The sequence below is a fragment of the Onychomys torridus genome, chromosome 5 (assembly GCF_903995425.1).
Source record: "Onychomys torridus chromosome 5, mOncTor1.1, whole genome shotgun sequence".
NCBI lineage: Eukaryota > Metazoa > Chordata > Mammalia > Rodentia > Cricetidae > Onychomys > Onychomys torridus.
Window position 1 is genome coordinate 128,529,295 of NC_050447.1, and position 71,313 is coordinate 128,600,607.

General features: G+C 42.5%; 1 protein-coding gene and 1 non-coding gene across 2 annotated transcripts; one reads left to right on the forward strand and one right to left on the reverse strand.

Moving 5' to 3' along the window:
* The first annotated feature begins 883 nt into the window (after positions 1-883).
* On the forward strand, positions 884-55,810 carry Ddx46 (DEAD-box helicase 46). The gene is made up of 23 exons (XM_036187857.1): positions 884-1,077; positions 5,246-5,434; positions 7,355-7,498; positions 14,521-14,617; positions 17,471-17,636; positions 20,812-20,963; positions 21,650-21,763; positions 24,033-24,198; positions 24,758-24,878; positions 26,215-26,390; positions 27,244-27,365; positions 30,837-30,915; positions 32,559-32,641; positions 36,681-36,845; positions 37,248-37,410; positions 38,647-38,840; positions 46,371-46,508; positions 46,894-47,043; positions 49,645-49,818; positions 51,247-51,465; positions 52,301-52,445; positions 52,974-53,047; positions 55,216-55,810. The coding sequence occupies exons 1-23, from the start codon at positions 1,061-1,063 to the stop codon at positions 55,261-55,263; spliced, it is 3,096 nt and encodes a 1,031-aa protein (XP_036043750.1). The 5' UTR covers positions 884-1,060; the 3' UTR covers positions 55,264-55,810.
* Positions 52,703-52,809, reverse strand: LOC118584900. The gene has a single exon (XR_004945077.1). It is a non-coding gene; the product is annotated as a U6 spliceosomal RNA (small nuclear RNA).
* Positions 55,811-71,313: the final 15,503 nt, after the last annotated feature.

Below are 71,313 nucleotides of genomic sequence, written 5' to 3' on the forward strand. Positions count from 1 at the left end.
TGTCCTGGACTAGCTCTGTAGACCAGGCTGGCCTCGAACTCAGAGAGATCCACCTGCCTCTGCCTCCCAAGTGCTGGGATTACAGGCGTGCAGCACCACTGCCCGGTGAATCTTGAGTTCTATTTATAAACAGAATGATAGAGATTTAGTTAAGGCTGCCTTTAGCAGCATCCACAGGGCCAGTGCTGGGCTGCTGCCAGAGAAGCAGGCTGGTAACTGTGGAGTCGCAATTGCTGAATGAAAAGGCAGTAGATCAAGGCGCAGCTACTGTGCTGCAGTTAAAAGAACACCTCCTCACCTCTTACCAGAATCCCAAAGCACTCTTCCAAATTAGGAGTGGTCTTCTGTCCTCTCCCTCAGCTTATATGCAGTTCATCAGTTCATGATTTGCATAAATATCCTGATTCTGATCACTTTTCTGCCTCTAGTGTTTAAGACACTAGTCATAGGTTCCACTTTCTGCCCTCCTCTTTCTTGAGACACATTTAAATTCTGTTTTCCAAGCTGCCCTCTAACCTCTGGGCTCAAGTGATCCTTCTGCCTCAGCCTCCCAAGTTGTTGAAACTGAGAGATGATACATACGGTCTGTTTTCCTATTCACACTTCTATTTCCAAGCAACCTGTGTGCTCCTTGATGACCACCTGTCACATCAGTGTAAAGGGCTCACAAGGCTAAAGATCTGGCAGAAGGCTACTCAGTGGTTTCTGGCAGGGTTGACCTGTGAGGTCCCACTCTAGTGCACCAACTAACCCTGTGGATTCCGCGGGAAAACCAGCCAGGGCCACTCCAGGCGGAGCCCGCACCGTTCGGCCTCCAGCCGGTGGGAGGCGCTGTGGGGAATCAGCCACGTCCTTCCGCCTGCTCCTTCCTTCCGCGCCCGGCGCCAGCACATCCTGTTTTCGTTGGCCGCGCTCTGATGGCGGTCACTGCCGGACCTCTGCCTGCTTCGTAGGGCCGGTCCTCACTCGGCACCGTGGGGGCTTGCTGCCCCCCTCCTTTGTCCTCTTGACTAGCCTGTGCGTCGTTCCTCAGGGCGCAGAACTTCTGGCGGCCGGCAGCATGGGCCGGGAGTCTCGGTGAGTCCGCGGGCGCCCGGCTTCTTGGGCTCCGAGAGGAGCGGGTGGCGGTGGCGGCGCGGCGGGTGTAGGGTGGCCCCACGTGTGGTCGCTGAGGAGCCGGCTACCTCGGCTGCGAGGTTGCGCTGCTGCTGCGCAGGGCCGCAGAGAATCCCCTGTACTTGCAACAGCCGGGTCGAGCCCCGAACTGGAGTAGCCTTCCGCAGCTCAGCCCGTCCTCTCCTCCCACCCCCCACACCGAGCCTGCAGCCTCATCGCCTCCGTCAGCCCTGACCCCGGCCCACTCCCTATCGTTTCGCCTTTGCAACGTTACTTACGTCTATTCTAGTTTACTTTTGTGCGCGCGTGGTCTTTCTAAGTCATTTAAAAGCGTGTGGGCAGACGTTTTTTTTTTTTTTTTACCGCACCTGCAGTATGTGCGGCTGACTCTTACTGGGTTGCAGTAAACACTTGTTTCATGGACATTTACTTCTCAGATTCCGTATTACTTTGTCACCTGCTGCTTGTCTTTTTGAAACTGTTGACATGCGCGCCTTATTATAACTATATAATTATACGATGTCTTAAACTTTAGGATGATGATAACAGGTTCAAGACCTTGAGGTTATTATTATTATCTTGCAACTGTGTAGCCGGTATGAAAGATACTGTGATTCAGTGTCTAGGGAGAATGAGAATTTTGCTAATAGCACTCACTTTACCGGGTCATAACTTAACTTCAGGAACATGAGCAAAGTGTGAGTGGAGCATCTTGAAAGTTTGTAGATAGAAAAGCCCGTAGTGTCATCCGGATAAAAGGAAAGGGTATACCCCCTTGTCTGAAGTCAGTTCTTGTGACTATATTTTAAGTTTCCTGAAGGCATTGTTCTTCATCTGGCTACAGAGATCTGGAAGCAGTATTTGACTCTTCCTCTCCCACACTGCTCACTTCTAGTTAGATTCTGCACTATTTCCCTGTTCCTGGTTTCTGACCAAATTAAGGCCCTTAATGTTCATTGCCCAGACTGTTTCAAATGGTCTCCTTCCTGAATTGCCTCTCTTGATCTTGCCTTTACAATTATTATATTTGTATTGCTGGAACCAATAGTTTGAAGAGTGGCAGTTCAAAAATAACGATAAGAACCTGCCGTTTTCTGCCTTAGTTTCCATTGGATCCTGTTACCTGAAAGATGAAATTCAAACTCCTTAGACCTTTCTCAAGAAGGTCCACTTCAGCCATTTTACTGTCACACTATTCTCTTTAGGCTGTGCTTGGCTGATGTTCTTGGTTTATTCGGGGAACAGTGAAAGATTAAGAGGTGAGAAAGAGCAGAGTATTTGAGACAGCCCCAAAGCTCAGGTTTTGTCCTTATGGAGCATTCATGAAGGACTGAAGAGAGGTAGAAGGAGGTAGATCCTGAAAAGGCCCAGAAAGTGAATGGATTGTTGATTCCTGTAAATAGCAATTCTTGGGTGGCGGTGAATTCATCTCAGAGACTCACACATGCTAAACGTGGACCATTCAGCCCCAGCACAGCCTCATAAGGTTTTCTGCTTATTCTAGTCAAATGTGAAGACATCCAGCCCTTCTCTTGTGCCTTCACACTTGACATTTAATTCATCATTAAATCGAATCAGTGCTAGTGTCTTGTTTTTTGTTTTCCTTGAAGATTTTGATATTTCTCAGCACTTATATACTTGCTCTTCTGACCTAAGCTGTCACTGTCTCTTAACCTGGATGGTTGCTGTAGTTTCTTAATTTTTTTTCTTTCTTTCTTTCTTTCATTTTTTTTTTTTTTTTTTTTTTTTTTTTTTTTTTTTTTCGAGACAGGGTTTCTCTGTGTAGCTTTGCGCCTTTCCTGGATCTCGCTCTGTAGACCAGGCTGGCTTCAAACTCACAAAGATCCACTTGCCTCTGCCTCCCAAGTGCTGGGATTAAAGGTGTGTGCTACCACTACCTGGCTAATTTTTTTTTCCTAGACACCATTTCTCCATGTAATCTTGGCTGTCCTGGAGCTTGATCTGTAGACTAAGCTGGTCTCAAATTCACCAACATCTGCCTGCCTGTGTCTCCCAAGCAGCACTGGGTTTAAAGGTGTTGTGCGTTACCACCACCCAGCTTTTAATTTTTTTAACATTTTTTAAAATTACTTATTTTCGACTTTTTTTTTTTAAAGATTTATTACATATATTCTGCCTGAATGCCAGAAGAGGGCACCAGATCTCATTACAGATGGTTGTGAGCCACCATGTGGTTGCTGGGAACTGAACTCAGGACCTCTGGAAGAGCAGCCAGTGCTCTTAACCTCTGAGCCATCTCTCCAGCCCCTTGATTACTTATTTTATGTGCATTGGTGTTCTGCCTGGATGGATGTCTGTATGACTATGTCAGATCCCCTGGGACTGGAGTTACAGACAGTTGTAGCTACCATGTGGGAACTGGGAATTGAACCCAGGTCCTTTGTCAGAGCGGCCGGCGCTCTTAACTGCTGAGCATCTCTCCAGCCCTGGCTGCTGTAGTTTCACATTTTCTCTCCTCCTGTTGCCTCATTTGTTTAACTTGTTCTTTGCCTAGCAACAAAATAATGCTTTCACTTTTTAAGTGCGCGCGCGCACACACACACACACACACACACACACACACACACATCTCTTAGCCAGGGCTAACTGCCTTCACCTCTTGAGTGCTGGCCTCCACGCCTGGCTCTGAGTAACACTTTCAAACAGTCATGAGGTTGTATCACTCGTTGTTTAGCAATCTTTCAGTAGTCTTTTCTGTTTGTTTTTTTTTTTTTTTAATTTATTTATTTTTATGTGCATTGATGTTTTGCCTGCACGTGTGTCTGTGTGAATACCAGATCCCCTGGAATTGGAGATGTGAGCTGCCACGTGGGTGTTGGGAATTGAACCTGGGTTTGGAAGAGCAGGCAGTGCTCTTAAGCATTAAACCATCTCTCCAGCCCAGCCTTTTCTGTTTTTATTATCTATTTTCTTGTAAGAAAATTTATTCATGGAACTGGAGAGATGGCTCAGTGGTTGAAAGCACCCGCTGTTCTTCCAGAGGACCCGAATTCAATTTCTAGCAACCACATGGCTCACAGCCGCCTGTAACTCCAGTTCTACCCTTTTATGGTTGTATAGGTACCGGCACACATGAAATGCACATACATGTACTCAGGCATATGCATATATGCATAAATAAATTAATTAAAAGTAATCATTTTAGAGGTAGGAGTATGCCGGTCTTCAACTGCTTGAAGTAAGTGATCTTTCCTAGTCTTAGTAGCTGGCACTGCAGGGGTCTGCCACCATGTATGGCCTAATAGCTTTTCATCTTCCTCAGAGTAAAGATGCAGTCATTGGAAGAGCCCCTGAAGCTCTCCATGTTTGACTGCTTTGTTATGTCTCTGATCTTGTCCCAGGCACTCTCCTGAGTCTTTTTTTCCTTTCTTCTTCTCTTTGAGACAGTCTCACTGTGTGAGTAGTCCTGGCTGGCTTGGAACTAACTCTGCTTGCTTCTGCCTCCTGAATGCCGGATTAAGTTGTGTGCCACTACACTGGTGTACTCTCTTAACTTGTTTAACTGTATTCCTTGCTGCTGTTCATTCATGTGCCAGTCCAGATTCCTTCCCATGAGTTTACTCTTGTGCCCTTTGCCTGGAAGGTGTCTCCGTAGATCCATGGTTCCTGCTTTTATTTCCTTCAAGGGTCTCTAAAAATGGCACTTTATTAAGAGCTTTGCTAGTTGTCTGATATAAAATGTCAAACCTCCCATTTGCTCTCTCTTTTTCTGAGCTGGTTGTCTCCCTTCCAGCACTTGACCCATTGTGTGTTTCTTCATTTGCCTATGAGCTCTTCCTTTGCCAGATATAAGCGGCCCTCTGAGGAGCACAGCCCGGGCTTTTGACTGCTGAGCTATCACACAGTCCTTTTGACAGGGTTTTACTTTGTAGTCCTGGCCTCAAACCCATGGGGACCCATCCTCATGCCTCAGCCTCCTCAGTACTGTGCACGAGTCACCATGTGTGGCATCCTTTCCAGTCTTCCTCTGCATGTACTGTAGCAATAGTTCATTTCCCCCTTGTAATGAAACGTGTTTAAATTGCTGAGGTTTTTGTTTGTTTTCTTCACATGCAAATAAAATACAAGGTGCTTGCTAAGTTTAATCTTTGATTTGGTACTATTCTAGCCACTACCGCAAACGATCGGCATCACGAGGCCGTTCTGGAAGTCGGTCTAGGAGCCGCTCACCCTCTGACAAAAGAAGTAAGCGTGGAGATGACAGACGTTCTAGGAGCAGAGAGAGAGACAGGAGGAGAGAGAGGTCTCGGAGCAGGGACAAAAGAAGATCACGGTCAAGGGACAGGAAGCGCCTGAGGTAAGATGTTCATCTCTGCGGGGCGTTTACCCACTAGCCCCACAGCTCCCCAGAGTTTTCTTGAGTGGGAGCCGGGCGGATCTCTGTGAGTTCGAGGCTAGTCTGGGCTACCAAGTGAGTTCCAGGAAAGGTGCAAAGCTACAGAGAAACCCTGTCTCTGCCTCCCGAGTGCTGGGATTAAAGGCGTGCGCCACCACCACCCAGCTTCTGCTATGGCTTGCTCTGACCCCAAGGCAACTTTATTAATATACAAATAAAATCACATTTCAGTACAAATAAAATATCACCACACATCTCTGAAGAACCAGTCATCTTGGGGCCTTACTAGATAAATTGGGCCTCTCCAAAGGTGTGTTCTGGTTTGGAATTTAGTGGCCCATTTGTGAGCTTCCTGCTTCCCCATTGTTTGATTAGACACAGGCTTCGTCTTAAGCAATATTTTTAAGCTTAGAAATTTAGATTGTATTTTCTGAAATCCAGAGAGAACTCTTGAAGTTCGGAGAAAGACAGAAATAAGATAAAACATCTGTGACCTTTTATTTTACATTTACTTACATATTTATTGACACTAGTGTCAATAGTTACAGCCTTCCTCGGAGTGAAATGTTTTTAAAAACAGTTTTCCTTACTACTCAATTTTTTTTCTTACTAAAACAGGAAAGCAAGATATAGACTGTAACTAGCTCTGTAGACCAGGCAGGCCCAGAACTCACTCTGTAGACCAGGCTAGCCTGGAACTCACAGAAATCCGCCTGCCTCTGCTGCCCCTGTGCTGGGGTAAAGGGTACATGCCCACAATTATTCATTTTTCTGTTTAAATTGTTCCATCTTTGGGTGGTAGGAGCCAGTTAGGTTCCTTGGTCGTTCTGACATTGGACAGCTTCCTTGCATGTCGATGTGACAAGATAGGTTGGAAGGTGAGAATACTTTGGTGTTAATAGCTGGTATTCTAGACAAATGGAGCATTTTGACTAGTACAGTTTCATATTCAGTGTCCACGGACAGTTTCCCACAGTTCAGTCAAGTGTTAAGTGAATTGTTCGTTTAACATTTTGATCTTTGAATTCTTTTGTTGTTGTTGTTGGCTTGTTTTGTTTTGTTTTGTTTTGTTTTTTTGAGACAGATTCTCGGTATAGCTTTGGAGCCTGTCCTAGAACTGGCTCTGTAGACCAGGCTGACCTCGAACTCACAGAGATCCTCCTGCCTCTGTCACCTGCTGGGATCAAAGGTGTGTGCCATCACCACCTGGCGATCTTTGAGTTTTTATGTGACAATAAAATTGTAAGATTTCTAGATCGAGGATTTTGAGGCTGAGTGTGGTTGTAATGCACCTTTAATCTGAGCACTAAGGAGTCAAAGGCAGGTAGATGGATCTCTCGTGTTCCAAGCCAATGAGACTCAGGAAAAAAATTGAGAGTATATAGTGAATTTTCCATGTTTCTAGAGGACGGAAGTGGGATGCACAGAGTTGGGGTGTGTCTCCCCTTTGTCATGTGACTAGTGGCTCCTAATTGCCTCCTAATCTTCAGATTATGGTCTTGTAGCCCAGGTTCTGTGTATCTCCTTCTTGGGTTTCCCATGTCTGGGATTAGGGTCTTGCACAACTCAGGGAGTGCACCAGTGCTGCTCGGGAGCCCCAGGTGTGGGCTGTCTATGAGAATGGGCTTTGATTTAAAGTATTTATTGTTACAACTTGTTACGTTTGTTAGCAGACATCCTTATGGAACGTGTATAGTCACGCTTCCATTGATCTTCATAAGAATTGACTTTGCTTGTGTTCATAAATGCTGAATTGGTAGCTAATTAAGAATGCTACCTCTAATAATGATCCTAATTTTAAGAAACTTTTTATTGCGGGACAGTCATCATCTGAAATAATAACTCCCTTTGGCCACAAAATAAATGAACTCTCCCTTTCAGGCGTTCCAGAAGTAGAGAACGAGACAGAAGCCGAGAGCGAAGAAGATCTCGGAGCCGAGATAGGAGGCGCTCAAGGAGTAGAAGCCGGGGTCGGCGATCCCGGTCCTCCAGTCCTGGCAGCAAAAGCAAGAAGGCTGAGAACAGGTAACCCTGCTGTTGCCCACATCTGCTGTCCAGTTCATCAGTTCATCCTCATCAGGGGTTAGAGTTTGGCTCTTGCTGTGAACTGTTGGCAGGACATTTATTTATTGGGTTATGGGGCTTAGACTTCAGTTGGAGAATAGCAAATAAATTCTACTGGTTTTAAACTCTACACTGCACTCTTATTTCGTATATATTATTAATGGTCAGAACTTTTGTAAGCATCGTTGTGGGAATTCAGTGTCTTTTTTGGAGGCAGTGATGAATATTGAAGTAGGCATGCTGGTTGCCATGCTAGGCAAGCCCTCGGTATTCAGTTAAGTTGGTTTCTGTTCCTTTGAGATTGTTTTCTCAGATGGTTAAGATATTTCTTAATAATGTATGTGTTCATGAGTGTAGGTGCCAAAGGAGGCAGGAAGGCCTCAGATCCTCAGAGCTGGAGTTGCAAGTGGTTGTGAGCCACCTGCTGGGGGTGCTGGGAATGGAACTCCTTTGCAAGAGCAGGGAGTGGACTTAACCACTGCCTCAGCTTATGGTGTACCTTATTGAATGGCTGTTTGGAAAGTGTGGCCTTTGCTTGTCTAAGTTAAATGTGTATATTTCTTGTGATGCTGTTAACACTCGTTGAAATGCCTCCAGTCAGGCCATGTGCTTGCTCTTCCCAGTCTCCTATCACGTCACTGCTTCTTCCCAGCAGCCAAGAACATGGGTGTGTTGGCTTTTACTTGTTTCCCCTTCCTGTTTTATTCCATGGTTGTTACCTCTCCCATATTGTTTGTTTTACCTTTTTTTTTTTTTTTTTTTTTTTGGTTTTTCGAGACAGGGTTTCTCTGTGTAGCTTTGCACCTTTCCTGGAGCTCACTCTGTAGACCAGGCTGGGCTCGAACTCACAGAGATCCACCTGCCTCTGCCTCCTGAGTGCTGGGATTAAAGGCGTGTGCCACCACTGCCTGGCCTAACTTTTTTTTTTTTTTTACTTTGTAAGTTGTACTTTTGTTTTACCAAGGCCAGTGTAATACTGTTGGGATTTCATGAAATAAAAAATAAACCTTAGTCCTGGTACTTGGGAGGCAGAGGCAGGTGGTTCTCTCAGTTTGAGATCAGTCTGGTCTACATAAAGTTCCAGGACAATCAGGGCTCTATAGAGAGAGAGAGCCTGTCTTAACAAAAAACAAAACAAGAAAAGGAAAAGAGAAGAAGGTGAAATGGAGGACTTATGGAATACTGAATTTTGTCTCTTTATGGATGTTTTGCCTGCATGTGTGTCTGTGCGGTGTGTGCATGTCTGGTCTGGTGCCCATGGATATCAGACGAGGGTGCAGGATCCCTTAAAAAGGGAACCACAGATGATTGTGAACCAACATATGGGTATTGGATTCAATTTGTTTGTTTGTTTGGTTTTTGTTTTCCCCCGAGACAGGGTTTCTCTGTGTAGCTTTGCGCCTTTCCTGGAACTCACTCTGTAGACCAGGCTGGCCTTGAACTCACAATGATCCGCCTGGCTCTGTTTTCTGAGTGCTAAGATTAAAGGCATGTGCCACCGCTGCCCGGCCTAACTTAATTTTTAATTATTGAGGCAGGATCCTGCTATGCAGTCCTGGTTGGCCTGCTTGCAAAGTATTATTTCACTTTGTTAGCATTTTGTCTCGCTAGGTGAAGCCACTACTGACTTTTCTTTATTGTTTTACCACCTATATATACATCTTAGCTTACTTGGTTTTTAACTTTATGTGAATGGAGTTCTATGTTCTTTGTTCAGCACTGTTTGAGATGTGTCTGTGTTGCTTCTGTTTGTAGTTGAACGTTTCTCTCCCATCCGCCAGTTTCCAAATAACCACTCAGAGGCTTAATATTACTTATAAATGCTTGGCTGATAGCTTAGGCTTGTTACTAGCTAAATCTTACACTTAAATTAACCCATAATTCTTTTTTTTTTTTTTTTGTTTTGTTTTTTGAGACAGGGTTTCTCTGTGTAGCTTTGGAGTCTGTCCTGGACTAGCTCTGAAAGGCCAGGCTGGCCTCAAACTCACAAAGATCCACCTGCCTCTGCCTCCCGAGTGCTGGGATTACAGGCGTGCGCCAGCACCACCCGAAGCTCTCTTTTTTTTTTTTTTTTGAGCTGAAGATCAAACCCAGGGCCTTGTGCTTGCTAGACAAGTGCTCTACCACTGAACTAAATCCCCAACCCCCCATAATTCTTATCTATGTTTAGCCACGTGGTCTTGGTAACTTCTCAGTACGGCATTCTCATCTTGCTTCTCTGTGCTTGCCTGAAACTCTGACTCTGCCCTTCCTCTTCCCAGAATTCTCCTAGTCTTCCTGCCCAGCTGTTGGCCAATCAGCTTTTTATTAACCAATGAGAATAATACATATTCATAGTGTACAAAAAGATTGTTCCACAGCATCTGTCAGTAGTTGTTTTGTTCCCAAATAGTGTTCTGTGGGATCATTATATCACAACTTCCTGTTCTACTGAAGTGGATGTGTGGCTAGGCTTTGAGGACCTTGAACTCTTTTTTCTCATTTCCTTTTTCTAGGATGTTGGCATCAAACCCCAAACCTTGTGCTTTATAGGCAGGTGTTTTGGGCCTGAGCTATAGCTATAGCCTATGGCTTTTTAGACAGGGTCTTGGTATGTGTACCTCAGACTGGCCCTGAATCCCTGACCTCCTCCTGCAGCCTGCTGAATGCTGGTGAGTGTCCCTGTGTACTACTACCCTAGCACACCTGCATGTGAGCTTTCATAGGAGATCAATCTGGAAGTGAAACTGCTTGGCCGTAGACACAGCCCTGCTTTTAACTAGGTGATGGCAAGTTGCTTTACACAGAGTTTGTATTTCTACCCCACCACCAGCGTGAGAAATCTCTTGCTTCACACTTTATCCATTGTCTAAAATTGCCATTCTTTTATGTTTCTGCCAGTTGGTCAGATAGATATTTAATAATATTCTGGGTTTTTTTGTTACATTTCTTTTTTTGCTTTTAAGAATTGGAAAGAAGCTGGGTGGTGGTAGTATACTCCTGTAATCCCATCACTCAGAAGGCTGAGGCAGGCAGATCTCTGTGAGTTCGAGGCCCTCCTGGGCTACAGAATGAGTTCTAGGAAAAGCGCAAAGCTACACGGAGAAACTCTGTCTCCAATAAAAAGAACTGTAAAGAAGTTTACTACAGAGAGAAAGAAACTAAGTACTCAAGTGTTGATTGTGGGTTAGGTGACATATGCTTTTAATCCCCATGCTCAGGAGGCAGAGGCAGGTGGATCTTTGAGTTCAAGGCCAGCCTGGTCTACAGAGTGAGTTCCAAGACAGCCAGGGCTACACAGAGAAATCTGTCTCAAAAAGCCAAAAAACAAACCACCCACCCCACAAAAAAAAGTTGATTGTGGGCTTCTCGAGAGAGATGCCTTATTGTGGCTTTAATGTACATCTTTCTGATTGCTATTGAGATTGGATATTTTTTGCATCTTTACTGGCCATTTGGGTTTCTTTCTGAAGTTCATGTTCATATCTTGTTTTTTAAAAAAAGATTTATTTTTTGTGATTATATAGTATCCATCTGCATATGTCCCTGCATGTCATAAGAGGACACCAGATCTCATTACAGATGGTTGTGAGCCACCATGTGGTTGCTGGGAATTGAACTCAGGACCACTGGAAGAGCAGCTAGTACTCTTAACTGCTGAGCCCTTTCTCCAGCCCTCATTCATATCTTATAAAAATATTTTATTATTATTTAATTTTTATATATACAAGTGTTTGCCTGCATGTATGTATATGCCCCACATTTGTGCCTTGTGCTGAGGTCAGAAGAGAGCATCAGATCCTCTGGAACTGGAGTTATACATTATGTGGGTGCTGGGAACCAAACCCAGGATCTCTGTAAGAGCAACAGGTGCTCTTGATGATACCTGAACCTTCTCTCCATCTTTTTTTTCCCCCTAATTTTCTTTTTGGATGATTTCTCTTCTAAAATTTCATTTATAGGAATTTTTTTTCTATTTTTTTACTCCATAATGATAGTGGTTGATATTTTTTGTCCAAAAGGCTTGGGACTAGAAGTGTTTTCAGTTTGGGACTTCCTTATTTTGTTATTTACTTATGTATAATGAAAGCTGTCTTAGGAATGATGTCCATGTTTAGCCAAAGAATTGATTTATGTTTTACGAGCATCTTGCACAGAGCCTGAAAGGAGGGTTTGTTGTTTGACTTTGTGCTGCTGCTGGAGCTTGATCCAGTGCCATGCACAGGCTAAGCAGTGCCCTCCTACTAAGTTACACCCCATCCCTCTGAAGGGACTTTTATTTTGTATTTTTAGTGTGTATGCATGGCTACAACCTGGTGTGTGTAGTTAGATATAAAACTTCCTACTTGAGAGGTTATGTACACAAAAATTTTCAGATTTTTGATTTTTTGATTATGGGTTTTCAATGTGCGCTTTGATAGGCGAAGATTTTTAGGAATTACAAGCCTGATTCAGGGTGTAGTGGCACACATACCTTTTTTTTTTTTTTTTTAAAGCTGAGGAACCCAGGGCCTTGCACTTGCTAGGCAAGTGCTCTACCACTGAGCTAAATCCCCATTCCCCCCTTTTTTTAAACAAAGATTTAGTATACAGAAGAGGGTGCCAGATCTCATTACAGATGGTTGTGAGCCACCATGTGGTTGCTGGGAATTGAACTCAGGACCACTGGAAGAACAGTTGGTGCTCTTAATCTCCAGCCCCCCCTTTTTTTAAAAAAATTTTTTTTGAGACAGGGTTTTTTTGGAGCCTGTCCTAGAACTTGCTCTGTAGACCAGTCTGGCCTCGAACTCAGAGAGATCTGCCTACCTCTGTCTCTTGAGTGCTGGGATTAAAGGAGTGACCACTGCCCAGCCTTTTTTTCTTTTAAAATGTGGTGTGTGTGAGTGTGTTGTATATGTGCATGTTTATCTACTTGCCTATGTGTGCACATGTAAAGACTAGTACTTTGATGTCTTCCTTAATGTTCCCCATGTTATTTATTTACTTTTTAAGATTTATTTATCATGTATACAGTGTTCTGCCTGCATGTATGACTGCAGGCCAGAAGAGGGCACCAGATGTCATTATAGATGGTTGTGAACCACCGTGTGGTTTCTGGGAATTGAACTCAGGACCTCTGGAAGAGCAGCCAGTGCTCTTAACCTCTGAGCCATCTCCCCAGCCTTCCATCTTATTATTATTATTATTTTGGTTTTTTGAGACAGGGTTTCTCTGTGTTGTTTTGGTGCCTGTCCTGGAACTCACTTGGTAGCCCAGGCTGGCCTCGAACTCACAGAGATCCGCCTGGCTCTGCCTCCCGAGTGCTGGGATTAAAGGCATGTGCCACCACCTCCTGGCCTCCATCTTATTTTTTTAAGAGAGTGTCTTCCTGAATGTGGCCTAGAGGTTTCCAGTAAATTCCCAGAAACTAATGTCATGCCTAGCTTTCACCTGGGGGCTATTGCTCCATACTCAGGTTCTCAGGCCTGTGCAGCAATCAGTTTACCTACTGAGCTGTCTCCCCAACCCATTTTATCAAATTTAATATATTGATATTATTTAACTTCTTTGCAGACATGAATAGAAGGATAGTTTACAAACTGACCATAAGATTAGTGATAGGGCTGAGAGTGACGGCCCAGGTTAGCTCAGCCCCAAGCACCCAGGTTAATAAAGCTAGGCCAAGGTGTGCACTTGTAAATCCCAGAGCTGGGGAGGAGACAGGCTTAGCAGTGCGTCTTGCTAGCCAGCCAGCCTATCCTTGTCTCAACAAATAAGGTCAATGGCTCCCAAGGAATGATACCCCTGATTGTCTTTGGGACTCTACTACTCATGTGCTTGCACACACATGAACACATGGGTACACACACCTTACACTCATGAACACATATTAGAAATACAAAGTACGTAATCTGGAAAACAAGATTGGAGGACTCCTTGTGCCATCCTCATAAAGTCATGTCATAAAGTCGCAGTCTCAGAAAGTTGCTTGCAAAGTCTCGGACAGTGTTAGGTGTCTGCTTAGAGATGGGTAAATAGACCAGTGAAGAACATAGAGTCTGTGGGCAGCTGTGTACAGAGAACCGTTTGGAAAGTGATAGGAGACACTGCAGTGTGTGGAGAAGTTCTTAAGATAACGGTCCTAGGGACATTTGTCTCCCTAATAAGATAGGACCACCTTCACTGTGTTCATAGAAAGCAGTCCTGGGTAGAATAAAGAGCAAATGACATGGCAGAAAAAAGTTAGCTCCTAATTCTTACAGAGTTTGTATTTGGAGACTATCTTTTCATCTCTGAGTATCTTTGTCAAATCTGAAAGGATGTCTAGAAATCACTCAAACACCAATCATGAACAGAAGAGGAGAAAGTATATATTTTTATTTTTTTTTAGGTATTGAGTGTTTTGCCTGGATTCCACATACATATGGGACCTTCAGAGGCCAGAAGAGATCCCCTAACTGGTGTTTTTTTGAGACAGGGTTTCTCTGTGTAGCTTTTGTGCCTTTCCTGGAACTCACTTTGGAGACCAGGCTGGCCTCGAACTCACAGAGATCCGCCTAGCTCTGCCTCCCGAGTGCTGGGATTAAAAGGTGTGCGCCACCACCACCCGGCCTGTCTAGATTTTGTAATTGTTTTTCTTAGAGAAGTTTCCAAATGTTTAGTAATGTTTTCTATTAGTGCTAAAAGTTTTACCTTTCTCATAGTTGAGGTATTTATTATTGGAATATGACATGTGCTGATTATTGAAGAAATAAGAAAATGAGATCCAGTCTGTTAAGTAGTCTGCAGTGAGTATCATAGGACCTTGAGATAGCTCAGTGGTAAAGGTGCTTGGTGCTGAGGCTTGAGCTGACTGATCCCTGGTCCCTAGTATAGGAGAGACCTGACTCCTGCACGTTGTCCCCTGACCTCCATAGGTGTTGTCACACGCACATACATTACTAAGTAAGTGTCATAAAGTGAGGGAGAGATGATTCTTGGATTTCCAGTGATACAGTGTCTTACTCTCTTTTGTTCTCTGGCAGGTCTAGGTCCAAAGAGAAGGCAGAAGGTGGGGACAGTTCTAAAGAGAAGAAGAAAGACAAAGATGACAAGGAGGACGAGAAGGAGAAAGATGCTGGGGTAGGTTCAGTTCCAGACAGTTCTGTAATGGCAGTCTTGTTTGCACAACAGAATTCTTTCTTGTTTCTTTTTCTCTTTTGGTTTTTAGAGACCGTGCAGCCCTGGCTGTCCTGGACAGCCTTTAGACCAGGCTGGCCTTGAACTCATAGAGATCTGCCTGCCTCTGCCTCCTGAGTCCTTGGCTTAAAGGTATGCGCCACCACCACCTGGGGAAAAAATTTTTTTTCAAGTTGGTTAAGTGTTTTATTTATTCATTCATTCATTCATTAGGATTTATTTGTCTTATTAGAGATATTTGTCAAGACAGATACTCTGTCTTTCTGAGCATCAGATCCCATTACAGATGATTCTACGCTACCATGTGGCTGCTGGGAATTGAACTCAGGACCCTGAAAGAGCAAGCAGTGCTCTTAAGCACTGAGCCATCTCTTCAGCTTGAGAATTCTTTCTTTTTTTTCAGGGTGGGGGGGGGGGTAGGGAGGGGAGGGTTCAGACAGATTTTCTCTGTGTAATAGAGTGTTGGCTGTCTCTGTAGACCAGGCTGTCCTTACATTTACAGAGATCTGCCTGCCTCTGTCTCCTGAGTGCTGGGATTAAAGACGTGTGTCACCACACCCGACTAATAATTACCTCTTTTTTTTTTTTCTTTTTTTTTTTTTTTTTTGGTGGAGCTGAGGATCGAACCTAGGGCCTTGCGCTTTCTAGGCAAGCACTCTACCACTGAGCTAAATCCCCAACCCTTGTTTGTTTTTTGAGACAGAGTTTCCTCTGTATAGTTTTGGTAGTTTTTTGGTGTCTGTTCTGGATTTCACTCTGTAGACCAGGCTGGCCTTGAACTCACAGAGATCTGCCTGCCTCTGCCTCCTGAGTGCTGGGATTAAAGGCATGTGCCACCACCACCTGGCAATAATTATTTCTTAATGATACTCTTTATCTTTATTTTTAAATAATTTATAACAGTAATATAAAATACATAGGAAAATAAAAGTCTTGAATCCTTCTGAAAAACATTTCGTATTTATGTTATCTGTTTTTAATTAGAAAGTATGACCAGTCCATGTAAATAGTATCAGATTAGCCTAAAAAGTATAAACAAATTTAGACTCAAGAATTTAGGCATCAGTGCAGCAGTGGCGCACGCCTTTAATCCCAGTGCTCGGAGGCAGAGCCAAGCGGATCTCTGTGAGTTTGAGGCCAGCCTGGTCCAGGACAGGCACCAAAGCTACACAGAAAAACCCTGTCTCAAAACCAAAAAAAAAAAAGAATCTAGGCATCTAGGACCAGCACAGTGTTTAGCTGCAAAAGCAGTTATCGCAGAAGCCTGGGGCCTGAGTCTGAACAAAGAGCTTCGAGGGGGTGGGGAGAAGAGGGCAGACAGCATGTTTTCTCTTGACTGTGCACTCATGCTGTGGCCTACGCACCCCGTAGACATGCATGTGTAAATAAATGAAAAGGGTAAGGCATACAGCGGTGCGCTTTTCTTCCTTCTTTGCCAACGTGGGGACGTCAAAATTTATTTTCATCAATCTAATAGGACATAATTGATAATGGTGTGGGTGTAGTCGGACTTTGTTTGGGCCACCATCTCACTACATTGAAACTTATTAAGAAAGCTTGGCCTTAGCTTAGGCTTTTTCCCAGCTAGTTCTTATAACTCAAATTTATGTTCTGTCACTTGGCTTGGTTACCTCTTCCCTGAATATATGTATGCCTGACTTCTTCAGTGTCTCACTGGTGTCCTGCCTCTCTTCTTCCCAGAGTCCTCCCCTTCCCCCCCCCCCCCCCCCCCAAGTCCCACCTATTCTTTCCTGCCTACCTATTATTGGTTTTTCAGTTCTTTATTAAACCAGTCAGAAGGTCTCTTAGGCAGAGATGCATCTTTATTTGTTTGTTTGGTTTAGGGACAGGGTTTCTCTGTGTTGTTTTGGTGCCTGTCCTGGAACTTGCTTTGGAGACCAGGCTGGCCTCGAACTCATAGAGATCCGCCTGCCTCTGCCTCCCGAGTGTTGGGATTAAAGGCGTGTGCCACCACCGCCTGGCAACACACATCTTTACAGTATACAAAAAGATTATCCCACAACGTATGGATTTTTTTTTTTAAATTTTGGATTATTTTATGTGTATGTCTGTGTACCTCTTGTGTGCCTGGTGCCTGCAGAGGCCAGAATAGAGTGCCAGATCTTCAGGGACTGGAATTAACATATGGTTATGAGTCACCATGTGGATGCCGGGAATCAAATGAGTCCCCTGTAAGAGCAGCCAGTGCTCTTAACTGCTGAGCCAATTCCCCAGCCCCATCTTCCTGGTTTCTTTACAGAAAGTGCTTTTTCTGACTTTTCCTTCCTCTCTTTCCATCCCTCCTTTCCTCATTGTGTTTCTTTCTCAGAGTCTTGCTGTATATAGCTCAGGCTGGCCTAGAGCTAGCCCTAGCCTCCTGGGGCTACAGGTGCTAATGACTCAAGTCTGACTTTGTGATTCCCAAATATATATTTTTTAAATTATATTACATTTTGTGGGGCTTACACGCATGGCATGCCATGACACCAGTCTAGCTAACTTTAAGAGTTAGTTCTTTACTTCTGCTGTGAGTTATGGAAATTGAAGTGATGATCACTTTTGGCAGCAAGTGCCTTTGTCCCCTGAGCCATCCTGTGGGCCTTGCTCTAATAGAACAGGAGCATATTACAAAGATGGGTGACTACTAAATCTGATGTGCACTTAGGAATGTGTACACACATCCATTTTTCTTTTTGAATATTTTGGAGAACTTATTTAGAAGTGCATGTGGAGTATTCTTGTTAATTCTGATTTTGATTTTCTCTCTTTTTTCTTTTTTTCTTCCCCTACCCACAGAACTTTGACCAGAATAAACTGGAGGAGGAAATGAGAAAACGAAAAGAGAGAGTTGAGAAATGGAGAGAAGAACAGCGTAAAAAGGCCATGGAAAACATAGGGGAATTGAAGAAGGAAATTGAAGAAATGAAACAAGGGAAAAAGTGGAGTTTAGAAGATGACGATGGTATGTTTGGGATGTGGGGGACACTTCTTTTAAAAATTGTGGAGAGTAAGCAGAGTGTTGTATTTACATTTTAACATTTTTGCCCATCCCCCGCTGAAGTGAGGGTCGAAACTCTGGGCATGTTTATCAGATGCTCTAGCCCGGGGCTACTTCCTTAGTTGCACTTGAAGCATTTCAAGCCTAGAATGTGAAGTGCAGTTCTTCACCGTACGTTCAGTGCTGGGTACCCCACCACTGTCCTTTCCAGAGCTCTTTCTTCATCCCAGGTAGAAACTTCACCCATTGAAGACCTCACCATCCCGCCTCCACCAACCCTTGTACCTCACACTGCTTTCTGTCTCGGAGAATCTGCTCATCTTCCTCACATGGCAGCCATACTGTTGGCGTCTTCTTGTGTCTGGCTGTTTAGTTTAGTGTACTGTCTGGAAGGCTCATTCATATTGTAGCATGCTCTACTTTCCCCACCCAGTATATGTACATGGCTGAACTCGGCCTCCAAGTGCTGGAAGGAAAGGCATGCACCGTTATGCCTGGACAGGCTTTGTTTAAGACAGGGTTCCTTTTTCTAACCTAGGTAGGCCTTGAGTTTGTGGCTTTCCTACTTCAGTCTTCAAACATCGGTATTATGGCTTGTGCTACTGTGCCCGGTTTATGCCATGTTTTGTCATCTACCCACTTGCTATTAGCTACTTGAGTTGTTTCTGCCATCTGTTTTTATTGTGACTAGTACTTCTGTGAGCATTGGTATGCACAGAAATATTTGAGTTTCTGTTGACAACTTGTTCTTTTTTGTTTTTGTTTTTGTTTTTGTTTTTTTTGGTAAATCTATGTACCTAGAAGTAGTTTGCTGGATTCATGCTAAGATTCTTGTAGTTTTAGATACAGGGTCTCACTGTGCTGTCTTGGAGTTTCTGCACTCAATGACTCTTCCCTTAAGTAGTTGGGACTGTAGGGGTAAGCCACTGTGCCTGACCATATGGAGATTGTCAAAGGCCTCCTTCAATGAATGCTATCTAGTACGAATCACTGATTTGACTTCAGAGCACACAGTTGTGCACTTACGGAGTTAGTAGATGGAGCTAGTGTATTTGCTGCCCATGTAACTGTTAATGAGAGTCAGCACCCCTGGTGGTTCCCCATCATCCAGAATTCCAGCTCCAGGGATTCAGCCCTCTCTTCTGATCTTTACGAGCACCAAGGCACACACATGTGCACATACACATGTTTATCTTTAAAGAGATAAACACATCTCTGTTTATGATTTAGGAGAGAAATACTTTCTCCTGTCTCATTTTGTGCCATCAAAGCATTGCCCTACACTCCAGCCCATTTCCACTTCTGATTGTAGTAAAGTGGAAGGTTGTGGTATCTCACAGAAAATAGAGTTTTGATCCATTTTCTGTGGCAGCTCCTTTCTTAGTTAGGATTTCTATTGCTACGAAGTGACACCATGACCATGGCAACATTTTGGGGTGGGTAGAAGTGGGGGTGGGGGTGTTTCTGAGAGGGTTTCTCTGTGTAGTTTTGGTGCCTGTCCTGGAACTCACTTTGTAGACCAGGCTGGCCTCGAACTCACAAAGATCTGCCTGGCTCTGCCTCCCATGGCAACTCTTATAAAGGAAAACATTTAGTTGGGGTAACTTAGATTTTCAGAGGTTTAGTCCATTATCATCATGGCTGTCATGGTACTAGAGAAGGAGCTGGGAGTTACAAAATCATGATCTTTAGGCAATAGGAAGTGGTCTGTTTCACTGGGTGTGGCTTGAGCATGTATGAGACCTCAAAGCCCACCCCCACAGTGACATACTTTCTCCATCAGGGCCACACCTACTCCAACAAAGCTACACCTCCAAATTATGCTCTCCATATGAGTTTATGGGGAGTTACTTTCAAACTACCATAGTTCCAAACTCACAGTTCTGTTTATCAGTGTTCATGATGGGAAGAGTAGGTTTTCTTGAGTTAAGCATGATCAATGTTTTTCTGTCACTGGAAGATACTTGAAGGGAAGAATAGTTAAAAATCTAGGGAGAATTACTGTTGTTGGTAAAGTTCTCTCCTGTGCAAGCATGAAGGCCTGAGTTGAGTTTCATTTCTTAACTCATGTGGAAAAAGCATAATGGTGCCCCTGTTACCCAGCTCTGAGGAGGAGAAAGCGGTCTATCCTGTGGACTCAGTGCCCAGCCTGCCTATCCTAGTTGGTGAGCCCCAGTGAAACAGAGACACTTGCCTCAAAACACTAAGGTGGATGGCACCTGAAGAATGGTAGCTAAGTTGACATGTGCCCACCGTACACACGTGCACACAGTGGGGGTGGGGAGTGGAAGAGTGAGTGAGCAAGTGTGAGGAGAGAAACAGATGCCATTTTTAGCAGAGATTTTAGTGTTCACTATCAAATCTACAACTGTGGTGTTTTTGTTTCTTTGGTTGTTAGAAAATCTGGCCCAGGGCCTAATGCATACTGGAAGCCACTCTCCCGCTGGGCTGCACATGTCCCAGCTGTAGAAATACATTACCCCTTACCCTCTTTTTTGTTTTGTTTCTTGGTGGTTGTTTTTGCTTCTTCTTTTTTTTTTTTTTCCCAAGACAGGGTTTTTCTGTGTAGCCCTAGCTGTCCTGGATTTCTCTCTGTAGCCCAGGCTGGCCTCAGACTCACAGAGATCCACCTGCCTCTGCTGGGATTACAGGCGTGCGCCACCTCCTGGTTTATTTATTTATTGCTTATTTTTTGGTTTTCTTTTACCCCTCTTAAGTGATCTAGTAGTATTTTTTTGCTCACTGCCACTTAACAGTACTTCATGCATTATTAGAAATGTGAGGCCTTCCAGTGTGAGCACTTGGGCTGTACCTAGGAGCGAATTATAACCCAGAAGATGGCTGTTTGCGCAGTGGGAAATAAAAATCGATGGAAGTCATAGAGTGGATATGGCATGTCTTCTCTTTAAAAAAATAATTGCAAAATTATTTGGTGTGCTTGTGTGTGACTGCATTCACATGCTTACACACACGCATGCAGAGGTCAGAGGACAGGTTCCAGGAGTCATTTCTCCTCCCACCGTGTGGGGTGTGGGGTTGACCTGGTTGACAGGCTTGTGCAGCAAGAGCCTTTACCTACTGAGCCATCTCACTGGCCTCTGTTTCCTCTGGTCAAAGAAAAAACACTGTGCTCTTTTAGACGATGAAGACGACCCTGCAGAAGCCGAAAAGGAAGGGAATGAAATGGAGGGTGAGGAGTTGGACCCATTAGATGCCTACATGGAGGAAGTGAAAGAAGAAGTGAAGAAGTTTAACATGCGGAGCGTGAAAGGCGGCGCAGGAAATGAAAAGGTGTGTGGCTGGCCGCCTGGAGAGCCGGCCTTTGTCACCCTTGTCGCTCTGTTGACCTCAGCTCTAAGAAGTTAGTGGGGTCCCAGCGCATTGGGGAGGCAGGCGGATCTCTGCAAGTTCGAGGTCAGCCTTGTCTACAGAGTGAGATCCAGGACAACCAGGACTACACAGAGAAACCCTGTCTTGAAAAACAAACAAACAAACAACAAAAAAAAAAGTTTGTGGGGTTGTTTATGTTAAGTGATCATGAAGTGAAAAAGTAGGCTGTGTTGCTGGGGGTGGTGCCACACTTCTTTAATCCCAGTACTGGGAAGTTAAGAGACAGGCAGATCTGTGTGAGTTTTTAGGCCAGCCTGGTCTACAAAGGGAGTTCCAAGACAATCAGGGCTACACAGAGAAACCCTGCCTCAAAAAACCAAAAACAAACAAATTGTTGTATAAACTTACATGTTATGCAGTCAGTTCTGTGTATGTGAGTGTATCTGTGAACTGTCATGCACACACATTGAAAAGTTCACACAAAACAAAAGCGAAGCTTTCTTGGTCTTCCTAAAACTTAAACCATGTTAGTTTCAATTTCATTTTGTGGGATTTAACATTGTCTCGTATCTGGTGTCCACATATTTTAAACTTTGTTTTTTGATTTACTTTTGCAAAATATTTTAATACTTCTTTTTTTATTTTAGAAGTCTGGGCCAACAGTCACAAAAGTTGTTACTGTGGTAACAACCAAAAAGGCAGTAGTAGATTCTGATAAGAAGAAGGGAGAGCTGATGGAGAATGACCAGGATGCCATGGAGGTGATTCTTCGTTTGGACTTGGTCTATGATCGTGTCTTGGGGCATTTATTGCAAAGCATTGATGTTTGGCATGCTCTGTCGTTAGTCACACAAACCACTATTGCGGCAAATTCTTGCGCCTCTCACTAGTATAGTGGTAGCATGACTGTGTTGTGTCCTACTTTCCTATTCTGCTTTATCAGCTCCTCTCAGGCAGACAACACAAGAAAAGTGAAGCAATAAAATTGTGAATGATATTTCTTCCCATTATATAGTGTAAAGGTCTGGATAGTGAAAACAATAGCAAAACATTAATGATATTTCTGAGAGTCATATGAGGTGTGTGTTACTATTAAAACTTTGAATCAAGAAAAAGAGAAATTAAGTTGCAAAATTTTTCAGGTGTTGATTTATCTATGTTTAAAATTATGGACATTCTTACTTGAGATTTTTAGGTTATGCAATCTTAATTTTCCTGGATTGGCAGGGAAACCTCGTGGGTCAGTGTGTGGGAGATTGCATACAAAGTGCCGCAGAGCGGTTCCTGAGAGGGGTCTCTAAGAGAGGGATCTCTAAGAGAGGGGGGTCTAACAGGGGGTCTCTAAGAGAGGGGTCTCTAAGAGAGGGGATCTCTAAGAGAGGGGTCTCTAAGAGAGGGGGTCTCTAAGAGAGGGGGTCTCTAAGAGAGGGGGCTCTAAGAGAGGGGTCTCTAAGAGAGGGGGGCTCAAAGAGAGGGGGTCTCTAAGAGAGGGATCTCTAAGAGGGGGGGCTCTAAGAGGGGTCTCTAAGAGAGGGGTCTCTAAGAGAGGGGGTCTCTAAGAGAGGGGTCTCTAAGAGAGGGATCTCTAAGAGAGGGGTCTCTAAGAGAGGGGGGCTCTAAGAGAGGGGGGCTCTAAGAGAGGGGTCTCTAAGAGAGGGGGTCTCTAAGAGAGGGGGCTCTAAGAGAGGGGTCTCTAAGAGAGGGGGGCTCAAAGAGAGGGGATCTCTAAGAGAGGGGGGCTCTAAGAGGGGTCTCTAAGAGAGGGGTCTCTAAGAGAGGGGTCTCTAAGAGAGGGGTCTCTAAGAGAGGGGTCTCTAAGAGAGGGGGGCTCTAAGAGAGGGGGGCTCAAAGAGAGGGGGTCTCTAAGAGAGGGATCTCTAAGAGAGGGGGTCTCTAAGAGAGGGGGGTCTCTAAGAGAGGGGGGCTCTAAGAGAGGGGGTCTCTAAGAGAGGGATCTCTAAGAGAGGGGGGCTCTAAGAGGGCTCTCTAAGAGAGGGTGGTCTCTAAGAGAGGGGTCTCTAAGAGAGGGATCTCTAAGAGGGGCCTCTAAGAGAGGGGGACTCAAAGAGAGGGGGTCTCTAAGAGAGGGATCTCTAAGAGAGGGGGGCTCTAAGAGAGGGGGTCTCTAAGAGAGGGGGTCTCTAAGAGAGGGGGTCTCTAAGAGAGGGATCTCTAAGAGAGGGGGGCTCTAAGAGAGGGGGGCTCTAAGAGAGGGGGTCTCTAAGAGAGGGGTCTCTAAGAGAGGGGGTCTCTAAGAGAGGGGGTATCTAAGAGAGGGGGTCTCTAAGAGAGGGGTCTCTAAGAGAGGGGGGCTCAAAGAGAGGGGGTCTCTAAGAGAGGGATCTCTAAGAGAGGGATCTCTAAGAGAGGGGGTCTCTAAGAGAGGGGGTCTCTAAGAGAGGGTGGTCTCTAAGAGGGGGGTCTCTAAGAGAGGGGGGCTCTAAGAGAGAGATCTCTAAGAGAGGGGGTCTCTAAGAGAGGGGTCTCTAAGAGAGGGGGGTTCTGAGAGGGGGACTCAAAGAGAGGGGATCTCTAAGAGAGGGATCTCTAAGAGAGGGGGGCTCTAAGATAGGGGGTCTCCAAGAGAGGGATCTCTAAGAGAGGGAGGCTCTAAGAGAGGGCGGTCTCTAAGAGAGGGTGGTCTCTAAGAGAGGGGGGCTCTAAGAGGGGGGGCTCTAAGAGAGGGATCTCTAAGAGAGGGGGGCTCTAAGAGGGGTCTCTAAGAGAGGGCGGTCTCTAAGAGAGGGGGGGCTCTAAGAGAGGGGGTCTCTAAGAGAGGGATCTCTAAGAGAGGGGGGCTCTAAGATAGGGGGTCTCCAAGAGAGGGATCTCTAAGAGAGGGGGGTCTCTAAGAGAGGGGGTCTCTAAGAGAGGGGGTCTCTAAGACAGGGGTCTCTAAGACAGGGGTCTCTAAGAGAGGGGGGCTCTAAGAGAGGGGGGCTCTAAGAGAGGGGGCTTTGACAGCCGGGACTCTTGTCCTCTGGCAGGGGAAATGAATAATGACTTTGCTTTTCTTTCTGGAAATTTAAGTATTCTTCAGAGGAGGAGGAAGTTGATCTTCAGACGGCCCTCACAGGCTACCAGACAAAACAGAGAAAACTTCTAGAACCAGTTGATCATGGAAAAATTGAATATGAACCATTCAGAAAAAATTTTTATGTTGAAGTTCCAGAACTAGCAAAAATGTCTCAGGAGGGTAAGCTGCTTCTGTTTGCTTGGTTATTTTGTGGTAGACTGGGGGTGCTCTCCACTCCTCAGGGGCAGTGTACATAGGCCTGGGAGTTGGGAGATGTTTTTGGAAGTATTTTTTAAAAAGAACAAAATGGATTTATTTACATAGTTGATGTTCTTACAGCTAAAAGTACTGTTCATGTCAGATTCAAACAAAATATTTCTGTTGGCCTTGTTGGTGCTTGAGGCAGTTGGTGACTAACAGCCGTCAGTCATTGTTGGTTAAGTAAAGGCACCTGTGCGACTCAGCCAACAGGTGGTTGTGTTGTCAGGCATTCCTTATTTTGTTGCCATTGAAGAAAATATGAAAGCCAAAGTGTTGTACTTGGAGTGTTCACCATTATTCCTGATTTACTGCGGCAGTGGTTACTCTGCCTCTGGATTCTAGTGTTTCTCTTGAGGTTCAGCTGTGAGGTTTGATTAGCTAGCACTTAAAGAGAGTGAGGAGGTTTGACCTTTGACTGCCCACTGAACGTGGCTAGATGGGACCAGCAGAAGAGCTTCTAACGGGCTTTGTTTTCCAGAGGTGAATGTGTTTCGATTGGAAATGGAGGGCATTACAGTTAAAGGAAAAGGTTGTCCCAAACCAATTAAATCATGGGTCCAGTGTGGAATTTCCATGAAGATATTAAATTCCCTCAAAAAGTAAGTGGTTGATGGTTATGTGCATTTTTCAGTGTCCTGCTAGCCCTTTCACACAAATATCTCTGGATTTCAATTATATGCATAACTGAAAATTGTTTTCTTAGGTGAAGGGACCCATCCTAGGTAGTTGAGCATGCTAGGGAAGTATCACACCACAGAGCTGCATCTTAGTCCCAGTCCTTTTTTTAAGGAATTTGTAAATGTCTTTAATGAACTATAATGTAAATATGGAGTCGACCATTTGGAGTATACAATCCAGTGGTATGTTTATGGATTTGTGCAACTATCTATTGTAGAACATTTTCATCACTCTATCAACTCCCCTGTCCTTTATCAGTCTTCTCCCGTCTCCTCCACCCTGGGCAACCAGAAGTGCACTTTCCATGTCTGTAGTCCGGCCCACCAGACAGTGTCCAGGTGGAATTATACAGTGTGTCCTCTTCTCTGATTGCTTTATCTCTCGGTGAAATAAATCACTGTTTTCAGAGTTACACGTTGGGGGATGTCTTAGTGCTTCATTCTTTTCATTGTCAGTTTTTAAAACCATTTATTTATTTTAAAAATGTTTATTTATCCTTCCCCCCACCCCCCAAGATAGTCTCTCTTTGTAGCCTAGGCTGGCCTTGAACTCACTGTGTAGACCAGGCTGGCCTTGAACTCACAGATGCTCTGCCTCTGCCTCCTCAGTGCTGCGATTAAAGGTGTGTACCACCATGCTGGACTTTTAAATATTTTATTTCACTTGTTTATTCCATGTATTTTATTTTGTGCCTGCATGCATGCTTGCTTGAACACATGCACCATGGCATGTGTGTGGATGGAGGTTTGAGGCTAACTCTGGGGAGTCTATTCATCTTACCACCTGTGGGTTCCAGGTGTCTACTCAGGTTATCTGGCCTGTATGCAAGTACTCACTAAGCCATCTGCTAGCCCAGCCCTTGGCTTTTTCTGCTCTCCACCCAATTTTATATATATGTGTGTGTGTGTGTGTGTGTGTGTGTGTGTGTGTGTATATATATATATATATATATATATATATATATATATATATATATATATATATGTTTTGGTTTTTCGAGGCAGGGTTTCTCTGTGTAGCTTTGCGCCTTTCCTGGATCTCGCTCTGTAGACCAGGCTGGCCTCGAACTCACAGAGATCCACCTGCCTCTGCCTCCCAAATGCTGGGATCAAAGGCGTGCGCCACCACCGCCTGGCATCCCCAATATTTTATCAGGTAGATATATCACATTTAGAAGAGGTGATGTTATAGGTCCCCTGAGGGGACTTAATGCTCATGATTCATTCTTATATTGTATTCTTTTTGTTTCTTTTTAAGGCATGGCTATGAGAAGCCCACACCAATCCAGACTCAAGCAATTCCTGCTATAATGTCTGGACGAGATTTGATTGGTATTGCCAAGACAGGAAGTGGAAAAACCATTGCTTTTCTTTTGCCCATGTTTAGACACATCATGGATCAGAGATCATTAGAAGAAGGAGAGGGGCCAATAGGTACAAGTCTTCTCATCATGTGGTTCTTAGATGTGCTTGTTGTAACATGAGAAAGACCTGATTCTTTAAGTTATTAATTATGATGATAAAGATGTCTTTATGTGCATTTCCTTTATCAATATGGCCGTTTGGGGCTGACTTCCCCTTATCAGCAGGTGGAATGAGAATCTTCAGAGCTCTGGAGTGACATCTAAGAAGTACAAAAACAAGGCTGGCACAGCTCAGTTTTAAAGCTCTGACCTGGCAGGTAGACCCCTCATGCATCTCTCTTGATTTATGTTGAGGTGTGTTCTCAGCCCACTATCAGCGCATTATAAGCTCAGTATAGGAGAGAGAGAAATGTAATTTCTAGGAGCCTTTTAAGGTGATAGTGCCAGTGTTTCATATATGAGTAAGTCTTCAAATTCAGACTTCTTATTTTCACAGTTAGTGTCTGAATATTTGGTTAGGGAAAACTATTCAGCTCTTTTTGTGCAGATACAGGCATGGTGTACTCTGTCTGTGGCTCTCAGAGTGAAGTGCTCCTGGGAAGCAACTGTGTGGCTTCTGAGCACAGGGGTCACTCGATTCCCTTTGTTCTGGGTTTGCTTTGGAAACTGTTCTGTTCCAGGGCTTTTCTGAGGTTTAAGTATGGTATTTAACTCTGATTTTCTTGTAGCACCTTCTTAAGAGTCTGTTTGCCCTTTACCTTGGTTTCTGCCATTTACTAAATTTTTGAAATGCAATTTTCAGACTTCCATAAAGACAAACAAATTTGACTGAGGAGACAAGCCGTCCTGCAGACGTCCTTTAGCGTTTTAAAGTGTCTTCTAAAGGGTTTTCAGGTTAGGCTTTGACATATTTATCTTTTCAGCTGTCATCATGACTCCAACTCGAGAACTGGCTTTACAAATCACTAAGGAATGTAAGAAGTTTTCGAAGACCTTGGGACTCAGAGTGGTCTGTGTGTATGGAGGGACAGGAATCAGCGAGCAGGTAGTTAGAATAAAGTACTCAGCCTTTCTGTAATTTTCAGATTGAATGTTCCAGTGAGTTAAGTAATTCTTTCATTTTAGTGGATGTGGGTGATCGCCTTTAAAATCTTCAAGGGCATTTGGTGTGAAATAATTAATTATAAGTATGAATTAGGTGCTTGTGGTGTGCCTGTATTCCTAGCATTAGGAAGACTGAGGAAGAAGATTCCTGGCTTAAGGCCTTAGAACCACACAGAAAGACCCTGTCTTTAGAAGAAGGTGTGTGTGTGTGTGTGTGTGTGTGTGTGTGTGTGTGTGTGTGTGTAAGAGAGAGACAGAGACAGAGACAGAGACAGAGAGAGACAGAGAGAGAGACCTGTAATCCCAGAACTCAGCAGAGGCAGGAGGATCACTGCAAGTTTGAAACTGGCTTTGTATACATAGCAAGTTCCAGGCCCGCCAGATTTATGTGGCAAGACCCTATCTTTATACCCCTGGCTCTTAAGAATGAATGATGTCATGCAGGAAGCATATGTTCTATAGAGACTAGGCATAACATGGCTGTAGTTAATGTCATTATATATTTAAATCTTGTTAACAGAGTAGACCTTAAACATTCTTTCCACAAAAGACAAAAATTGAATACTCTGTGATAAAATACGTAAATACGTAACTTGATTGTGTTAATCATTTTGCTGACTGTGTATATCAGAATACATAATTTGTGTTTCTAAAACCTATTCTTTTTGGTATGTGCTGAAGATTATTAAACCAAGGGCTTCATGAATGCTAGGCGGGGAGTTCTGTTACCACTGAGCTACAGTCCTCTGGCTCCTAATACATATATTTCATTGTTGTTAATTATTTCTCAGAAAACCTGGGTGAATATCGGAAAACAAAAACAAAAAAAAATGTCTGATGTAGAATTTTGAAGTCTTTTTGTATGTGTGGGGGGCAGTGGTGGGGCAGGGGGTGGCAGAGGGTGGCGAGGTGGGGGGGGGTTAAGACAGGGTTTCTCTGTGTAGCCTTGGATTTTAGCTCTGTAGACCAGGCTAGCTTTGAACTCACATAGCTCTATCTGCCTCTGTCTCTGAAGTGCTGGGATTAAAGGTGTGTACCACCACCACCAGGCTTGAAGTGGTTCTTAGCATTGGCATGCCCTCCTGCCTGAGATAGCAGGTCTGCTTTTTTATTTTATAAGTGAAGAGTTATGCAGAATGACCAATTAGATTAATTAGAGCTGGAGTTTGATTCAGGACATGGTCCTGTGATTCCCAGACCAGCAATTACTGTCTCTGATCCATGCTGGATTCTTTAGAAAGTGCTAACTAATGTTATGTGTTAGTGCAAGACTTTCGTCTCCATTCATAATGATATGTAGCAAGATTTAAGCAAACTTACTGTCTTTGATTTAGCATTTTCTCAAGATAGGGTGTCTCTATTATGTAACCCTGGCTATCCTAGAAGTCGCTCTGTAGTCCAGGCTGGCCTTAAATTCAGAGATCGCTCTGACTCTGCCTGCTGAGTGCTGGGGTTAAAGGTGTGCATCACCATGCTTAGCAAGAAAACTTATTTCAGAAATAGTGTTGTAAGAACATGCCTTGGGAATGTTTCACCGTTTTGCTACTTTAAATACTTAAACTGTTCATTTTTGCCAGTTTATTTGACTATACTATAATAAAAATACATTTATAAATTTTTTTTTTCTTTTGTTTTTTTTTGAGACAGGGTTTCTCTGTGTAGCCCTGGCTGTCTTGGATCTCACTCTGTAGACCAGGCTGGCCTCGAACTCACAGAGATCCTCCTGCTTCTGCCTTCCGAGTGCTGGGACTAAAGGTGTGTGCCACCACTGCCTAGCTATAAAACACATTGTGTGTATTTGTTTGTGACAGGATCTCAGGTTGCCCAGGATAACCTTGATTTCCTGACCTTTCTCTTCCTGTTTTCCAAGTGCTGGGCTTGTATGCCTGTGCCAGCACATCTGGCAGGAAAGCAGTTTTGAAAGCATCAGATAACAGGAACATCTTAGAGCTTTTGCAGTGGGAGTGGGGTGGGCTTCTGCCACGTGCACTTCAAGTTCCCGCCAGACGGGCAGGTGGGGATGCTGCCAGGCTCACCTGAGCTTTGAGATCAGACATGCATCTCAGCTCTCTCATAGAAGACACAGGAGGAAAAGTCTTAAGTGTTAACAGAGGAGTCTGTGGGTGACTGTGTGCTCTCTGTCAGTACAGCCTTGGTTCTACAGGAAAGCAACTAGTATACCTTTTTCTTTTTTTTTTTTTTTTTTTCAGTTTATTTTTTAAAATCACATTGTGTGTGTGTGTGTGTGTTTGAGTGTTTGAGTGTGTTTGTCCATGAGCACATGCCACAGCACATGTGATATCATCAGAAGACAATGCGTAGGAGTCAGTTTTCTCCTTTTACCATATGGGATCTAGGCATTGACTGAAGTTGTCAGCAAGCACCTTTACCACAGCGCGTAGTGCTGGCCTTATACTGTGCTTTCTTCAGTACTTAAAACACATGGGAGCTGGGCGGTGGTGGTGCACGCCTGTAATCCCAGCACTTGGGAGGCAGAGCTAGTCGATCTCTGTGAGTTTGAGACCAGCCTGGTCTACAAAGCTAGTCCAGCACAGGCTCCAAAGCTACTGAGAAACCCTGTCTCAAAACAAAAAAACAAACAAACAAAAAAACCACATGGGAAACAGTATGTCATGTGGAATATTTGCCACAGAAGAACTCACTCTTGCTGGAACCTTTAAGTATAGGAGATGACTTTCAGGCCAGCATTCCAGAGGCGCAGTTGCTTTAGGGTTGGAGAGATGGCTCAGTGGTTAAGAGCACTGTCTGCTCTTCTAGAGGACTTGGATTTGATCCCAGTGACTCCAGAGTGACTCACAACCATCTATAACTCCAGTTCCAGGAAGAGCCTCTCTGGCCTCTACAGGCATTGTGTGTATGTGGTGCATAGATGTGTGTGCAGGTAAAGCACCCAAATACATCAGACGAAGGGCGAAAGGGAAGAGAATGACCTAGTGCATGCGTGCAGTATAACCTGGTGCACACATGTGTGTTTGTTTAGAGCTCAGGCAGAGGTTACCATGTCCAGTGTGCTTTCATTGTGTGTTCTGTATATAAAGCTGCTGGCTGTGGCTTAGAAGACTGATGTCATGGTTTCCTAAATTGGGAAAGCATTGATGTTTGTGTTTGAATATGTATTTTATTGCTTATTCTGACCTTCCTTCCTTGGTTTTTGAGCAATAGCTGCAAACTGAAATTTGTGAAATTCTTTGGTTTTATTAACCTTCTGACCCTGGTTGTCATCCTGCTGCTCCTTGCCCTTCAGTGCTTAGCAGCCCGAGGGTCACGTGCCAGCTCGTCTTCTACTCAGACTGTCTTACCTGCTAGAGCCACGAATGGGCCAGATGCTGTTTTCACATCTGTCCAAGAACTAGTGATGACTGTACTATAAAATTTCATCCTGTTTCATTAGATTGCTGAGCTGAAAAGAGGTGCTGAGATTATTGTTTGCACACCTGGTCGGATGATTGACATGTTAGCCGCTAACAGTGGTAAGTCACAGGTATTTTTGTTTGTTTGTTTTCTTTTCCTTTTTGAACTTGACACGTTTTTATTAAAGCAGACATGAGAAACCAATAAAGGGTTTCTATGTTTCTTCTTAAAGCTGTAATATCTTAAAATGTGAATTGTAACACGTTATCGTTGAAAGTGTTAATAAGTTTCGGCAGCTCCATTTCTTTCACACTAACTTCATAGGAACTTATTCGCATTTAGCTTGGCTTTTTTGGTGGGGAGCTCATCTTTGCTTTTAAAAAGGTGCATCATAGTCTTTTTATTATAAAATTCTCCACAGGAGCTAGTATTTTATAATAATAGACAAATTAAGTTATTGCAGCTTCAAGAAATGTGTCTTTTGTAAATACTGCATGCTTTTAGCTCAGATGTTATGCTTTGTTAAAATATTCCCTATCAAAACTGATACTAAACTGTTGACATTATTTAACTTCTGTGGAGAAAGGCCCTTGAGGATTTAGACCTGGCCTTCCGAGACGTTAACCGTCAAAGGTAGGTGACTTAATGCTGTTTCCAACCTTGCGAGACTTGGCGGCTGGAGATGTTAGTGTGAACACTCTGTTTAGTTTTTGAAGACACGGCTTTTTAGAGATTTCCATCACAGTAGAGAGACTGTGTGTAACTGAGTGTTAGAATCCAAGAAGTGCATGTTTGTCCTAGGGTTCCGCCTGAAACTTGGGGAAACCTGATTCCCCGCGAGGTTGTTGGAGGCCTTGCGAGTGGGTAGCAGGTGAAGGTTTGGGGATGGATGCTAACTCCGTAATTCCTTGTTTTTCTCACTGTTACGTTAATTAAATCTGAAAATCATCTTGATTAATTTTACCTTTTTCCTTTGTCTTTTTCATTTATCTTTTAATAACTATTTTATACATATTTGCCAGGTGGTTGGTTCTGCAGTTGATAGCAATGCTTACAGATCTTTGAGATAGGATTTTCTGTATTTTTAGTTTTTAACTGGTTAAGAAGCCAGGGCTATTTCTTTAAATCAGTGGCAGCAATTAATAATTTAGTGTGTATCTTTGCATAGAAAAGTATAGTTATATGTAATGCATTTACTATTTAACGTTTGTATAATATCCTGATACCCAGTGATTTTGAGCAGTTTATTAGTGGTTTACCATGCTCATCTAAGGCATTTGCTTCTAACTGTGTGGTAGTAGCTGTAAAGTGAGAGAGAGGGGTTTTCTGCCTCTGAGGTAGTTAGCTCTGGAACTGCTTTCCACACATACGCTGTAATCTCTAATATGTTTTTTTCTAGGTGATGCTGTCAGATAATGGCTGATGTGGCTCGATGCTTCATCTCAGTCTTAGTTTTATGATGTGTTTTGGAGAGGGCTGTTTTCTGAATTTTACAGGTTCTTCAGGCCCTATGATGGTATGCAAGAGACGAGTTTGACAAAGTAAAGGGCCTCATATACCCACTGTCAGAAAGTACTTGCCACTAGATTAAGACTTTTCGACCAAAGTTTCTTTTCACTGTTTAAAGAAACCTAACCTACCCCTCTGCTTAAGTCAGGCATTTTAGTTCCCTTTATGGTTTTTTAAAAGTTCTTGGTTGTCATCATGAATTGTGACTGATAGTTAGTTTTCTTTTTGTCTTTCTTTTTTCTTCTTGCTTTAGGTCGGGTCACAAATCTTCGAAGAGTGACTTATGTAGTTTTAGATGAAGCAGACAGAATGTTTGACATGGGTTTTGAACCACAGGTAATAATTGGATTTCTTTGTAATTTTAAAGGTTTATTCTACTTTTAATTGTGTGTATGGTATGTGTCTGTGTGGTTTGTGCACATGAATGCAGGTGCCTGCAGAAGCTAGAAGTATCAGATCATCCTGAGCTGGAAATAAGTGATTGTGAGCTGTTCCGTGTGGGTACTGAGTAGGTGCCTGGAACTGTACTTGGGTCCTCTCTGAGAGCCATCTCTCCAGCCCTTAGTAAGGTTCTTAAGTTTTTGGAATATAAAGAGGATTTTGTAACTGCTGTGAGAATGAGATGTTTGCATGGTCTTGAAATTCATACTCTGTGTTGCCTGGTATTACAGTGTGTTGGCAACATGGGGAATTGAACTAAATATTTATGTTTCAGATTAAATTCTTAAAACTTGCGTGGTTTTTGTTCTGACTTTCCTCAACAATCTCAAAGTGCCATTGGGCAGGCTGGATTTAGAGTACTGATGATAAGAGTACTAAAATCGTTTGATATTTTGGCTGAACATGGTAGTGCATGCCTATAATCCCAGCACTTGGGAGGCAGAGGCAGGAGGATTTCTGAGTTTGAGGCCAGTTGGATCTGCATAGTGAATTCCAGGTCAGCCAGGGCTGTGTAGAGACCCTGTCTCAAAAGCAGAGCCAGGCAAAAAAGCAGTGTAAGTTGTGAGTGTGCTCTCAGGCTGCATATACTTCTGGGGTGCGTAGTGAAATCCTGCCTAGGCAAAGATAGAGTGGCCGTGGAAGGTACAGCAGCAGCAGCAGAGTGGTTAGCTTTTTCCTTTAGTTCCATATAGTTCTATATCCTCCAAAGAGACATTGCCTGCCATATACTACCGTTGTATTTAGATTTAGAAACTGAATTATTCTTATTATTTTAAGTTTTACTTATTATGTATACAGTGTTTTGCCTGCATGTATGCCTGCAGGCCAGAAGAGGGCACCAGATCTCATTACAGATGGTTGTGAGCCACCATGTGGTTGCTGGGAATTGAACTCAGGACCTCTGGAAGAATAGCCCTTAACCTCTGAGCCATCTCTCCAACCCTTTTTTTTTTTGAGACAAAGTTTCACTGTGTAGCCTTAGTTATCCTGAAACTTGCTCTGTAGACAAGGCTGGCCTCGAACTCACAGAGATTTGACTGCCTCTGTCTCCCCCGTGCTGGGATTAAAGGTGTGCACCATCAACACCTGGCTAGAAACTGAATTCTAAATGAGATATGAATAGGTGGTCCTAAAAAACCAGGACTGTGGAGTACTTAACCCACCTGACAGACAGTCAAAGAAACGCAGACTAGTTAAGTTGGAGCAGAGGACTTACCGTCATGTCCGGCTCTTTACGAGCCTGTCATAGTCTTGTGAATAGAACTGGAACCAAATGGGAAGCCGAAGGGAACTGAATTGAATTTAACATGAGGAAGGGCTGAATAAGCTTTGTTTCAAGGTAAAAACTTGTTTCTTTGTCAGTGAGGAGCAGAATTGAGTAGTGTTTTTTCACCCAATATTTATATATTTATTTTGCAAATGGGTGTATGTGTGTCTGGAGAGGGGGTCTCCCACAGCACAATTGTGAAAGTCAGGTGAGAGCTTTGGGGGTCAGTTCTTTCCTTCCATGATGTGGAACCCAGGAATTGAACTCAGGCAGTCAGGATTGTTGACAAGTTCCTTCCGAGGATCGACTGAGCCAATGTTATTTTTTCTTTTCCTGTTTTAAAAATTATTACTAAAACCCGTGGAGAGGAAAATTAGAGGGAGTGATGCTTTTTGTGAACTTTATTGGTTAAAAAACACGGGGTAAGTAGGTCATTGGTGCCATGGGTACTATTTGGATATTGATAAATCACTGTGACTAATACAACTTCAGAAAGGGAGAGTTTATATTTTGGCTCTGTGATGGCTGAGTTTGAATAGGAGTAAAAAGGCAATAGTGTGCTTCTAGGCAGAAGTCTATACTGAAGAAGATAATGAAAATTGAGAATTAAAGCTCATCATTGAATGTACATCTTTCACTAAACTAAGTTGTTTAGTGACATAGGTGTTAGGTGTAGACTCTCCTTTTCCATGTATTTACGCAAATAAATTGCCTTAAACTTAAAACTTCCATGGTAAAGAATGAGCTTTTAGGCATGGGGAAATAGTGTGGTCGGTAAAATGCTTGCAAGAACCTGAGCTTAATTCCCAGAGTGCACACATAACACAAAGCCAGGTCGGGTGATGCACTTTGAACCCCATACTCGACAGTGGAGACAGAGAATCAATCCCTGGGGCTCACTGGAAAGCCAGCAGTGCCTCCTTGGTGAGTTGCATACTAGTGAGAGACCCTGTCTCAAGGGGAAGGGGAAAGGGGAGCAGCGCTGGGGGTGACAGCTGAGATTGTCCTCTGACTTCCATGCATGTCTTCTCTCGGACGTGAACACTAGTGCAATCTCTCTCTCTTACACAGACACTTACACACAGAGATACACGTTCTCTCTTTCACTCACATACACATAAAATGAGGTTTTGCTGTGGAGAATAAAACGAAGCTTTAAGCTCATAGATGGCTGATTGCTTAGTTTGCGTCCTTCATAAAACTTACTGCTTTTAGTTTTACTCAAGAAAGATGCATTTATTAACAGACATATTTCTCAGTGCTGGAAGAGATTTGAGCGTGTAGAATGAATCAGCAGACTTGAGGGCAGCAGGCATTATCAAACCTGAGGAGCGGAAGGCAAGGGGCAAAGGCTTGAGGGAAGAGAGGAGAGTGTCAGGAAAGGGACAGTCCGAGGATTCAACCTCCTTAAAGGACGTACTTGTCCTCTCTATCCCTGTCTGGCTGGGCTTTGATCATGTGAAATTAGATGAAGGTTCTGAAGTTCACTCTGTTTTTCTTTTTGATATTTTCAAGACAAGGTTTCTCTGTGTAGCCATGGCTGTCATTTTACTTTCCTTTTAAGTGACATTGATTTATACTTATTTACTGTATAGTGTGTGTACGTGGGAGCATGTAAGGGCCATGGTTCGTGTGTGTGGATGTTAGAGTACAACTTGTGGAGTTGGTTCTTCCCTCCTATCGTGTGGGGCCTGGGGATCGGGTTCAGATTGTCTGACTTGGTATCAAGTGCCTTTATTGGCTAAGTAATCTTGCCAGCCCCATTTTTCCTTTCTTTTCTTTTTTCCACTAGGTAGAGCAGGCTGGCTTCAAGCTCACAGAGATCTGCCTGCCTCTGCCTCTAGAGTGCTGGGATTAAAGGTGTGCTAGGATGAGACCATAAATATACCTGTCAGTTATACAGTCATTTTAAATATCCTGCTGTCTTACTGAGAGATTATTGTAATTTGAATGACATATCCTTGCTTCCTCCCTCTCTCCTCATTTCCTTCCTGCCTTTCCTCCCGTGTGGTTGTAGTACACATGTATGTGTGTACAGACATGTCTGGCAATCAGAGGATGCTATTGACTATTCTTCAGGAGCTGTATATCTTGTTTTTTGATGCAAGACCTGTTGTGGGGAGCCAGGGTTGCTGATTAGGCTATACTGGCTGGCCAGTAAGCTTAGAGACCTGCCTTTCTCCTCCTGCCTCGGGCTGGGTTTACAAGAGCATGCTTTCTATCTGGGTGCTAAGCTCGGGAATCAGGTCCTCATGTTTATCCCAGCACGTACTTTACACTTGCTGCCCCAGCTCAACCTGCCTGCCTTTTTTTTTTTTTTTTCCCCTTTCTTTCCGAGACAGGGTTTCTCTGTGTAGCTTTCTTTGGAGCCTGTTCTGGAACTCACTGTGTAGACCAGGTTGGGCTCAAACTCACAGAGATCTGTCTGGCTCTGCCTCCTGAGTGCTGGGGTTAAAGGCGTGTGCCCCCACCGCCCGGCTCAGCCTGCCCTTTCTTAACAAAGTGAAACTGAGAGCTGCAAACTCAGGTATAAATAAGTTCAGATTTTTTAAGAAAATGAATTAAAGTAACTGAAATAGGTCTCCAGAATTCCTTCTGCCTGATTTAAATGCTGTGTAAGTTTTTGGAGACTCACTGTATTTATGTATGCATATATTGTTTTCTCAGGTTATGCGCATTGTGGATAATGTTCGTCCTGACCGACAGACAGTTATGTTTTCAGCTACTTTCCCTAGAGCTATGGAGGCTTTGGCCCGAAGGATCCTGAGCAAGCCCATTGAAGTTCAAGTTGGAGGCAGGAGTGTGGTTTGCTCAGATGTGGAACAACAAGTGGTAGGTACTGTTGTCAGGAAATTGTCAGTTTTCCTGGTGTTATCATAGTTGTGAGATAGGTAGATAACTTCTAAAGTTAAATATTAGGCATCAGTTATAACCTTCAGTCTGTTGCCAGGTCCACAGAACTGATTTAACAAATCTCTTTTTGGTTCTTCTATCAGAATTGAGGGCTCACAGAAATATTATACATCTTTGTCTTTGATTATTAGGATTTGAGGTTAAGGGCAGAGAGAGCTGACCAGTCACCATGCTTACAGGTCCATCAGTTAAAAATCCACATTTGCCTAGCCATTTTAAAGTGTAGGAAGCTATTATTTTCTATTCATTCACTACAGATTAAACAAACATTTTTGTTTTAGGACATAGTTACATTAACTTGCTACAATGTGGTGTTTTCAGATTGTGATTGAAGAAGAAAAGAAATTCTTGAAATTACTTGAGCTTTTAGGCCATTATCAGGAGTCAGGATCTGTCATTATATTTGTGGATAAGCAGGAACATGCTGATGGTCTTCTGAAGGACTTGATGAGAGCATCTTACCCTTGCATGTCTCTTCACGGAGGTAATGTGCTTAATTTACCCACAAGTATGTCTTTAAGTATTTAGCTTGCCAAGAACTGTCTTGTGCTCTGAGTAATATTTGCTTTGTTGTCTGTAATGTAGATAGAAGAAATCTTACAGGCGTTGGACAAAATTCCACCTTTATGTAGTGCATGCTGCTGTCTATGGCTCTCCACTTGATTGCCTTGAGGTAGTGCCTCTCACTGTACCAGCTATGTTTTCTGGCCATTGGGCTGTCAGAATCTGCCTGTCTCCATGATCCAGTACCTGGGGCTTATAGGTATACGGAGACATGCCTGACTGTTGACATGGGCATTAGAGTCTTGAACTTGGGCAAGCACTGTTTCCCACTGAAGCTTCTCCCTGCCTCTTTCACCTAGAACTTTTTCATCATCCCAAATGGAAACTGTACCTGTTAAGCAATTATTCTCTATATCTCCCTTCCATCTGTCCATTATAACTAATATACTTCCATACTATCTTATGGAAATTCTTTGTATTATATATTGCAAAATAGTACATTTCCCTTCGTGTTTGGTCTGGTTCACTCAGTCCTGATGATTTTATGATTCATATTTTAACATGTATTAGATTTTCTTCTAAATGCTGGATAATATACCCTTTTGTGTATATTTACTCTCTCCCCTTGATTGACTTGTTGTTAGAGACCTGGGGTGATTCTGTAATTGACTGTTGTGTGTACTGTGAATATGACATGTGGATATCTTAACAGCTTTCAGTTCCTTTGGAGTAACGGAGTTGGTAGAGTCATAGAACTCGTACCTTAAGGTTTTTGAAAAATCATCAAATTGATCTCTCTCTCTCTTTTTTTTTTTTTTTTTTTTTTTTTTGGTTTTTCGAGATAGGGTTTCTCTGTGTAGCTTTGCACCTTTCTTGGATTTCGCTCTGTAGACCAGGCTGGCCCTGAACTCACAAAGATCTGCCTGCCTCTGCCTCCCAAGAGCTGGGACTAAAGGCGTGCGCCACCACTGCCTGGCCTCTTTCTTTTTTTTAATATTTATGTATTTATTATGTATACAGTGTTCTGTCTGCATGTATGCACAGATCTCATTACAGATGGTTGTGAGCTACTATATGGTTGCTGGGAATTGAACTCAGGACCTCTGAGCCATCTCTCCAGCCCCAAATCTGTTTTTAACTTCTGCATTTAGAACTTTCTTAGTGGAAATGGAAAATTTCAACATGTTTTTTTGTTTATCTCTGAATTTACTTGCAGGTATTGACCAATATGACAGGGACAGCATCATAAATGACTTTAAAAATGGAACCTGCAAACTCCTCGTGGCCACGTCTGTTGCTGCTCGAGGTCTAGATGTGAAACATCTGATTCTTGTAGTAAATTACAGCTGTCCCAACCATTATGAGGATTATGTGCACAGAGCTGGACGGACTGGAAGGGCAGGTAACAAAGTAAGTCTTCACAGTCATGTCTTTATTAAAGCACAGGTGTTTGGTTTCCGGAGTCGATAGCAGAGGTTATGACGATATTTTGAAAATCTAAATAGCAGAACATAATTGGATATTGTTAATCACATATGTATATGTCTCTATATTAATTTTTTTGTTGTTGTTTTTGTGTTTTTTGTTTTTTGTTTTTTTTTTTTGTTTTTTCGTTTTTTTTTTTTGTTTGTTTCTTGAGACAGGGTTTCTCTGTGTAGTTTTGGTGCCTGTCCTGGATCTCACTCTGTAGACCAGGCTGGCCTTTAACTCAGAGATCTGCCTGGCTCTGTCTTCCAAGTGCTGGGATTAAAGGTGTGTGCCACCACTGCCTGGCAATGTCTCTATATTGTTACAATTACTGGTTATGGGGCGGGAGAGATTGTGCTTTGGTTAAAACACTGGCTCTTTTTTTGCAGAGAATCTATATGTAGGCGGAGTTATCCTGTCCCAACCACCTGCTCCCAAATAGCCAGCAGCCTCTTCCCAAATAACTGACTCAGAGACTTAATATAAACTGTAAATGCTTGGCCAATAGCTCAGTCTTGTTACTAATGAGCTCTTATAACTTAACACATTTCTTTTAACCTATGCCCCCAGGCTTGATTCTATTTTGTAGACTTGTTCTCCATCTAGCTGGCGTGTCCTCTCACTCCATCCTTCTTTCATTCTCAGTTTGGCTGTCCTGCCTAACTTTATCCTGTTGAGCTATTGGCCAGTGAGCTTGTTTATTAGACCAATTATAGTGACATACATTTGCACAGTGTATAGAAGGATTATTTCACAACACCTGTGTCTGTTTACAGTATTCACATGGTGATTCACACCCATTTCTAACTACAGTTCTAGGGGATCCCAAAAGATCTGGCCTTGGTAGGCACCAGGTATATATGTGGTGCACAGACATACAGGCAAAACACCCATACACATTTAAAAACCAAAATTAAGGGTTGAGGATTTAGCTCAGTGGTAGAGCGCTTGCCTAGCAAGTGCAAGGCCCTGGGTTCAATCCTTAGCTCAAAAAAGCAAAACAAAACAAAATTAAAAAAAAAAAAACAAAATTAAGCTGGGCAGTGGTGGCATACATCTTTAATCCCAGCACTTGGGAGACAGAGGCAGGTGGATTTGTGTGAATTTGAGGCCAGCCTGGTCTACAGAGTGAGTTCCAGGACAGCCAGGGACACACAGAGAAACCTTGTCTTGAAAAACCAAAGCAAAACAAAATTAAGACTATTAGGTACCTTGGTGTTTTTTCTCAGGTAATGGTAAGCGTTTGTGTCTCTCAGGTTTACTTTGCTTTCACCTAACATTTTCTGCACATAGAAACACTTGTACATAATTCAGGATGTTCACTGCTTTTTGTTGGTTATTTTTTGTCTTGACATATATAGTCTAAAGCCATGTCTCCAGCCTTCGTAAGGCTGGGACCCTTTAATACAGTTCCTCACATTGTGGTGACACTCTAATCATAAAATCATTCGTAACTATAATTTTGCTACTGTTAGGAATCATAATGTAAATATCTGATAAGCAACTCTTACAAAGGGGTCACGACCCTCAGGTTGAGAACTACCCGTCTGAGGCCTCTTTTTGTTTTATTTGAGGGATGATACCTTGCTTTGTCAACACTATTCACAGACTGTATATGTGCCACCACACATAACAAAACAGTTTCTTTTTCCCCTTTTTTCTGTTTTACAGTGCTGGGCTATAGCAAGTGCCTCACCATTGAGCTGTGTGCCCAACCAGTTGTTCCTTTAAGAGATAATTAACTTTATGTGTGTGGGTGTTTTCCCTGCATGTATATCTGTGCACCGTGTGTGTGCGTTGCCCATGGAGGCCAGAAAGGGGTGTTCTAACTCCTGGAACTGGAGTTCAGATAGATGTGAGCTGCCATGTTGGGTGCTGGAAATTGAACCAGGTCTTCTTCAAGAGCAGACAGTGCTCTTAACCACTAGTCATTTCTCAGTCTCCCCTGCCCCCAATAATTCTTTTTGAAAGCATGAGGGTATTTTGTTGTTAGAAATATTAATAGTTATATATTTGTTTTTTGTCAGCCTTAGATGTTGTATCATGGTATAACAGTAGTACCAACAATTGCTTATGTTCCTGCCAAACTGACCGTATACTGGCAGTTGTAAGTTCTTTACGTCTGTCATTTCGTCCTCAGTATCCCAGTGAAGTAGATATGAGTTCACTTTATAGTGGAGGACCATTGAGGGACATAAAACCTGTATCTTAGGCATTGTAGCAGTAGTGCCTCCTTAACTGAGGTATTCTGAGCCTTCTGGAAACTTGTCCCATAAAAGATTAAAGAGTGAGACTAGAGAGATGGCTCAGTGGTTAAGAACACTTGCCTATTTATTTATTTATTTATTTATTTATTTATTCATTCATTTATTCATTCATGCATTCATTCATTCATTCATTCGATTTTCAAGATAGACTTTCTCTGATGTAGTTTGGTTTTGGTGCCTGTTCTGGATCTCACTCTGTAGATCAGGCTGGCCTCGAACTCACAGAGATCCACCTGCCTCTGCCTCCCCAAGTGCTGGGATTAAAGGTGTGTGCCACCGCCACCTGTCTCACTTGCTCCTCTTACGGAAAGCCCAGATTGGGTTTCCAGCACCTACATGGTGGCTCACAACTACCTGTATAACCCACTTCCAGGGGACCCTCTGTCCTCCTTGGGTTCCTGCATGCATGTGGTACACAGGCATACCTCAAATACACATACACATGAAATAAATATATCAATAATTTTTTAAAGGTTAAGGAGCAGCAAGTATGTTTTAGTGGCCACAAATACTCTCTCATCACCCCCTCTTTCTGTATGCACATGTGTGTTGATAACTGTATAAAACAGGGATTTTAGCTCATGGGAAGCATAGCGGCAGAGCCTGGACAGCAGGTGTGACTTTAGATATTCCTGAAATTAGGTTAGAGTGTCTATGAAAATGATAACCTGATGGTTTGCTCTCTTCTTTGCCCCTGTTTTCCTCTTGCCTGGACTGAAGAGTTGCTGGGGCATTTGAGCACTCACTTTCCAGACTTCCAGGAAGATGATACAACTGATTTCATTTTTGCAAAATAGTTTCAGAAGTATATAATTATGTAAAGAACATTTGTATATGAAATCAAATACAAACACACACTTTGGATCTTAAAAAACATGAGCAGAGCGTGAAGGTGTATTTCTCTAATACCAGCACTTGGGAAGCAGAGGCAGTATCAAGGCCACCTTGAGCTACAGAACTAGACTCTGACTCAAAAAACAAACCCATGGAAATGGAAAGCTATGTATGTAAACATCCTAAAACTAAGATGTTAAAAGTTGAGCATTGGGATTCATGCATGCAATCCCAGCACTCGGAAGGCTGAGGCAGGAGGCTTGCCGTTAGTTGAAGGCCAACATTGGATACAGAGTGAGACTGTCTCTAAAACACAAAAAGTAAAAGGGGCTTGATTGATGGTACAGTGATGGTGCAGTGATGGTGCAGTGGTGTGGTACAGTGGTGGTGAAGTGGTGGTGCAGTGGTGGTACAGTGGTGTGGTGCAGTGGTGGTACAGTGGTGTGGTGCAGTGGTGTGGTGCAGTGGTGGTACAGTGGTGTGGTGCAGTGGTGGTGCAGTGGTGGTGCAGTGGTGTGGTGCAGTGGTGTGGTGCAGTGGTGTGGTGCAGTGGTGGTACAGTGGTGTGGTACAGTGGTGGTGCAGTGGTGTGGTGCAGTGGTGGTACAGTGGGGTGGTGCAGTGGTGGTACAGTGGTGTGGTGCAGTGGTGTGGTGCAGTGGTGGTACAGTGGTGTGGTACAGTGGTGGTGCAGTGGTGGTGCATGGTGATGTAGTGGTGGTGCAGTGGTGGTGCAGTGATAGTAAAGTGATGGTTCAGCACTGACTGCTTACGGAGGACCCTTGGTGGGTCACAACTGTTTGTTAAAAACTTTCTAAGTTTATTTTTTATGTTTATGAATGTTTTATTTTCATGTATGTGTAGACATAGTTTCTTGTCAGCTGCCAGCCTACAAATAATGACACAGAGACTTATTAATAATTATGAAAGCTTGGCCTGTAGCATAGGCTTCTTTCTTTCTTTCTTTCTCTCTCTCTCTCTCTCTCTCTCTCTCTCTCTCTTTTTTTTTTGCTTAGGCTTCTTTCTAACTCGTTTTTTTTAATAAGTCTTTTTTTGTTTGTTAAGATTTATTTATTTATTATGTATACAGAAGAGGGAGTCAGATCTCATTACAGATGGTTGTGAGCCACCATGTGGGTGCTGGGAATTGAACTCAGGACCTCTGGAAGAGCAGTCGGTGCTCTTAAACTCTGAGCCATCTCTCCAGCCCCCCTAACTAGTTTTTAAAACTTAAATTAACCCCTTTCTATTCATCTTGTCCTGTCATGTGTTCTTTCTCTTACATCTGTACCTTCTGTTTCCTCTCCATGTCTCTTGGCTTCTTCCTTGCATAGGAATAGCCTAGATTCCTCCTCCTGCTTCTATCTGCCCGGAAGTTCCACCTATACCTCCTGCCTACCTATCTGCCATTCAGCTTTTTACACCAATCATAGCAATATACCTTTAAACAGAGTACAAATATCCCACAAGGCAAAAGAGGGCTTTGGATCCTCTAGAACTGGAGTTACAGATGGATGTGAGCTACCATGTGAGTGATTGGAATCAAACCTGGGTCCTCTGCAAGAGCAACAAGCTCTTAATTACTATCTTTTTAAAGAAGTCTTTTTAAAATTAGCATACAGAATAATGGTTCTCTTGATAATGGTTTAATATTTGTGTTCTTATTGTTCATTCTCTCCCAGTGCTTATCCCCACCCCTTGGTCTTCCTTCCGTAGCCCCTTCTGCTCTCCTCTCACCTGTTCTCTATTAACTCTTCGTTCTTCCCCTTCTTTTCTTTCTGGTATGAATTCATGTCTAAAAATTAAAATCTAGGATCCACATGTAGCCTTCCTTCCTTCCTTTCTTCCTTCCATCCATCTGTTGTTTATTTGTTTTTTGGTGTTTGTTTTTTGAGACAGGTCGATTCTTATTTTATTTAACCTAATGATTTCTTGTACCATTTTCTGTAAATGTCATGATTTAATTTTTCTTTAGGTAAATTCTGCTGTGTGCATGTACCCCATTTTCTTTATCCACTCACCTGCTGCTGCATATGCTGGTTCTATTGCTTAGCAGTTGTGAATAGTATAGTATTTTCTGTAATGTTTTCTTTTTTTTTTTTTTTTTAAGATTAATTTATTATGTATACAGTGTTCTGCCTGCATGTGTGCCTGCAGGCCAGAAGAGGGCGCCAGATCACATTACAGATGGTTGTGAGCCACCATGTGGGTGCTGGGAATTGAACTCAGGACCTTTGGAAAAGCAGGCAGTGCTCTTAACCTCTGAGCCATCTCTCGAGCCCCTGTCATGTTAATGTTAGCAGTTTTAACTGGGGTGAAATGGAACATCAAAGTAGTTTCAACTCATCTTTCCCTGATGAGGATGTTGAGCTGGAGAAATGACTCAGTCAATGTAGACCTGAGTTCAGTTACCAGAACCCATGTAAAAAGCCGATGTGTGCAACCGTGCACTTGCAGTCCCAATGCTGAGGAGGCTGACACACACACAAAGGTAGATTCCTGTGACTTGATGGCCAGCCAGCCAGCCAAGCTTACCTGACAACTCCAGGCCAGTTGGCAACCTTGTCTTTTTTCTTTTTTAGATTTATTTATTTATTATGTATATGTGGTCTGCCTGCATGCATTCCTGCAGGCCAGAAGAGGGCACCAGATCTCATTACAGGTGGTTGTGAGCCACCATGTTGTTGCTGGGAATTGAACACAGGACCCTGGAAGAGCTGCCAGTTCCCATAACCTCTGAGCCATCTGCCCAGCCTGGGAAGCTGTCATAAATAGGGTGGGCAGCACCTGAGGATAGATGCCCAAGGGTATCCTCTTGATCCACATATATGCATGTCCTCTCAACATGCATATACACACAAAAAGTAAAGAATAAAATGACATTAGATTGTTAACTTGTTATGTGTGGTGCTCTCCAGAAGATATCTCCAGAAGCAGAGTTATGTCCTACCTCCCAAACCAGGTTTATTTGTCTCAAAGTGTCCCCCAAAGCTTCCTGTCCAGGAATGGACTGGCCTATAACTGACATGAGGAACGAGAACAGTGAGACAGCAGGAGAGTAGAACAATATCTAAAAGGATATCTTCTCCAACAGAGGTTACTGTTGCTTAGTCCTTAAAGTAAAGAGCCTGTGGTGGAGGGAATGCAGACGTTCATCCATGGGGTGGCCTAGAGGACTCTGAATTGGGAGCTGCAGACAACTGCCTCAGCCTCCCCAGTGTCTGTTGGCTGTTTGCAAGGGCTCAGTTTAATGGTGTCTATCTGCCTACTGCTTTTTGTTCTTTTTTTAAAATTAAAAAAATTTTTTATTCATTTTCTATACCAACCACAGATCCCCCTCTCATCCCTCCTCCCCCTGCCCCCCTTGTCCCCCATCCCCCCTCTCCCTGCCCCCCACTTGTCCCCATCCCCTCCTCTCCCTGCCCCCCACTTGTCTCCCATCCCCTCCTCTCCCTGCCCCCCACTTGTTCCCCATCCCCTCCTCTCCCTGTCCCCCCACTTGTCCCCCACCCCCCTCCCCCTGCCCCCCACTTGTCCCCCATCCCCTCCTCCCCCTGCCCTCCCTTGTCCCCCACCCCTCCTCCAAAAGGGTAAGTCCTCCTACTCAAGGCAGCCTCCCCAGCCCGTGTCCTGTTTGGTAGTGCTATGTTGGATTTTCTCTCTCCCTTCAGCTTCTCCATAATTCCTGACCTCAGATTATGCAAGAGAGCCATAGTGATGAACAGACATGTGGACAAAACAGAATAGAAAGCCCAGAAATACACCTCAGCCTTAACCATATCATGTTTCAAGGAGATGTAAAAAATCTACATGGAACTAAAGACAGAATTATGAAATATGAATAATTGTTCTTTTTAGCATTGCTTTGGCTACTTGCTGTCTTCTGTGCTTCTGTTTGAATTTTAAGATTGTTTTTCTTAGTTCAAAAATGAATGTCTCTGGAATTTTCTGCATATTACATTGACTCTATGGATCACTTCTCAGTGATACAGCAATGTCACACTATTAATCCTTGTCAGTAGCTACAGGTCTTTCCATCTTGTAGTGTCTTCTTCAGTTTCTTTCTTTAGAGACAGGAACCATGCACCTTAGGTGGGCCTGGAATATGTTGTGTAGCTGCCTCCACTTGTGTGGTGTGCTGGGCAAGCACCGCTGACAGAACACTTCCTCAGTGTCTTAATGTTCTCCTTCTAGAAGTCTTGGCCTCCTTGGTCAGGTTTATTTCTAGACTTTTTTGTTTTGAAGCTTCTGTGAAGGAGGTATTCCTCATTTTCTTGTCAGTAAGTTTGTTATTGGTTTGTCCCAAAGGTACTGGGTTTTGTGTGTTGATTTTGAGTCATCTTGTCTCATTCTGCTTCCTCATTTTCATTAGGGTTATGCCTACACTTTCATCACAGAGGATCAAGCTCGCTATGCTGGTGACATCATTAAAGCTCTTGAATTGTCAGGGACGGCAGTGCCTCCTGACCTGGAAAAACTCTGGAGTGACTTCAAAGACCAGCAGAAAGCAGTGAGTCTTTGAACTTCCTTATCTGAGTCATTAATAAGACTGGAGAACACTTGGATATTTTGGTAACTGGGTTTACTTACATCTTTTTTGTTTTTATGGTTTCTTGGGCAGGGTATTTCTATGTAGGTCTGGCTGTCTTCGAACTTGTTATATAAACCAAGCTGGCCTCAAATTTTGAGATTTATCTGTTTCTGCCTCCTGAGTGCTAATATTAAGGGTGCATGTCCAACCACTTACATATATTTAGAAGGAAAAATAGTGAAAATAGAATCTTTTCTTTTGTTTAAACTTTGTCATGTTTTTGTTAAGTTGGTATATTCTACTTTGAAAATATTTAACAGTGTTTACTCTAAAAATTAACTTTGTTAACTTTTTTTCTTAAAAGGAAGGAAAAATTATTAAAAAGAGTAGTGGTTTCTCTGGCAAGGGATTCAAGTTCGATGAAACAGAACAGGCTTTAGCTAACGAGAGGAAGAAGTTACAGAAAGCTGCTCTTGGCCTGCAAGATTCCGATGATGAGGATGCTGCCGTTGATGTAAGTATCGGAGGTCTCTGTGTGTGTGTGTGTCATGGGAAGTATATGAAACCTGTTTAACTTTATTTAATCCAGGAGTTTTCCAGCATACTTATTCATAGAAAATATTTTACACATCATAGTAAACTATCCCAAGCTGGATGTGGTCATACATGACTTTATTCCAGTTACTCAGAAGGCTGTGGTAGTAGTGACCCCAGAGTATCAGGTCAGCCTGGGCAACACAGCAAACTTTCTCATATAACCACAGATGACCTCTGCTGAGAACATAGTCTTTTAAGTGTACTCAGCCTGACCGTGCTGTTGAGAACATTGAAATGAGTGGAAGGTATTGGTCCAGGACCACACTGAACACAGACAGGGCAGGTCTCCTGTCAACTGTAGGCCATTTCTTTCTGGTGTACCACACTAGCGAAATAAAATTGCTGTGTGGTTATGTGTTTACCTTGTAGTGAGTGAGCTCAAAAGTTAGTAGGTTGGAGCTGGGCATGGTAGCATGCTTAGCACTCAGGAGTCAGAAGAGTCCCTTTGAGTGTCATGGTACTGTGGTCTACATAGTAAGCTGCAGGCTAGCCAGGGCTACATAGTGAGACCCTGTCTCAAAAAGAACAAAAACAAAAAGTGATGATGATCAGGTCATTAAATCTACCCTACTTTTAAGGGGAAAGGCACTCAGCTTTAAACATGTTTTAAAAACCATCTGTCACACACATGATACACATGCACACAAAACAAATACAAATGTGATTTTTGTTTGTTTGTTTTTTTGAGGCAGGGTTTCTCTGTGTAGCCCTGGGGAGACGTGTGCCACTGCCGCCTGGCCTATTTACTAAGATTTTTAAAAAACGTGTGCTGTTTAATTTAAAACAACCTCATACAGTTAAATGTACAGTTCAAATACCCTCACCATAAAAACTATTTGATAACTATAACCCTGTAAGGGAAAATGTGTGTTTTTTAAAAAGAGGCTAAATTAAGACCATTTCATTGGACATGCTTTCTAAATTAATCTAATTTAAGTCCAACAAGCTTTTCCTACATCTGAGACCGAGAAGATAAAGCCCAGGACATCTGATCTGGTCTCTTGAAGGAAGTTGTGTGACTCTCATTTGGGCAGAGCAGTCCTTTTTGTTAACTAATTCTGTGTGCACATGTGTGTGGTACATGTACCATGGCATGTATATGGAGGTCCGAGGACAGTATTGGTGACTCAGTTCTGTCCTCCTGTACAAACTCAGGTCAGCAGGCTTACATGGCAAGTGCCTTTACTCCAGAGCCATCTCTCCAGCTAGTGCTCTGTTTCTGTTGGGTTTTGAGGTGTGTTACCAAGCTATCTTTAGAGACGAGGGAGCTGATGAGATGGCTCAGATAAAGTGCTTGCCATATACCTGGCCATGTATTGTCCTTTGAGACACACACACACACACACACACACACACACACACACACACACAGTTAATATCTTCTTGTTTAATGATAGTGTAGGTAATGACACTAGGGTTCATGTGACTGTGGAGAATTGAAAGCTTCATTGTTGTTCTTCCTCATCCCTTCTCCTTGTTGGTTTGGCAGGTTGTTGTTCTGTAGTCTACCCTGATCTCCAGCTGTCGGTCCTCCTATCTGGAGTGCTGGGGTTAGAAGTCTGTGTCACTATGCTAACGCGCCGCGGTCTCCTTCATTCAGAAGAAGGGGCTAGGGGTGTGGCTCAGTTAGCAGAGTGCTTGCTGCCATACAGGAGTCTGCTGTGATCTCCAGCAGTGCAGGAACCCAGCATGGTGCTGCAAGCCTGTGGTCCCAGCCCTGGAAGAGGGAGCCTGAGAATCAGGGGTTTGAGATCAGAGCTGAAGAGATGACTCAGTAGTTTAGAGCACTTGTTGCTCTTCTAGAGGACCCAGGTTCAATTCCTCCAGCACCTACATGATGGCTTACAACCAGGGGAACCAAAGTCCCCTTCTGACCTCCTCAGGCACCAAGCATGTACACGGTACATATACATGCAAGCAGGTAAAACATACATAAAATAAAATGAATAAATGAAAGAAAACCAGTTATGCAGTGAGTTTGAGGTCAGACTGAGCTACATGACACCTTGTCTCAGAAGAAGAAGAAGAATCCTCGTTTTTGGAGTTGGGGGTAGGAGTCCTGACTCAGGAACATACTGATCATTCATCCTGAGAATCACTGGCCTTGAGTTATAACCCTAACTTCCTTCATTATAAAATAATTTGGGCTTGGTGCCTGAGTCCTGGAATAGTTCAGTGCATCATTTGTACTGCTCTGGCTTGAGAGCCTGTGTTTCCTCATTGACAAGATTGGGATGAATTTTCTGTGCCTCTCAAAAAGTCTGATTTAGCAAATCTTGTAGCATGGTGTATTTCTTTCTTTCTTTCTTCTTTTAATTTCTTCCCATTACAGACAGTAGATTTTTGAAAGAAAAGTCAGTGAAGAGATGTTTCTTTTTCTGTTGATCCATGTATTTGAATTTATGTAAATTTAACTAATTCTAGCCTTTTGTGGAAACATTTCTTTTTTTGTGTAGATACAACTAAGTTAATATTTCTAACCCAGTACGTACTAATCCTTGGTTTTCCCCTGGTCTAGATTGATGAACAGATTGAAAGCATGTTTAATTCAAAGAAGAGAGTAAAAGACATGGCTGCACCCGGCACATCTAGTGTGCCTGCCCCAACTGCAGGCAATGCTGAGAAGCTAGAGATCGCCAAGAGGTTGGCTCTTCGGATCAACGCTCAGAAGAACCTGGGCATCGAGTCTCAGGTATTAAGTAATTTGTTCCGAGTCTTAGTCATTGTTCTTGTTGCAGTGACATGAGACTCTTGAGAATGATGATGCAAAATGGTAGGGTTTCTTGTAGTCTAGTCTGGCCTTGAACCTCTGTGTAGCCAAGGAGGACCCTCTCCTGATCCTTCTGTCTCTGCTTCCCATGTGCCAAGATAACCAGAGTGCTCCTGGACACTGTGCTCCCAGACACCACTTTCATTGTAGCTCCTTTCCAGGAGCACAGTGAACAAGTGTTGTTAGAAAACAAGTTTTCAAGAATACAATCGTGCTCCATATGGGAATCTTTTTTGATGTTTGTCTTCAGAAGATCTCTCTTTTTGTAGAAACCTGTTAGGCGTGTGAGACATGCATAGCTCTTATAGAGCAGATGAGCACCCTGATCCAGAATACTCCATAATCTGAAACTTTTTCTTTGGTGACCTGATGTTGAATTTTTTTTTTTCCTTTTGGTTTTTCAAGATGAGGGTTTTTCTGTGTATGTAGCCCTGGCTGTCCAGGAGCTGTCTCTGTGGACTAAACCTCGAACTCAGAGATTCACCTGCCTCTGCCTCCTGAATTCTGGGATTAAAAACATGTGCCACTACTTCTCAATATGTTTTGGATTATTCTCTGTCCTGCTGTAATATTTAAAAATTTAAACCCTGAGGTGCTTCTGTCCCAAAGCATTCTGGGTAAGAGATCTCCAGCTTGTACTGTATTTTCTTACTACCAAAATTGAAAAAGTGTGATTCTTTTCTTTCCTAATCTGTTTCATTGGGTGGGTTTATTGGCTACAGAAGCAGTGCTAGGATTAAAGGCTTGCACCACCACCACTCAGCTGAGGTTTTGGTTTTTAAACATGGGGTCTCTGTTCTCTGGCCGACCTAGAGCTGGCAATCACTTCCTTTCCTGTACCTCCTGAGGGTTGGGATTACAGGAGTGTGCCATCATGCCTGACACTGTTGACTTTTAAGTAAAACAGAATTTTCATGACATGCCCAAAGGATGAGTTAACTAATAATTTATTGAGTATTTGGATGCTTCACTGTGGGTGGGGGAGGGCTCAGTGATGCAGCACAGGCATTTTAATCAAGTAGAAATGCCTAGTAGTCACCGGTATGTGCTTTTAGAAGAACTCTGTTATGTACTTTGTACTGCGAGTTAGCTAATGATCCATGTCTGTGGTGCAGTAATCCATGGTAGGCCATTGACTGTCCCTCAGTTTTCTCATCAGGACGAGAGGAAAGTGACAGTATCAGTTATGGACTTACACTGATCAGTCACATGTGTGAGGGATTGCATTAGAAAGATACTTCCTGTTTATTAGGCTGAATTAGTGGCTTTGGGGAGAATCATTATGGGAAGGTCCTGGCCCCTAGCTCTGTCTGCAGCTGAGGTTTAACTGGAGGTTTTCTTAAACCGCAGGATGTGATGCAGCAAGCCACCAATGCCATCCTCAGAGGGGGCACCATTCTGGCTCCCACGGTGTCTGCGAAAACCATTGCAGAACAGCTTGCTGAAAAGATCAATGCTAAGCTCAACTACGTGCCTTTGGAGAAACAGGAAGAGGAGAGACAGGAGGGTGGCCAGAGCGAATCTTTCAAGAGATATGAGGAAGAATTAGAAATTAATGACTTCCCACAGGCAAGTAACAGATAGAAAAGTGTTTATATTTTGAGGTAGAAGTGCTTCTTCTGGAACAGAATCCCTTCCTTAAAGCACACAAATTGTTAGGTCTTTGTTGTTCTGTCTTGGTATATTTTATTTTATTTTATTTATTTTATGTTATTTTATTAAATTTTGAGATAGGGCTTCATAGTACAGCCTGGCCTCAAATTCTATGTGTAACTAAGGATGAACTTAATGCCTGACCCTCTTACCTCTCAGGTGCTGGGAAGACAGGTGTGCATCACCACACCTGTCTCTATTGGTTTATTTTTTCAGTACTAGAGAGAGAACCTAGGACTTGATACATGCCAGGCAAGTACTTTAGTACTTCTCTGTACCTCCAGCCCCTGAAATAGGATTATTTGTAAGTGAACATTAATGGCTTGGCTTTTACCTATATAAGGGAGATAGTAATACACATTGAATCTATAATCTCTGTGTAGTCCTGGCTATCCTGGAATTCCGCATGTCAGGCTGGCCTTGAACTCAGGAGATCCACCTGCCTCTGCCTCCTTAGTGCTGGGATTAAAGGTGTGTGCCACCACTGCCCAGTGAAAAATCTTCTTTTTTCACCCAGAATTTTAGACCAGTTGTGTGATGTCATGTATTGGGGTGAGTGAGGCACAGTTGTTAGGATGGGCATCAGACGACAGCTTGCAGGAGTGGGTTTTCTCCTTCTACCAGGCAGGTTCCAGGTTTTGAACTCAGGTCATTAGCCTGGGCATCGGGAGCCTTTATCTGCCGAGCCATCTCACCTGCCCTCAACTCAGATTTCTGTGTTGTGATTTGATTCTGCAAACCTTTGTTTTAGACGGCACGGTGGAAGGTCACCTCCAAGGAGGCCCTACAGAGGATCAGTGAGTACTCTGAAGCTGCCATCACAATCAGAGGAACCTACTTCCCTCCTGGCAAAGAGCCCAAAGAAGGAGAGCGCAAGATTTACTTGGCCATTGAGAGTACGTGCTGTTGCTTTTGTGTGGAGCTTGAGTTAGACCATTGGTGTAGATGTAACACGGGTCAGTCAGTGTGAAGTTGATAGTAGGAAAGACTGAAATTAGGGACATCTCTAAGAAATATATGATCATGTATCACTCGAGGTCTTTGAAGTTCAGTAACCAGATAGATAGAAAGCTGAATAGATCTGTTTAGGGGATTTAAGTTGAAAAACCTTCTAAAGAAAGTATGAATTTTAAGGACATGCATTTTCCTTTTTTTAAATACTGGACACGTGATGGTTGTGCGTGTCATCCTTGTGCAGGGGTCATGCTCATCTTCTCTGCATCCTTTGTAATTCAGTGCATGTGCTGTCCAAGTGAGCACAGGACTGACCCCACTGCAAGTCAAGTTAGGAAGTAGACCGCTGTACTAGTTCACTAGCCTGGCAGGCAGCGCATTCCCTAACATCACTTGAGGTGTGGCTGGGCCTCCTTACAGGGCAGAAGTAGCCAGTGTAGTTAACCGTATATTTTCTATTCAATTTTCAGGTGCCAATGAACTGGCTGTGCAGAAAGCAAAGGCAGAAATCACCAGGCTCATAAAAGAAGAGCTGATCCGACTGGTAAGTGAAACAAACCCTCAGGCCTCATTTGTTGTAGTGACTGTTCATTGCATTTAATACAAGCAGGCATAGAAATCATAAACGCCTGTCTTGCTAGCTGGTCACCTATTAGCCCAGCAGTTTGGGACTTGGAAGCAGCTGAGTTTCAGGGCCAGCCTGGTGGGACTTGAAACCCTGTCCCAACACAGAAATATATCTTTTTTCTTTTTTAACAATTGTTTATTATGTATACACTATTCTGCCTGAATGTATGCTTGCTCGCCAGAAGAAGGCATCAGATCTCATTATAGATGGTTCTGAGCCACCATGTGGTTGCTGGGAATTGAACTCAGGATCTCTGGAAGAGCAGCCAGTGCTCTTAACCTCTGAAACATTTCTCCAGCCCCACATAAGTGTATCATGATGGATTTTTAGAGTAGGCACTTCAGTGTAGTCACTATCTAAATGAAGAAATGCAGACCATTTCTCCATCTAGAAGCTTGGCCTCTGGCTTTCCATGTCACTGTTCATCCCCCTCAGATAGAGACATATTGTGACTATAAATTTGGAGATTGGTTTTATGTGTTTTCACCTCTGTGTGGTGGACTATATGCTGTCTCTTCTGTATATCTCAGTATTATATTGAGGAGGCTATCTATATATTGCAGGTAGCCTTTTTATGCCTGTGTGCTATTTAATTGCTTAAATTAAATATGTATTATTAAATGGAATTAAATAAGTTAACACATATTGAACTTGAGGATATTCTGCTTTTGTGAATAACATTTCTATGAACCTTTTTCCTTGACTTTTTGCTATACATTAATACATTTCTTTATTGAATATACACTTTGGAATAGAAATTCTGTTTATAAATTCTATACGGTTTATCTTTTTGGTAGGTGTTACCACATTGTTTTGCAAAATCATTTACCAGTTCTCACTCATTAGAGCAACTGGAAATGCCACACCTCTAGTGTAGTCAGTATTTCACAGTTTAGGCAGTAAGTTAATTTTGGGAAAAGAACAGCCTGCTAAAGATAACCTCTTTAAAGGGACCACAAGGGATGGAGAGATGGCCCAGTGGTTAAGAGCATTGGCTGCTCTTCCAAAGGTTCTGAGTTCAATTCCCATCAACCACATGGTGGCTCACAACCATCTATAATGAGATCTGGTGCCCTCTTCTGGCCTGTAGGCACACATGCAAATGGAACACTGTATACATAATAAATAAATAAATCTTAAAAAAAAAAAAAAAAAAAAGGACCACAGATACGTCACTGACCTTAAGTACCAGGTATGAGCTGTAAACTCTCCATACAGCGCTGCTTTGGAAGGAAGTCAGGAAGTTTGGTTGGTTATCTAAGGATAGATGAGGGAGAGGGGTTCTGAAATTCCATTTATACTGCATAGAATTTGGGGGGGGGTGTTTAACAATTTTTTTTTTCTTTTTCTTTTCTTTTCTTTTCTTTTTTTTTTTTTTTAGCTGAGGATTGAACCCAGGGCCTTGGGCTTGCTAGGCACTGAGCTAAATCCCCAACCCTTAACACTTTTTGTTAACAATTTATTTTTTATTTTATGTGCATTGGTGTTTTGCCTCACATGTATGCCTGTGTGAGGTGTCAGATACCCTGGAACTGGAGGTACAGACAGTTCTGAGCTGTCATGTGGATCCTGGGATCCTTTGGGAGAGTGGCCAGTGCTCTTAACTGCTGAGCCATCTTTCTAGCCCAGGGAAATAGTTTTTTAAAAAGAGGGTATACAAAACAAGAGAGAAAATATAAACAAGCTTTAAGTCAAGGACTTCAAGCCAAGTCTGGTGACTCATTCCTGAAACCCCAGCACTTGGAAGGCTGGGGAAGAGGATTTCATAAATTCAGGGCTTTCCTGGGCTATTGAGTGTGATCTTGTCTCAAAAACTACTAATAATATAGTAGTGTACAAGGGTCTCAAGATTATTTCACCAAAGAGTAATAGAAAAAAAACTATGCTTCGAGACCGCAGAGGTATCAGGGAAGGCGAGGGAGGGGTGAATTCATTATTGAGCCATTCCTCTGCCTCCACCTCTGCCTTTTTATTTTGGCTATCTGATGGTTTTACAAATTGCTAACAGAAGATGATCTCAAACATTCAGTTTTTTGTTTGTGTGCGCTTTTTCTAACTTTCTTTCTTTTATTTTTTAATCATAGCAAAATTCGTATCAACCAACAAATAAAGGACGATACAAAGTATTATAAACACCTCGGAGCCACTTTGTACCTGTGCTGGTCTGTGAAGTTTACAGTGTATTGTAAAGTAAGACTTTGAAAATTCTGTCTTGCTTCTTTTTTAAATATAAGAAACCAGTGTTTGTTACAGAAGTTGTCTGTCAGTAAGTACTGCCCCACACTGATCCAAACTCCACTTCAATCAGACCTGTTTTCAGAGTGTGATGTTCTTAGTGTAAATGTTAGATACCAATACTTTAAATGTCTGGAAACATTGGGGTTTTGTGTTGAATGTAGTAATAAAGAATGTCAGTCACTAAGGGGCCACTGCAGTACCTCTCTTTCACTGAAATTGTGATGTGATCAGCTCCTAAGAAAAGAGAGAAGTCTTGTCATATTTTATTGCCACCTTTCAAGCTTAAATCTTATTTGACTGAATGGAACATGTGAACTGGATCTAAGAACATTGTAGTAGATGTTTACAAAATAGGTTCAGAGTTTTTTAATTTATCTTCAGAAATAAGTAGTAGTTGGTTTGCCTTTGGTTTTGTAAAATTAAACATAAGCAGCACTCTGGGATTTTTGCATTTCTTTCCCTTTTCTTCCCCATTTGAGAGAGTCCTTGTTTAGCTCAGGCTGGCCTTGAACTTGTGACCCTCTTGCATCTTGCCTTTGTAGTGCTTGGGATCAACACGCTCAGCTTCCCACTTCTTTCCACTTCAATAGTGCTCTTATTCAGGACGGATGGTTCTCAACCTCTGACTGCCTAAGTGCTAATTCGTTTCTTGCCTACTTTTAGAGAAGGTGATTGTGGCCAATACATACTAAATATTTTTCCTTTTCCTCTAAAGTGTTTCTTTAGACATGTATATTATGGTACATAGAAACACCTTATTACTTCTAATCTAATTTCCCTTCAGGATGGTTGAGTAGGTTGTGAATTTTTCCCTCTTAAAACAAAGCAGGTATGAATGCCTGTCATCCTAGCACCCAAGAGGCAGGGGCAGAAAGATCATGAATTTGAGGCCATCTAGGGCTTACATAAAGAAGCCTTACAGAAGGCAGAGGCAGGCAGATTTCTGGGAGTTCATGGTCAGTGGTCAGCCTCATTTACAGAACTAATTCCAGGACAGCCAAGGCTGCACAAAGAAACCCTGTCTTGAAAAACCAAAAAAAAAAAAAAAAAAAAAAAAAACAACAACAACAACAAACAAGGCTGAGGATAGAGGTCAGTGAGGATATAGGTCAGTGGTAATAAATGCACTTTCCTAAGCATTGCCCAAGGTCTCACCCAAGGAAAAAAACCAACATTTTTGTTAAGTGCTGGTACTTAGGCAGATGAAATGACTTGTGGGTAAGGTTCTTTCTACCAAGTTTGGCCACCTGAATTCAATCAATCCTGTGATCCACTTAGCAGGAAGTGTAAGCTCTTCTTTGATAAACATTATGTATGGGTATGTACATATGCACATGCTCACACACACACAGATGTAGTAAAAGAAACAAATTACATTAAATACTGGTATTTAAGTTACAGACTCTCTTAGTAAAATTTAGTGCACAAAAACTCAAGAATTATACTTTAGAGCCTTTGGGGTCTGATTCTGAATGGTATGATTGGATTACTTAAAACTACTTTCAAGACTCCCAATACATGAAAACTTCATATTGTCATTAGAGGGGGGAAAAAAAAGCTTTATCAGCTATTAAATAAATATTTACTTAAGAGATAGAAAAGTTCTTTAAGCATTCTTGATTTATACCAGGTATGGTGGTCCACACTTGTAATCCCAGCCTTCAGGAGGCAGGGGCAGGATGATCCCTGGGTTCAAGACCAACCTGTTCTACATTGTGAGTTTCAGGCCAGCCAGTACTACACAGTGAGACCGTGTCTTATAAAAAGAGAACAAATATATATGTATATATTCTTGATTTAGAAGTTTTAAAGTCAGAGTATACTAGAGTTGTTAAAAGAAATACTTTCAAAGCTAGAGAGGTGATCCACTGATTAAGAGCGCTTGGTGCTCTTGTAGAGAACCCAGGTTCAGTTCCCGTACCCACATGGCAGCTAATAGTTATCTGTCATTCTAGTGAATAAATCTAAAGAACAATCACAATTTTTAACATAGTTAATAGCCGTGTTAACAGATGAGTATTCTGTTTGTTAAGTATATTTGTACTGGAAAGGTAAAATGGAATTGGGAAATGTTTTTAGACCTTCACATACCCAGCTACTTCTCTTGGAGGAAAATACCTGTAACCATATAATGAAACAAAACTTTACACTAGAATTCTGGTCATCAGTGCTTACTGCCTTAGTTATTTATCACCCAGGTGTAGTTTGTTACTTTACAAAACATATGGCAGTCACACTAGTTCAATGGTGCTTCCTGAAACTCACTGGATCCCTTTGAGACTCAGAAGTTACATTATTTCAAATTTTCTGTTTGTGGATCTAGTTGTGAAGAAACACTGGTAGTATTTTGTTTTGAAATGAACTATTGCTCAGTACATTTTTTTAGTGTCAACACTGACTGATTTTTAAAGTTTCAATAATGTACAGATTTTGTTTTTTAATGCAATATCAATATTTGCTGAAGCTCTCTAAATTCCTTACAGAATAAAGTTAATTCAGTCTGCATTGGTCTCAGATTATCTTTCCTTGAATACTTTGTGTTTTGCTTTTTCTCTAGTCTTTTTTTAAATTGTAGACATCTAAGAGAAGTATTATTGTTAATGTATCTTTTTGCATTTTTTTGAGTTTAACTGTGTAACACAGGTTGACCTGGAACTTGCTTTGTACACCAGGCTGGCCTTGAACTCACAGAGATCTTCCTGCTTCTGCCTCCCAAGTGCTGGGGGGGCATACATAGTGTGCATCTTTTAAATAAGTGTTTCTTAAATTATTAGACAGAAAAGTTCTTTAAGAATTCTTGACTTAAACCAAATGTGGTGGCATACACATGTAACCCCAGCCCTCGGGAGGCAGAGGCAGGATGGTCACTGAGTTTGTCAATTTTGCCAGACCTATATAATCTTTTTAAAAAAATACTCTTTTTGTTTGTTTGTTAGACCAGGCTGGCATCAAACTCAAAGATTCACCTGCCTCTGCCTCCTGAGTGTTGGGATTAATAGAGTTCACTACCACTGCTGAGCTACACATTACTTTTTTTGTTTATTTTTTTGAGACAGGGTTTCTCTGTGTAGTTTTGGAGCCTATCCTAGAACTCACTTTGTAGATCAGGCTGGCCTCAAACTCACATAGATCCGCCTGGCTCTGCCTCTGCCTCCTGAGATTAAAGGGGTGCACCACCACCACCACCACCACCTCCCAGCCTTTTCTTGTTTTTTCAGGACAAGGTTTCTCTGTTCTCATATTTTATTATTCTTAAAAAAATGTGTAACACAAATTCTAAATGGCCTTTTAATAAAAATCCCCAGTGCAAGATTCCGCTGAAAGATCAGAGAAACAGAGCAAGCCACAGCCATCACCTCTACCTCACCAATTCCTCAGCCTGAAAGAGCCTAAGCTGATAGGCCTCTAGCTGAAAGGGACACTTCTGCCGAAAAGCCTAGCCAAAAGGCTAAAGGCCAAAAGGGCTTCCTCAGTTTAAAAGGCTTCTAGTTCCTGTCTCCTCTAACCTTATATACCTTTCTCTGCCCACCATATCACTTCCTATCTCAGCTTCAATGCTGGGATTAAAGAAGTGTGACTCCTAAGTATTAGGAGTAAAAGCATGCGTGTTTCCCAGTACTGGGATTAAAGGTGTGTGCCACCATTGCCTGGCTCTGTTTCTCTCCTAGACTGAGTCAATCTCATGTAATCCATGGTGGCCTTGAACCCACAGAGATCCAGACGGATCTGCCTCCTGACCTCTGCCTCCTGAGTGCTAGGATTAAAGGTGTGTACCACCACTGCCTGGCCTCTATGTTTAATCTAGTGGCTTGTTCTGTCCTCTGATCTTCAGGCATGTTATGTTAGGGTACCCAATATATCACCACAAAAGTAGTTTCATAACTGTGCCAGATATGAAACTTTGATAAGATACAAACCTTACTATTGATAAGACACAAGCTTTAGAAAGACTTTCTACTGATAAGATACATAAAGACAGAGAGACTTACTAATGAAAATGAGAAAAATTTGATTGATACAAGCTTTAGAAGGACCTACTAATGAAAAAAAAACATTCAGACACAGACAGAGGAATTTAGAGAAGAACCAACTAACTGCACCGCTGCATGATAAAACTGAAAAGATGTCGTCCAAGGTTATTGTATTAGAAAACCACCTTAGTGTATCCAGTTACTATATAAGGACAACTAGCAGACAATAGGAACCTGCAATGTTATGAAGAAAGTAATGTGATCCTTTAGAAATATTAGATTTGAGGAGATTTAAGGAAGCATTCATTTCATTTGGTATTCATTCACTCTGTGTGAAGCAGATGTTAAATTTTTGGGCAATTCAGAATAGGATTATCCCCCAAGACTGAAAAGATGTAGCTACAGCAATATTGGAAGCTGGTCCTCAGTTACAATGGCGAACATGGTGGAAAGAGTAAGCTAGGGTCATAGAACAATGAAATAGGGCTGGAAGTATTGATATTTCCCAAGATTAGTTTCTAGGTGAGGGCCAATAAGCTGAGTTGCAAAGGCAGTTTGAATTTGATGATCGCTCCTTGGCCTTATGCCATTTAGCAGCTGTAAATGCTTGGGACAAGGTTGAAGAATCAGGAAAGAGGTCTGAATCGCTTATTAAAATTATACAAGTCTCAGCTGGGTGGTTGTGGCGCATGCCTTTGATCCTAGCACTTAGGAGGCAGAGCCAGGTGGATCTCTGTGAGTTCGAGGCCAGCCCAGTCTACAGAGCAAGATCCAGGACAGGCACCAAAACTACATGGGGAAAACCTGTCTTGAAAAACAACAACAACAACAACAACAAAAAATTATACAAGTACTAAGAGAAGCACTCACTGATTTTTCACAAAGATTGAGCTCAGGTGTAAATACCATGATATCAGATCCACAAGTCAGATGAATATTAATTGAATCTTTGCTATTTGAAAATGCTAATTCAAAATGTAAAAGGGTGATTTGACCCTTAAAGGCAAGATCTGCATGCTGTGAATATAACTCTATAAATAAAATGCTGATTGGCCAGCAGGAAGTATAGGCAGGACAAACAGAGAAGAGAATTCTGGGAAGTGGAAGGTTGAGACATAGAGATGCTGCCAGCTGCCATGATGAGAAGCAGATGTTAAGATAGCAGTAAGCCACAAGCCACGTGGCAACTTACAGACTAATAGATAAGGGTTAATTTAAGATATAAGTGAGGTAGCTGTGGTTTGTTCTGCTTCTCTGATCTTCCAGCATTCACCCCATATAACTGGCCTCAGGTTTGTTCTTATTAATAAGACCTGTTAAGAATCCTGCTACATCTGGCACCCAATGTTCGTGATACAAATTCAGGAAAAAGCCTCTTGCCTGTGACCGGTTGTGATGGCACATGCCAGTAGGATTTACAGAGGCAGAAGGATCCCGAGTTTGAGGCCAGCCTGGGAAGCTTGCTAAGGAGAAGCTTCGGCGGGGACCCAGCCAGAAACAGTGGCAGTGGGACCATGGAGGCAGTGATTGCTACTCCGAGTTGCAGGCTCCTTTTCATTGTGTTGGTGGGACAAAGGGTTTACCGCTGTTTGTTCAGAGAAGAATTGCCAGGACCATCGTGCTACAAGAAAGCATCAGCAAAGTTCAGTTTGGAAAAGTTTGGCAAGACAAATGGTGGGGAGAAATTGCTGTGAAGATTTTCTTTTCTAGGGAAGAACATTCATGGTTCCGAGAGACATACAGAGAGACAGACATTTATCAGACTGATTGCTCCAAACCACAGAGGAGGAAAAAAAAATCTACAGGGAACCATGTACATGCCTAACAGCGACTTTGGAATCTTCAAAAGGATGACAGGATCCCACAATGATGATTCTATATAGACTATGATAAAGCCATTAAGCTGATAAATACCACCAAAAGATTGACTTTGGACTACAAACTGCTTAGGACAATTTTGAGATGGCTAGCTGAGATGATCCAACCTGACAGACTACTTGAACAAGGACTGTGACAAGCTTTGTACTTTCCTATTATGCAGAGAATGGACTTGACAATTAACCAAAAAATAGAGTTTTTGTTTAAAAAAGAAAAAGGAGAATATAGATATGAGGTAGATCAGTGAATCTACCCTGAGAAAAAAGATGAAGAAATAATAGGATGAATGGGTAGATCATTGAATCTACACTAAAAAGGGAAAGATATAAAAATGACAAAAGGTAGATTATTGAAACTTTTATGAAAAGAAGAAAGAATATGAATATGATAAGATCAATTTCTGAATCTACTTTTTTTTTGTGGGGGGGTTTTCGAGACAGGGTTTCTCTGTGTAGCTTTGTGCCTTTTTCCTGGAACTCACTTGGTAGCCCAGGCTGACCTCGAACTCACAGAGATCTGCCTGGCTCTGCCTCCCTGCTGGGATTAAAGGTGTGTGCCACCACCGCCCGGCTTTTTAATTCTTTTTATGATTTTTTTTTTTGAGCCGAGGATCGAACCCAGGGCCTTGCACTTGCTAGGCAAGCGCTCTACCACTGAGCTAAATCCCCAACCCCTGAATCTACTTTTAAAAAGGAACTACTTGTTTTACATAGTATAAGTAACGAAATTTTTTTTTGTCTGAGTTTATCAAATGTTACTGTACTGGACATTGTTAATATATATAATGGAGTTTTAAAAAATCTGAATGGACCAGGCATTGTTAATGTAATTCTTGACTGTATATACTTATTGCATAGTTTTTCTTGTATTATAACCTTCTTTAAATTTTAGACAAAACGGGAAATGTGGTGGTATTGTGTTCCCTGAAATATTGTGTGTTCCCCAAAATAAACTTATCTGGGGTCAGAGGACAGGATGGCCACAATATTAAACATGAGGATAGGCAGTGGTAGCACATGCCTTTAATCCCAGCACTTGGGAGGCAGAGTGAGGCGGATCTCTGTGAGTTCAAGGCCACATTGGAAACATCCAGGCATGGTGACTCACCTTTAATCCCAGAAAGCCTTTAATTCCAGGGAGTGATGGTAGAGAACAGAAAGATATATAAGGCGTGAAAACTAGGCACCAGAGCTAGTTAAGCTTTTGGCTGGTTAAGCATTCAGGTTTTGGAGGAGCACAGTTCAGCTCAGACAGATTGTGGATGAGGACTCAGAGGCTTCCAGCCTGAGGAAACAGGATCACCTGAGGAACTGACCTTTGACATAAAAAAATCACAGGCACTAGAACAACTGGCACAGGAGCAGCCGAATGTTCGCACTGAAGAATCCACCCAGTCCTTGCAATTCTCCTATATTTGTCATTAAATAGACATCTGAAAAATGGAGAATGGTAAATATGATAGCTGTAAATAAAATGATTCAGTCAATAGGCTTTGGGCAGCCTGGAATTCCCTTGCCTTCCTTATTACCTAAAGGATGCTCTATTATAATGATTGATTTAAAGTTTAGAAAAAGGTCTAACTGGATTCTCCCTCGTATAATAAAAGGAACACCAATTTCTGGAACCTGTACATTCTATACTAATACAAATAAATCAAAAAAGGTAGGTTATAAATCAGGAAAAATAAAGTGGCTAGAAGCCCTTACAATTCAGTTCAAAAATCAGAATTATATGCTATTCTCATGTGCTGTGGGATGTTCTGTATGTCAAATGTGTTGCTCTGATTGGTTAAAATAAATAAAGTGCTAATTGGCCAGTAGCCAGGCAGGAAGGTTAGGGTAGGTGGGACAAGGAGGAGGAGAATTGTGGGAAGTGGAAGGCTGGGTAGAGAGATACTACCAGCCGCCGCCATGACAAGGAAGATGTAAGGTACTGGTAAGCCATGAGCCACGTGGCAACTTACAGACCAACAGAAATGGGTTAATTTAAGATAGAAGAAGTAGATACCACTTAATTAGGAGAGGCATTATTTTATCAAACAGCTTGGTCATTCAATCCAAACTAACTGAACAGACTACAAAATGCAGGGGCTGGAGAGATGGCTTAGTGGTTAAGAGCACTGGAAGCTTTTCCAGAGGTCCTGAGTTCAATTCCCAGAGCCCACATGGCAGCTCACAACCATCTGTAACCTTAGTTCCAGGTTACCTGGAACCCTCACACAGATATAAAATATTTTTTAAAAACATGACTAACAAATGCCTTTCATTTGATCAAGTATTAAAAAAGAATAGTTTCTCTCTTGCCAAAAACCATTTTGCCTTAACAAAGATATAACCTACCAATAAAGGAACTCCCCAAAATTATGATTGGGGTAGGGTTTTATTTTGTCTTTCCAGGAGAATAAAAGCGTACAACTAAGGAATCTGAGGACAAATGAGACATTTAAGAATTAGATTAAGAAGAAGGATGAATCAAGAGAAAATGACCCAAGAAAAAGAGTAAATTGGGCTGGAGAGATGGCTCAGAAGTTAAGAGCACTGACTGTTCTTCCACAGGTCCTGAGTTCAATTCCCAGCACCCACATGGTGGCTCACAACAATCTGTAATGAGATCTGGCACCCTCTTCTGAGTACATAATAAATAAATAAATCTTTTAAAAAAAAAAAGAGTAAATTGGCCTAATGATGTAGCACATTTCCAACATGGTAGAATTTCATAAATCCTCCTAAATACTTGTTTTTGCTTCTCTCTGTAAACAAATGTTAAATGGTCTTATTGTGGTCCCAATTCAATTAAAATTCAAAGCTAGCTTTGGAGTTGGACTGTGGCTCCCTCCTTCTCTAAATCCAAGTATGTTTGTTAAGGGAAAATCCAAAATCTCTGTCTCATGTCAGAAGAGCCACCGGGTATGGTATAGAAAACACTAAAATTGGCCGGGCGGTGGTGGCACACGCCTTTAATCCCAGCACTCGGGATGCAGAGGTAGGTGAATCTTTGTGAGTTTGAGGCCAACCTGGTCTACAGAGCAAGATCCAGAAAAGGCGCAAAGCTACACAGAGAAACCTTGTTTCCAAAACCAAAAAAAAAGAAAAAAGAAAACACTAAAATTAAAGGATCATTCTATTTATCACCACTAATCTCATAATTCTTTGGTTTTATTTTGACTCTTTAAAATCTTTTTTTAAAAAATAGTAGGTAGGAACTAAGTTTGTATACTCTGGATGTACTTAAATAGTTTGTGATCCTCTAACCTTTCAGAGATACTATTGCATATGGCATTTAAAATGTGTAAATTTTTTGTAGTGAATCATGACCATTCCTAACAGTGACCTTTGAGGCCTCCAAAAAGATGGTGGGGCCCTGCAACAGCAAAGTACCTGGATTGTGATAATGCTATTGAGCTGACAAATACCGTCCAAAGATCACTTTCAGACTACAAACTGCTCAGGACTACTTCAAAGCACTTAGCTGAGATGGTCCTGCTTTATAGACTACTCCAGCCAGAACATCAGATAAGCCCTGCACTTTCCCACCACACTGACAACAGCTAGGTCTCCCAGGACTTGACCATGGTCCCAATTTGTTCAGGATCCCCTAAAGTTGCTGTCACCCCCAGACAGCAGGAAGTAATTTTAAGAACATGATGCCCACATTCCCAAGAGGTAGAGTGGCTGATTTTTGGTCATTAGGTGGGTTATGGATGTTTGTCATGGTTTAGCGAGGCTAGTTATAAGTTGTTTTTGGTCGTGGTCATGGACAAAGCTAAACAAAGAAGGATGGATTAAGGAATTTCTTTCTCTTTCTGCTATTCTTTCTCTTCTAATATAGTCTTGAAAGAAAGGGGGATATAGGAAGGACACAATAAAAGGGAGGATGGACTCCTGAAAAGCAACTACTAGTCTCAAATATTTTACACTGGTATGGATTTTTGTATATTGATACAAATTTAAGGTTTTATTGTTATAATATACTGTCTATATTTCTACTCTTGTTTAAGGTATTGTACCTATGCAGCTCATTTAAAAATGTAACATAGCCGGGCGGTGGTGGTGCACGCCTTTAATCCCAGCACTCAGGAAGCAGAGGCAGGTGGATCTCTGTGAGTTCAAGGCCAGCCTGATCTACAGAGCGAGATCCAGGACAGAGAAACCCTGTTTCAAAAAAACAAAACAAAACAAAACAAAACAAAACAAAAAAACAAAAAAAAAAACCACCCAAACACCCAGTAATATAAATTTCTAATCCTTGAAAGCTATTATTACAAACTGTTTAGGATAATCAAATTCAGGTTAGCTTTTTTCCCAAGTGACTGCCAAAGATGGCAGAGGGGCAGATGTAGCTCAAATCTTAATTGTTCTTAATAATAAAAACCCAGAGCCAGATATTGAAGTGAATGCTGAAAGATCAATAAAGGAACCAGGCACCAGAGAGACTTCTTACATCTGCCAAATTCTCAGCATGGAAGAAAATGAGCTCCTGTCTCCTCCCACTTTATATTCCTCTCTCCATCCAGCCATATAACTTGTGTCTCCACCTCCCTAGTGCTGGAATTAAAGGCATGAGATCCCAAGTGCTGGGATTAAAGGTGTGAGGCACCACTCCCTGGCTCTGTTTCCCTTTTAGACTGGATCAATCTTGTGTAGCCCAGGGTGGCCATGAACTTACAGAGATCTGTCTGCCTCTGCCTCCCAAGTGCTGGGATTAAATGTGTGTGCCACCACTGCCTGGCCTCTATGGCTAACTAGGGGCTTAGCTCAGCTCTCTGATTTTCACGTAAGCTTTGTTAGATAACGAATGAAATATCACCACAGGTGGGTTCTAATTGCTAGATGGCTAAGGCCATTGTGGCCAAGCAGGTACTACTGGGCTTGAAGGTAGTTGTGTGTGGTGAGGGCATCAACATTTCTGGAAATTTCTACAGAAGCAAGTTAAAGTATTGGGCCTTTCTCTGAAAGTGGATGAACACCAATCTCTCTTGAGGCCCCTACCAGTTCCAAGGCCTAAGCTGTAGTTTTTGGCACACTGCATGAGGTATACTGCCCTTTAGGACCAATCAAGGCCAGGCTGTTGGTTGATATCCCTCCACCCTATGACAAGGTTGCTTACCTGGGGCTTCTGGCTCATGAGGTCAGTGAAAATAACAGGCAATGACGGCCACACTTGAGGAGAAATGGAAGGAAAAGGCCAAGATCCACTATCAGACAAGCAGAAAACAGAGGAACTTTTCCAATTTTGCTGAACTTTGCCAAGACATGGTAGACCAGTCCTTCAAAGTTCTTGCTTCACAGGAAAGTCTGTCAGATGTTTTAGGCCTGTAGGCTGAAGATGGATTCCCCCCAGTGTTGCAGAGGAACCTCGAGTGACTGTCCAGGTACTCAGATGTCTCTCTCATTTCTATGGTTGCATGAATCCTAAATGTTCTTGTAATAAAATTCCAGAGCCAGATATTGGGGTAAATGCTGAAAGATCAGAGGAGACAAGCCACAGCCACTTCTCACCTTGCCAACTCCTCAGCCAATCCTGTCTCCACGAATCCTCAGACTGAATGCCTCTGAGTCCTCAGCCGGAAGGCCCTAATTCCTGTGACCTCCCACCTTATATTCCTGTCTCAGCCCAGCCATATCATTTACTGTCTCAACCTTCCTAGTGCTGGGATTAAAGGTGTGTGACTCCCAAGTGCTGGAATTAAAGGTGTGTGCCACTATAGTCTGACCTCTATGGCTAACTCTATGGCTGGCTCTGTCCTCTGATCTTCAGACAAACTTTATTTCTTAGATTACAAATATATCATCACATCTATAGTTTTGGAAGTTGTGGTGATATATTGTGTACCCTAATAAACTTGCCTGAGGTTCAGAGCACAGAGCCAGCCACTAGATTAGACAAAGAGGTCAGGTAGTGGTGGCACACACCTTTAATCCCAGCCCTTGAGATCTTATGCTTTTGCTTGGGAAGCACACATGCCTTTAATCCCAGGAAGTAATATGGCAGGGCAGAGAAAGGTATATAAGGTGTGAGGGAACAGAACTCACTCTCTTTAGCTGAAGATTTTGTAGAGGTAAGAGCTAGAGGCTGGCCGGGTGGTGGTGGCGTACCCTTTTAATCCCAGCACTCAGGAGGCAGAGGCAGATGGATCTCTGTGTGTTGAAGGCCAGCCTGGGCTACAGAGTGAGTTCCAGGAAAGGTGCAAAGCTACACAGAGAAACCCTGTCTCAAAAAAACAAAACAAAACAAAACAACAACAAAAACAAAACCCAGAGGCTGGCTGCACTTCTCTGATCTTGCAGCTTTCACCCTGATGTCTGGGTCTGTTTTTTTATTTTTTTACTTTTTTACTAAAAGACAATTTAAGATTTGAACAACAGGAAGTTGCTTACTCTGTATTTCCTGTTTACTCAGGTAGTTTATCATTCTTGGGTCTCTGAGGAGGATTGAAGACTAGCTATAGCGTTTTTTCTTTGTTAGCAAACTCAAAAAAGAAACTTTACAAAAGAGATGTAAAGTTTATAAGGTTGAGAAACAAAAGCTTAAGTTATGTATCTGAGAAAATATTTTAAGGTCTAAAAGGATATTTTTAGACTTGTGATATAAGTTATGATAGAAGGTGGTTTAGATAAAAGATATAAAATTTTGGACTCACCAAATAGGATAGATTGTAGAGTATTTTCTACATATTTGCCAAATACAGATGGACTAGACATTGTGACTGTAATTCTTACCTGATATTTGTTCTTATTATATATAGTTTTACTGTGTTTGAGTTAAAACCTATAGTCAGGCATTTCTTTCCTGCCCACTGGTTTCCAAATAACTCACCCAGAAGCTGAATATAAATTATAAATGCTTGGCCAATAGCTCAGGCTTGTTTCTGACTCTTACACTTAAAAAAACACACAGTTCTTATCTATGCTTAGCCACATGGCTTGGTACCTTTTCTCAGTACGGCATTTTCATCTTGCTTCTTTGCATTTGCAGGTGACTCTAACTCCACCCTTCCTCTTCCCAGAATTTTCCTACTCTGGTTCTTGAGCTCTATCTCTTCCAGCCCAGCTATTGACCAATCAGCTTTTTATTAGCTAATGAGAATAATACATATTCATAGTGTACAGCAAAAGTTTCTCCTTTTTATTTAGACAAAAAGGGGAAATTTTTTTCAGGATATTTGATCACACTGTGACACCCAAGACTGTGTTAATAAAATCAACCTTGTGTCAAAGAGTGGAGCCTGTGATCACTTGAGAGGAATTAGCTATAGAGAGTACAGAGCCAGGAATATGGATAGAGAGATGCACAGGAAGGGGTAGGGAGGGATTTGGAGATTGGTGGTTCTTTTTTGATTTGTGATGAATGGAGAGATGCTCTCTTCTGGGTTACTGGCAAAAAGAAAGGTCAGCTGGTAGCTTCTTGGTGTTAGAATTGTGCCCTCACTCCAGCTGCATGACTACACATACGCAGTTCAGGAGTTCAGCAAAAGTCTGGCATCGTATGTCATCAGTGTGCACTGATGATCATGTATGTGCACGTGGTTGCACAATCTTTGCGTGTGCGGTGTGGCTCTGTAAGCCCCATAAAGAGCTGAAACTCAGACTCCACCCCACCCTATCTCTGTTCTGCTCTCTCCCCCCACCATCTTTCTTTCTGTCCTCCGCACCTGCTGTTTCTCAGGCCTGATTCTTCTCCCCCTCCTTCCTCCTGATAAAGCTCTCTGCTTCAGGTGGCATGGCTGTGGCTCGTGACCCGTGACGTTTTCAAGAGGTAACCAGCGCCATTTATCATTCATTTCACCTGGCCCCTCTGAAATGGCAGGTTTTCACCCTGTAGCTGTCTCCTGGGTCCTTATTAGTAAATAGAAGATCAAGACTGAGTTAAAAATTATATTTGGTGGCAGCGTCAGGGTCAGTGCTGGTGGGAGCAGAGTGGCGCTGACTGCAGGGCCTGGGGACCACAGATGGTAGTTAAAACATCAGTATATTCAGGTGCAGCCACTGTGCCACAGATGAAACAACAGTTTAAGCTGGTTTGAAACCCCTGATCCTCTTGCTTCCCGAGTGCTAGGATTACAGAAGTGTGCTCGCACATCTAGGTAAACAGGGTTCTTTATCTATTGTCTACCTCAGAGAATGTAAGCTTCCTGGGGTTAGAGACCAAGGATGTCCTGCATTATCAATACCTTACAGTCATAAATATTTAACTTTGTAGCCTGAGTCATTTGTCCAAGGTTACAGAGAGAGCAAGTGGCAAGCCTAGGACTTAAATTTAGTTTATCCCTCTATAGTCATGCATGTTGATTACAGCATATTTAGTAAAATGTAGAACGTGCACAATGTTACAACTTGTTTCACTTTGGCTCACTAGCAAGATATGTCACTACAGAGATGGGAATACAGGTCTGTAGTAAAGCATTGCCTAGCACTTGTGAGATGCTGGGTTCAATTCCCATCATCATTGTGGGGCAAAAAAGTTAATAGTACTTTTTATTGTATGCGTTCTGCTGCTAAAGGGACAGGGAAGACACAGACCAGCTTGGTGGCCCAGAGGTGATTGAGGCTATTTAGAGGAGCTATGCTACTGAGGTGTCCTCTCCTTTTACATGATCTCAGCCAAGGGAGAGTCTTCTTGAGGGTCTCCTGAAAGCCTGTGAGTCCTGCTCCCCTTTACAAAGGAATGTTAGCAGGCATGATCGCAGATTGTCCCGCATGGGAAATCAGAGCTGCTCTTGAGGCAGAAAAGAAATGAGAGGGAAAAGGGGTGTAAGAAGGCAAAGTACCAACTGAGCGGTGGTGGTGCATGCCTTTGATCCCAGCACTAGGGAGGCAGAGGCTGGCAGACCTCTTTGAGTTCAAGGCCAGCCTGGTCTAAAAAGTGAGTTCAGGATATTGTGGTGGCACATGCTGGTAGGATTTGCTGAAGAAGGGCAGAGTCAGGAGAGACGCCAGTGAGCCACCAAGGAAGCAGGAGGTATATAGAGCATGAGGTAACAAGCCATGAACCACGTGACAAAGCATAAATAGAAATATGGGTTAATTTAAGTGTAAGAGTTAGCTAGTAACAAGCCTGAGCTATTGGCCGAGAATTTATAAGTAATATTAGGCCTTTGAACTTATTTGGGAACTGGCAGGCAGGAGAGAAAAGTTCAACTACACTCAGGAGCCAGATGTTGGCAGACCTCTGTGAGTTTGAGGCCAGCCTGGTCTACAAAGCAAGTTCCAGGACAGTCAGAGGCTGTTACACAGAGAAACTCTGTCTCAAGAAAACCAAAAAGAAAAAAAAAAAAAAACCTTAAAAAATAAAAAGGAAAGCAAAGTATTTCCCAATGCTTGGGAGGCAGAGTCAGGCACATTTCTGAGTTGGAGGCCATCCTGGTCTACAGAGTGAGTTCCAGGACAGTCAGGCTATACAGAGAAACCCTGTCTGGAAAAACAACAACAACAAAGCAAAGTATCTTGCCCTGTCACCCTGAAGTCTTATTGAAATCTTTAGCTGAGAGCAGAGAATACACATTTGCTGTGAAGACTGTCTATAGGAATGATTACTGTGGGATGTTCTCTATGCTGTGAATATTGCTCTGATTGGTCAAATAAATAAAATGCTGACTGGCCAGCAGCCTTGCAGGAAGTGTAGGCGGGACAAAGAGAGAAGAGAATGCTGGGGACAGAAAGGCTGAGTCAGGAGACGCTGCCAGCTGCTGCTGCAGTGAAAAGATGTAAAGTACCGGTAAGCCACGAGCCACGTGGCAACTTATAGATTAATAGAAATGGGTTAATTTAAGATATAAGAACTAGGAGCTAGAGAGATGGCTCAGAGGTTAAGAGCACTGGCTGTTCTTCCAGAGGTCCTGAGTTCAATCCCCAGCAACCACATGGTGCTCATAGCTATATATATAATGAGATCTGGCTCTCTCTTCTGGCCTGCAGGAATACATGTAAACAGAACACCATAAATAAATAGATAGATAGATAGATAGATAGATAGATAGATAGATAAATCTTAAGAAAAAGATATAAGAACTAGATAGCAAGAAGCCTGAGCCATTAGGCCATACAGCTTATAAATAATATAAGCATCTGTGTGTTCATTTGGGTCCAAGCAGCTGTG

What these genes read in the sequence shown, in the direction of transcription:
- Ddx46 (XM_036187857.1), top strand. An exon ending in AGAAGGAGAAAGATGCTGGG is followed by an intron (nt 14,618 to 17,470) that starts GTAGGTTCAGTT and finishes CCCTACCCACAG; the next exon opens with AACTTTGACCAGAATAAACT. An exon ending in GCGGCGCAGGAAATGAAAAG is followed by an intron (nt 20,964 to 21,649) that starts GTGTGTGGCTGG and finishes TTTTTATTTTAG; the next exon opens with AAGTCTGGGCCAACAGTCAC.